Source organism: Lithobates pipiens, unplaced genomic scaffold (assembly GCF_037356315.1).
Source record: "Lithobates pipiens isolate NorthernLeopardFrog02 unplaced genomic scaffold, aLitPip1_a1.2 Scaffold_10, whole genome shotgun sequence".
Taxonomy (NCBI): domain Eukaryota; kingdom Metazoa; phylum Chordata; class Amphibia; order Anura; family Ranidae; genus Lithobates; species Lithobates pipiens.
The window spans coordinates 90,322,247-90,394,335 of NW_027507686.1; positions in this window are offsets into that span (position 1 = coordinate 90,322,247).

The following is a 72,089-nucleotide window of genomic DNA, read 5'->3' on the forward strand; positions in this document are numbered from 1 at the left end:
GAACCTAGAAGGAACAGCAAACTAGATTCAGTGTAATGTATGGAGATGACAGTCAGCAGCTGTCTACACATCTGGACTCATGGACTCTGCACTAGTGTGGGACACCAGAACAAACTTGTTAGGGTGTCAAACACAGGTACTCCATTGGATACTTGGGGGCCCAAAAAAGGTAAGTATCCCAGCTTTAGTGGGGCATAAATCATGTCTTCAGCTTGTAATTCTGACCAAACAGACAATTGTACCCCACTTCCAAGCAATGTTTATCATTCATATTTATCTTTAAATCAAAAAGTCCACTTTTCATGTATAGCAGCGCATGCACATTTTTCACAAAACATGCGTTTAAATAAAGTTCAGTTCAGTGTCCAGAGAGCAGGGTGCTTGTTCTATCTGTTCATATTGTGAATGAGATACAGCTTCCACCATGTAGATCACCACTTGTGGGACGAAAAACAACCCCCTATGGGGATACACTCACCAAACACTTGAAACAAAAAAGCCTTTAAACTGCTAATCCAGCATCCTCCTTTGGCCACTAGTTGTATCCCTTATTGGAAATCGGCTTTCACATATAAAAAACAAAGATGCCCAAACATAGCATAATACTGTTTGACACTATTTATTATGTAAAAACCAAATATATATATGCGTACCAAATAGAAAACTGTTCAAGCATTTCAAAAAGTACTATGCCTTATCCCGCTGATTCAATCGCGCTCGAGGAGAAACAAACGTTTTGTTATGCACCTAAGGAGATACACTTCCGCCTTCCTCAGCTCGCTGGAACGCAGGGATTGAGGCGCACTCGTCACTTCCGGTATGGTTACTCCCTGGCGCGTTTCGTCATTTCCGACTTCATCTGAGGGCGTAACATACAATACCGGAAGTGTTCTTTTATTTACATCCCAGACCAATCAATTACTACCACCGCATGATATACAGGGTGCTACACCAATCACAGACTATCCCTCAGACTTATTCGTACTAAGAGCAGCTGCGATCGGCGCAGACCAACCCCCAAATGCAGCGATCTATGTAACCAGTATGCACAATATTAAAACAGTATGTACAATATTAAAAACTATTATTATCAATATATGTTACATAAATATGAACTGATCTATGTACTATTCATGCTAAAGGACAATCAGTCATCATATATGGTTGTCCACATACAAATCCAACCTGATCGGCCGATGTAATCGTGCACAATTAAAAATGTTCAGCAATCATTTTAAGAGTTCAATACTATAAAAATATATAATCTAAACCACTTGTATCATAAATATAAGTTAAAAACAGAACAATTGTTACCCATATGGCTACATTAAATTAAGTGAACCGGTGTTTTCCCGGAACCATAAATAAAAAAACTACATGTGAAAAACATGTAGTAATGCTTATTATATTTTTAAAAATTAAAAATTTTGAAAATTGAAAAATATAAAAAACCAAGCTATTCTTCATCTTACTATTGTCCAGACACAGGAAATATACAGATTTTGATAAAAAGTGCAAAAAATTATAAAAAAATTATTATAAAAAATATATAAAATATATATATATATATATCCATATATGATTTATTTATGCCACCCAGGTGGATATGCATATGACGCATGGTTTTCAAACAGTATTAGAGATACCCTAAGATAATTAAACCTTTTTTATAAAAGAAATATATATTATACCATCTATACTATCAAAGACTCTTTTATAAAAAAAATCTATAAAAAATGTTTTTTTTAAATATACATTTTAAAGGAACAGTAATTAAAAATGGCACTAGCTGTACATAAACTTATTAATGACCCTCCATGAGTTTTTAGACAAACTTTATGTATGGTCTTAAGTGTCACTTATAAAACAATTTATATCAAGTTCTATGTTTAGGCCTTTAGGGCTAAGGACATCTGCGGAATATATCCAATGAGTTTCTCGTTTGGATAATTCACGTATTAAATTCATGCCCCTCCAGTGTGGTTTAATTTGTTCTATTCCCCAAAATTGTAGACCCGTAGCATCTCTATTATGTTTAAGCTTAAAATGTAGTGACACATTGTGGTCCTTATATCCAATCTTTATATTGTGTATATGTTCTGCTATTCTTACTCGCAGTTTTCTTTTGGTTCTGCCGATATACATTAGACCACATGGGCACGTTAAAGCGTATACCACGTGCGTACTATTGCACGTGATAAATTGTTCAATCGGGAAACTACGGTTATTAGATGGTGAGCAGAAATTATCTAGAGATCTAATAGGCCTTGCTACTTCACGGCACGCCTTGCATTTACGACAAGCAAAAAACACATTTCTATCCCAAAAAGTGGGAGGGGGTTTCGGGGGGTCAATAACTTTTTTTACAATTTTATCTCCAAAACTTGGAGCTTTTCTTTAAATAAACTGAGGTAGGACAGGTAATTCAGAATGTAATTTTTTATCCAGTAACAAAACATGCCAATGCCGTTTGAAGATACTTTCTACATCTTTATATTGTGAATGAAAGTTAGAGATAAAAGCCCATTCTTTGTCACGTTTCACTTCAACAATCGTTCCTCGATCTATACTAGGTTCTTCCTCTCTTTTGTCTTTTAGACATAGTGCTCTAGGTATATTTCCAATGTCCTCAATCACTTTCTGTAGCTCCTGATGATCATATCCCTTTGAGGAAAACCTTTTTGCTAAAATATTGGCTTGTTTAATGTAATTCTCAAATTCTGAACAATTCCTTCGTACACGAGTCATTTGCCCTTTCGGGATATTCCGTAGCCACTGAGGGTGGTGGCCACTGGAAATAGGTAGATAACTGTTACAATCTGTATTTTTAAAGAATACCTTAGTTTCCAATTTATCCCCTTTTCTATAGACTGTTACGTCTAAAAAATGTATCTCCTCCTTATTCCATTCCGAGGATAGACTAATGTTACGGTCATTGTTATTCAATTTGTTAATAAATAAATTTAGTTGCTCTGCATTTCCCTCCCAAATCAAAAACAAGTCATCAATAAAACGTTTATAGAAAATTAATTCAGAAGGAGGATCACTAAAAATCACTTTGTCCTCCCATTCTGCCATAAAAAGATTGGCTATGCTGGGTGCAAACTTTGCTCCCATTGCCACACCCCTTTTCTGCAAGTAAAACGCCCCATCGTACCAAAAATAATTATGGCCTAGACAAAAGTCCAATGCATCCCTTAAAAAAAATTTCTGGCTATGGGGAAGATCGTCTCTTTTACTAAGTGCCCAATTTAATGCTAGAAGAGCATCGTCATGCTGAATTACCGAATACAGTGATGCCACATCTGATGTCACCATTAAGACTTCCCTTCTATCTTTTAAATCTACTTTACGTAAAAAATTTAAAAAACTTTTTGTGTCCCTTAAATAAGATCTCGTATTTACCACACATCTTTGTTAAAAAGTATCTAAATATTGACCCAGTCTTGATGACACTGAACCAATGCTATTTACGATGGGCTTAGCTGGTGGATTTATTGGGTCTTTATGTATCTTGAGTAGGGTGTATAGTGTAGGTATCCTATTGCTCGAGGGAAGAAGATATTTTTCCTCCTTATTTGTTAGCACATTCTTCCCTACCACAGACCCCACCAATTTTTCCAACTGATTTTGATATGTTCTTGTTGGATCTGATTCCAACTTTGCATATGTTTGGTTGTCAGATAACATCTTTATAATCTGATCATGGTAAAATTATTTCGTGAGAATGACCACACCACCTCCTTTGTCCGCTGGACGAATAATAATATCTCTCAGTTTTTATAGCATTTCAATGCCATCATTAATATATCGATATTGTGGTAATTTTATAGGTTTTAACATTTCGAGATCTTTTAAAACTAAACCCTTAAAAACCTCTATATGGTGATTAGGCAAATTAGGTGGATTAAAAAGGGATTTATTTTTTATACCACTGTTAACTGGCTTATTTATATATGTTACGGGTGGTCCTACCCGTCGTTGACTCCCTAGAAAATGCTTTTTTATGTTTTATTTGCGTATGTATTTGTGTACATTCACAAATACATTAAATTTATTGACCGGTTTTTTCATTCTACACTTAAGACCTAAATTTAAAATATTCTGTTCCTTATGAGATAAAACTACTTGTGCTAGATTAAAAATGCCATCTATTCCGACTCCCTCCTTCTTTTGTTGGATCCTGCGACCAGCCCTGCAGCCCCTGGGTTTACTTCTTTGCGCAAAGGTAGAACCCTGTTGTTTGGCATCGGGTCCTCTTTCTAGGGGGTGATACGGAGGATGCCTTAAATTTTCCATACCATTTTGATGGTTGTATGTGTGTTGATGGTATGGTGGTTTCCCCCTGTGTGGGTGGAATCCTCGACCTCTCCAATGACTTCCCCTCCCTCTCCCTAAAAAAGGACGTTGTGGGGGAAAATTTCCATAATTATTATGTGATTGAAGAGGTTGAAACCTATTGTATACGGGGACATTGTAAGGCCTATATGGGGAATTTCCATAAGGTCCATAATTCGATGAAGGAGGAACTACCCCAGGAGGATTTTCAAAATAGTGTTGATTATTTTCTCCTCTTTTTCCCTTTGCCTTTCTCTTTGTTTGTTTGAAAGGCGTAGAGGAATATGCGGGAGAATTTAAGAATGAGCTGTTTGGAATTTTTTCATCCATCACCTTGGCTTGTGAATTCATTGCTCCAAATCTAAAAGCTTGATCACCTGGTCGCAGAAGTGGAGGTGGTAAACCCAATCCTTCACGTTCACGGTTGGAATTATCCGTCTGTTGTTGCCAAGCATATACTGCATTTATCTTAAAATCATTTAAATCCCTATAATATTTTTTAAATTTCTTTTTTTGTGTATCCCTATCTACTTTTTCTAATTTCTTTTGCACTCTATCATTAAAATCTTTAATTTCCTGAGAACCTTTAATGGGATCCAATTGTTCATGTAAATCCCTAATTTTATTTTCAATATTTATCATTTTACGCTTTTTACGCTGTAAAACCAACTGTTGCAGTTTAAAACCTACACCATTAAAAAAGTCTATCCACTCCTGAGTGGAGTCTATATCAGTTAAACCGTCCTGTGGGGCTACATCCCACCTCAAACTTCTTAAAATGATGTTTTCCTTAGCATACTGTTCTAGGATACAAATATCCCACCAGGTTCGTACCTGTTTTTCCAATATATTACTAAGTGCAGACATTGCTCCATTATAATTGGTTTCCGTACTTATTGGCTCTGAATTAACGAACAGTGACTGAATGTCAATGTTCCTATTCCTTAAAAATTGCAAGACATCCATAGCAGCAGAGAAAATAAAAATTAAACAATATGAAAAAATGTGCTATATATATATATATTTATATACACCAGCCCAAATAGCACACTGCTCCGCGCTCTTGGATGCTTAAATGCAATATTTATGCGGTGCTTCACTATAATAAGATACCCGCTTCTAAGCTGCTGCTTTTAAAAAACACAAACATATAAAAATACACAAAACAGGTAACTTTAAATCAAAAAGTCCACTATTCATGTATAGCAGCGCATGCACATTTTTCACAAAACATGCGTTTAAATAAAGTTCAGTTCAGTGTCCAGAGAGCAGGGTGCTTGTTCCGTTCATATTGTGAATGAGATACAGCTTCCACCATGTAGATCACCACTTGTGGGACGAAAAACAACCCCCTATGGGGATACACTCACCAAACACTTGAAACAAAAAAGCCTTTAAACTGCTAATCCAGCATCCTCCTTTGGCCACTAGTTGTATCCCTTATTGGAAATCGGCTTTCACATATAAAAAACAAAGATGCCCAAACATAGCATAATACTGTTTGACACTATTTATTATGTAAAAACCAAATATATATATGCGTACCAAATAGAAAACTGTTCAAGCATTTAAAAAAGTACTATGCCTTATCCCGCTGATTCAATCGCGCTCGAGGAGAAACTAACGTTTTGTTATGCACCTAAGGAGATACACTTCCGCCTTCCTCAGCTCGCTGGAATGCAGGGATTGAGGCGCACTCGTCACTTCCGGTATGGTTACGCCTTGACGCGTTTCGTCATTTCCGACTTCATCTGAGGGCGTAACATACAATACCGGAAGTGTTCTTTTATTTACATCCAAGACCAATCAATTACTACCACCGCATGATATACACCAATCACAGACTATCCCTCAGACTTATTCGTACTAAGAGCAGCTGCGATCGGCGCAGACCAACCCCCAAATGCAGCGATCTATGTAACCAGTATGCACAATATTAAAACAGTATGTACAATATTAAAAACTATTATTATCAATATATGTTACATAAATATGAACTGATCTATGTACTATTCATGCTAAAGGACAATCAGTCATCATATATGGTTGTCCACATACAAATCCAACCTGATCGGCCGATGTAATCGTGCACAATTAAAAATGTTCAGCAATCATTTTAAGAGTTCAATACTATAAAAATATATAATCTAAACCACTTGTATCATAAATAGTTAAAAAAAGTTAAAGTTAAAAACAGAACAATTGTTACCCATATGGCTACATTAAATTAAGTGAACCAGTGTTTTCCCGGAACCACAAATAAACAAACTACACGTGAAAAACATGTAGTAATACTTATTATATTTTTAAAAATTTTAAATTTTGAAAATTTAAAAATATAAAAAACCAAGCTATTCTTCATCTTACTATTGTCCAGACACAGGAAATATACAGATTTTGCTAAAAAGTGCAAAAAATTATTAAAAAATTATTATAAAAAATATATAAAATATATATATATATCCATATATGATTTCTTTACGCCACCCAGGTGGATATGCATATGACGCATGGTTTTCAAACAGTATTAGAGATACCCTAAGATAATTAAACCTTTTTATAAATAAATATATATTATACCATCTATACTATCAAAGACTCTTTTATAAAAAAATCTATAAAAAATGTTTTTTTTAAATATACATTTTAAAGGAACAGTAATTAAAAATGGCACTAGCTGTACATGAACTTATTAATGACCCTGCATGAGTTTTTAGACAAACTTTATGTATGGTCTTAAGTGTCACTTATAAAACAATTTATATCAAGTTCTATGTTTAGGCCTTTAGGGCTAAGGACATCTGCGGAATATATCCAATGAGTTTCTCGTTTGGATAATTCACGTATTAAATTCATGCCCCTCCAGTGTGGTTTAATTTGTTCTATTCCCCAAAATTGTAGACCCGTAGCATCTCTATTATGTTTAAGCTTTAAATGTAGTGACACATTGTGGTCCTTATATCCAATCATTATATTGTGTATATGTTCTGCTATTCTTACTCGCAGTTTTCTTTTGGTTCTGCCGATATACATTAGACCACATGGGCACTTTAAAGCGCATACCACGTGCGTACTATTGCACGTGATAAATTGTTCAATCGGGAAACTACGGTTATTAGATGGTGAGCAGAAATTATCTAGAGATCTAATAGGCCTTGCTACTTCACGGCACGCCTTGCATTTACGACAAGCAAAAAAAACCATTTCTATCCCAAAAAGTGGGAGGGGGTTTCGGGGGGGTCAATAACTTTTTTTACAATTTTATCTCCAAAACTTGGAGCTTTTCTATAAATAAACTGAGGTAGGACAGGTAATTCAGAATGTAATTTTTTATCCAGTAACAAAACATGCCAATGCCGTTTGAAGATACTTTCTACATCTTTATATTGTGAATGAAAGTTAGAGATAAAACCCCATTCTGTGTCACGTTTCACTTCAACAATCGTTCCTCGATCTATACTAGGTTCTTCCTCTCTTTTGTCTTTTAGACATAGTGCTCTAGGTATATTTCCAACGTCCTCAATCACTTTCTGTAGCTCCTGATGATCATATCCCTTTGAGGAAAACCTTTTTGTTAAAATATTGGCTTGTTTAATGTAATTCTCAAATTCTGAACAATTCCTTCGTACACGAGTCATTTGCCCTTTCGGGATATTCCGTAGCCACTGAGGGTGGTGGCCACTGGAAATAGGTAGATAACTATTACGATCTGTATTTTTAAAGAATACCTTAGTTTCCAATTTATCCCCTTTTCTATAGACTGTTACGTCTAAAAAATGTATCTCCTCCTTATTCCATTCCGAGGATAGACTAATGTTACGGTCATTGTTATTCAATTTGTTAATAAATAAATTTAGTTGCTCTGTATTTCCCTCCCAAATCAAAAACAAGTCATCAATAAAACGTTTATAGAAAATTTATTCAGAAGGAGGATCACTAAAAATCACTTTGTCCTCCCATTCTGCCATAAAAAGATTGGCTATGCTGGGTGCAAACTTTGCTCCCATTGCCACACCCCTTTTCTGCAAGTAAAATGCCCCCTCGTACCAAAAATAATTATGGCCTAGACAAAAGTCCAATGCATCCCTTAAAAATATTTTCTGGCTATGGGGAAGATCGTCTCTTTTACTAAGTGCCCAATTCCATACCGGAAGTGACGAGTGCGCCTCAATCCCTGCGTTCCAGCGAGCTGAGGAAAGCGGAAGTGAATCTCCTTAGGTGCATAACAAAACGTTTGTTTCTCCTCAAGCGCGATTGAATCAGCGGGATAAGGCATAGTACTTTTTTAAATGCTTGAACAGTTTTCTATTTGGTACGCATATATATATTTGGTTTTTACATAATAAATAGTGTCGGGGGCGTGACCGGAAGCGGAAGTAAGCGGACGCGTATCCGAGGAGCTCCGCCGAGGCCTCCTGACAATCTCTGGCCATCCGAGCCCGGCGAGCCTCTCCGCGGTTCCCCACCGTCCATCGGGGTTGCCGCTAGTGTGGGGCACAGTCCGATGCCCGTATCGGTCTCTGCAGCCACCGCAAACGCCGTTCTCCGGGCCGTGGCTGGCCGCCACCCGGGGACGCGGTGCCGCCATCTTGGGGCCTACTAAGTCCGGACGCTTACCGCTAGCCATCCACCGCCATCCACCCCTGGAAATCCCTCACAAAGTGTCTGGGGTCTGCAGAGCTGTCTCCCGGAGGCCATCGGCGGAAAAATAACCACCCTTAGCGGCGTACTCACACCCGGCCGCATCGCGGAGCTCCGGACGCCATATTGCGGCCTACGAGAACGCAGGACCACGCCAGCCTCTGCCGCAACACCGCCCGAGTGAGGAGTCTGCCCAGCGGACACACATCGCTGCTCATCCGGACACAGCACGGTCTGACCAACGGAGTACAGTGCTCAGCAGTCTCCCGGAGCGTCCATCCAGGCCCTGGATCTGGCCTATACCTCCACCAGGCCGCAGTGAGTACCAGAACGGCATCCCCCCCCCCCTCCACAGCGGACTAATTCCACCATACTTAGTGGGAGCCTGTACCACAAACAGATTCGGGGGGCAGATCCTGGGAGCACAGGAAGCTAAGTCCATCAGAGCTGGGAAAGCCTGAGGCTCAGGCCTATTTACTGGAGACGGCGGCCATCTTGCTACTCCAAGTACACCCTGTACCTCCCTAACTAACTAGCTCAACTTGGACTGAAATCACCTAACCCTTCCCCAGCACTCCCCCAGCACAGGTGTACACCCCACTAGCAATACAGTTCTCCTACCCAAGAACTGCCAAACTCTACCACAGGGGCGGTGGCCTGGTGAGCAACACACATGACTGTAATGTAGAGAAACCCTGGTGACCAGAAGGGCCTGTGCACTGAAAACGGACCTGACAGACGAATATGTCCACACAATCAAAGAGAAGCACACACAGCCATATTCTCCGCTCTGTGGGGACACCCCAGAAGAAGAAAAAGAACTCGTCGGCAAACCTTAGCAAATTTAAATACTGTGGAGGGAACAAAAACTCTAAAATGGCGCTGTCACGAAGAAACAGTATTGTGGAGGATATGGAAGATGATGAAGTCTCCCTATCGGCGTCTGAAGACTCAACCGCAGGCCATGGCAAAACCGACCAGCTCCTTACTTACGCAGCTATGACAGACATTGCCGCTGATATCAAAAGCTCCTTTGCTGCAGCAATCACAGATATTAAAACCGAGCTAATGAGATTAACTGAGCAAATGGCAATCACAGACAGAGCTGGGAAAAGGAGGGACAGGGCACTGATCAGGCTGGACGATATCACTAACTCGCATTCCCAACATTTGATCGCTATGAACAGGCAGATTGAAGACCTGGACAACCGTGGCAGGCGGAACAATATCAGAGTCAGAGGAGTGCCCGAATCGGTACCCCCGGACCAGATCAGACCAGCCCTAACTGCCATCTTTAACACTCTCATCGAACGGCCGGAGCAATCCCCCATTGAATTTGACAGGGCGCATAGGGCTCTCAGACCCAGAGCGCAGGATGGAATCCCCCCAAGGGACATCATCTGTTGCCTATCGAACTTTAGCCTGAAGGAAGACATCCTCCACAAAGCACGGATGAAGGAAAGGATAGTGCACGAAGAAGCTACGATCCAGCTTTTTCAAGACCTGTCGCCCAACATAAATCCTGACCTGATGCAAGTTATCTCCCAGCTCTCTAGTGCGGCACCTTGAAATGGAGCAACCCACCTTGTTTTGTTTTGTTTATGAAAAACTCACCCACTATCCCACCTTGGCGGCTGTCGCTATCTTGTTGCAATAGGGGGGCACACAACTCTAAAAGCTGAAGGTTCCCCCTTTCGCCTCCTCCCCCCCCTAACATGGTTAGACTTCAGTTTTCTGCGGAGAGACTATTACAATCTGCAGCAACAACATTGACTTTTATTCTGTTATGCTTTAACTTTTGTCTTTTATCTAGGTTCTGAGAATGGCGAAGTGTTAAGCGCCTAAATGTCGCTATTGGCGCATGAGATACCCCCCTACATCTCCAGAGATGGTGTATCTCTCATGACTTCAGAACAGTGAGTTACATTGCATGAGCCACCGCTGTATATTCCCTCCCCCCAACATAACATGGGGGAAAGTATACCCTTGCGGCTAGTAGCAGAAAGCAATAACAGGTTAACCCTAAGGACACTATTTAATCCATCTGGACTAGACCTCCTTCCGCATAGTCTGGACAAACATCCGTGAAGATCCCCCTACTTCACTCGCTATGACATATCTTGCTTGGGGATTATAAGGGAGGGCTAGACCTATATGAAACAGAAACCTTGTTCCTCTCTTGCCTGTTGTGGGAAACTTATCGTTCTTGCACAGGGACTAGGCTACCCCTAGTGTACACGGGGATGCCTGGACCTAGTAATGCAATGCGGAAGAGTTGAAAGTTAAGCACTTACTCACTTAGGCTTTGGGTTAAAATCTGATGGGGTCTTGTTTTTACTTTGGTTTTTTTTTGTGGGGTTTTTTTTTTTTTTTTTCTTTCTTTGCCAGTACTCGTTATACAGCTTGGTGCCTAGGCCTTAGTTTCTTTTGAATGGTTTATAAAGTGTTTATATTGTTAACTGCTCTTGCAAACTGGTTAATGGTAACTTGTACATCTCCTTCCCCCCCATTACTCAAATCCACCGTAGCCTACAATAGATGCTAATAACTGGTCTCAGATACCTTACTTTCAGACATCCTCTTGATGGGGATTAGACACAACGCACTGAGCCGGGCCCCCCCTCTGGTCACCTACATTGCTGCCACAGAGCAGTCCAAAGAAAAAGTCACCGTTAGACTGCTTATTGATCACCTCCCACTATCCCCCAAAGGGAAAATACCAACACATACGCATATTGGTTGAATCCCAAACAGATCCACCACGACTAGTGGCTGGTGGGTACTTCTCTTCTTATACCTTACCTACTTAAATCTTTCATCCCCCTTTCTCCCCTTACCTTACCCCCCCCCACCCCCTACTCCCATTCCCCCTCCTTTCCCCCACGCACGTACGCATTCTCCTCTTCTGTACCACAGCACCCTACCCTAACACGCTGTGCCACCTACAACTCCTGTGAAATTCACTCATGGAAGTAGCTTTTTCAGAACCCATCCATCCTAGATTAAAGGCCAAGATGGCATATGCTTTTCTAGGGAAAAAGCCAACCCTTGTCTCACATAATGTAAATGGCCTGAATATTCCTGAAAAACGGTCTAGATTGTTAAGAGAACTTAAAAAAGTACGTCCCTCCGTGATATTTCTACAAGAAACCCACTTCAAAGACAAAAATATTCCTAAACTCACTGACAATATATACACCAAAGCTTACCACTCTACTAATCCCCATGCCAAAACGAAAGGAGTGTCCATCCTACTGAACAAAGACGCACCTTTTGAACTGAAGCACCAACTTATTGACCCTGAGGGAAGATATTTGTTCCTGAAGGGCACCTGGGAGGGATCCCCTATAACACTTGCTAATGTGTACTTTCCGAACACCTCCCATGTGCCATTCTGTGGCAAAATAATCGAAGAACTTAAATGGTTTGCGGAGGGATGTGTTCTCCTGGGCGGGGACTTCAACATACCTCTTTCACCCCTGAAGGACACCTCTTCTGGACACATCCATGTCAGTTATAGGCTTCTTAAACGAATGAAAACACTACTGCAGTCATTGACTTTGGTGGATGCGTGGAGATCCATGCATCCATCGGAGAAGGACTTTACCTTTTACTCAGCACCTCACAAACGATACTCAAGAATTGACATGATCTTTGTCTCACAAAGAGATTTGGGTAACTTACTTGCAGCTGAGATTGGCATTATTGCCCTCTCTGACCACGCACCCACGGCTATCTCAGTAGAACTGGGTGCACACCGCAAACCTGCATTTAATTGGAGACTTAACCCTACACTCCTTACTGACCAAATAGTGAGAGATGACATCCAAAACACTATTAATACATACTTTCGCAATAACATTGACACTGATACAAACCCACTAAACAATTGGGAAGCCCACAAGTCAGTGGTGAGGGGTGAACTGATAAAATGGGGCGCTAGGAAGAAAAGGGAAAGAGAGGGTGAAATTACAAAACTATCCCAACAAATTTCTAACTTGGAACTACAACATAAACAATCCCAATCTCGCCGGGTAGAAGAGCAACTGACTGAACGCAGAAAGGCATTACGCCTCCTGCTGGATCTCAAAATCAAAAGATCCCTCTTTTTCAGAAAAAATATTTTTTATGAACAAGGGGACAAAAGTGGGAAACAACTAGCTAGGGCCCTGAAGGAAGCAACACTATCTAGTCATATCCATGCCATAAAGGACAAAAAGGGGACTCTGCAATACAAATCTAAAGAAATGGCAGATCTGTTCCACGATTACTATGCCAAATTATACAACCTGCCGGCCCAACACAAACCATCCCACATAACTCAGACAAAACAAGAAGCAATTAAAGACTTCTTGGAAAACAGTAACTTACCTTCTCTGGCAAGTGGCGAGGCAAACAAGCTGGATGACCCTATAGCTCTATCAGAGATCTCAGACGCAATATTTGATTTAAAAACAGGTAAGTGCCCTGGACCTGATGGTTTTACGTCACAATATTATAAGACTTACACAATCTCTCTCCTGAAACCTCTCCAAGCGGCCTTTAACTTTCTAGCAAAACACAGAAACAACTCCAACTCATTCTTAATGGCACACATAGCTGTTATCCCAAAACCTAACTAGGACCACTCCGATTGCGCAAACGTTAGGCCCATATCACTCCTAAATGTTGATCTCAAGATCCTGGCCAAAATACTTGCCAATAGATTGAAACCCCTTCTGGCAAAGATCATAGGCCCTGAGCAGGTGGGATTCATGCCAGGTAGGGAAGCACGTGACAATACCACTAAGGCACTGAATCTTATCCACTTTGCTCAAACCTCCAAAACAGCCGGCATATTGCTTTCCACTGACGCAGAGAAGGCTTTCGATAGAGTCTCCTGGGACTACATGATGGACACTTGTGCCCATATTGGATTAAAAGAGAACATGCTATCATGGATCTCAGCCCTCTATCGAAATCCCCAGGCCCAAATTAAAGTAAATAACATACTCTCAGACCCCATCTCGATTCACAATGGAACACGCCAAGGATGCCCTCTATCACCACTTCTCTTTATTATCACCTTAGAACCCCTAATCAGAACAATCAACCTACACAGAGATATTCAGGGCTTCGTAGTAAACCATAGAGAATACAAAATAGCCGCATATGCGGATGACCTTTTACTCTTCATCACCAACCCACATATATCTTTACCAAATCTTCAAAAAGTGTTTCGAACCTTTGGGTTCATTTCCAATTTTAAAGTGAATCAGTCAAAATCTGAAGCACTCAACCTTACCCTACCACCTGACCAATTTAAGAGACTGAAAGACAACTACCCTTATAAATGGGAACAGACCACACTCAAATACCTGGGAATAAACTTAACTAACAACCTTGACACTTTATACAACTACAACTTTAAACCTTTATTATCCACAATAACTAAAGACCTGCTGAGGTGGAAACCAAAGAAATTCTCATGGTTTGGCAGGGCGTCCATCTTGAAGATGACGATACTGCCTAGACTATTGTACCTATTTAATGCTCTACCCATAAAAATTCCGGAAACCTTTTTTAGCACTCTCCTTAAAGCACAGAGAAGCTTCCTCTGGGCAGATAGAAGACCCAGAATCAATTTCAATCTACTAACGCTCCCCAAAAGTGAGGGAGGCATGGGTCTTCCTGACTTCAAAAAATATTTTCAGGCCGCACACATCACCAGACTCATAGACTGGCACTGCCATGGCCCAAACAAAGACTGGGTCCAATTAGAAAGCAATCTAACCCTACATAAAACACTCTACTATCCATGGACTATACACTCCAAAAAAGATAAACAGATAGGACACCCACTGATTGAAAACACAATCAACATTTGGCACAGAATAGCGAGTCTTTACAAGATCGCATCCGTCCCGGGCCCGCTGACACCACTCACCAATAATCCTGCTTTCCCACCGGGTATGCACCATAAACTACCAAATGACCTCCTCATTCACCACTGTATAGCAAACTCGAAAATCAAAACATTTGACGCACTTAGCTCCGAGGTGGGCGAGACATTTCCTGGCCTGTGGTTTTACATGCAATTACGGGACTTTGTGGTGAACAGTAAGCACAAATCTAACTTTAGCCTCCCGTTGACGCAGCTGGAATCTATATGCTTAAAAAGATCACCGGTAGCGCACACCACGTCCCTTGCATACTCATGGCTAATGTGTACGCCACACGTGGATAATAATAAACACAAGAAGAAGTGGGAACATGACCTTAAACTGAAAATTTCTGAAAAGCAATGGGAAAAGGTGTGTATTCTGACACACAAATGCTCATTAAGCTCCAAATACCAAGAGATTTCCTATAAGGTCCTCACCCAGTGGTATTTGACACCGCAAAAGACCGGGAGATGGTCTCATCCCACCTCGGATGAATGCTGGAGATGTAAAACTTGTGTAGGCTCCTTTATACATATCTGGTGGGAATGCCCTTTTATCCGCACCTACTGGGACGAAATTAGGACCTGGATAAAACATATAACGGAAACTAATCTCGAGCTAGACGCAGCCGCATGCCTGATTAATCTAGTCCCAATTACCTTAAGTCGCTACAAAAAATCACTCTCTCGACACCTACTCGTTGCTGCTAAAACACTTATACCCATCTACTGGAAAACCCCCAGAGTCCCAGGAGTTAGGGACTGGTTAAATAGAGTGCAATATATTTTTAAAATGGAGGAAATAGTGGCAATGAAAAAAGAGAATAGCACTTCCTTTAACAAAACTTGGCAACCTTGGCTGGCTTTTTCCCTCTCTTCAGATTACCAATTACTTATGGGCTGAACTACCCGTCCCCAATATTCTCAGAGGAAAAGGAAATAGAAAGGAGAAACAGAATGATTGAGCTATATATGCCTCTATTAGATACACACTTAACTTAAGGAATTGAATCCCAGTGCGATGGTACCCCTCACCCCCCCCTTGACTTCCATCCCCCTTTACCTTGTACCCTCTTTCACCCTCCCTCTAATACATGATTTATCCAGTGGTATCTTTAGTTTCCACTTTAGTTATTGGATCTTGCTTTATCTTTTGTTCTAATTGAGATACTTGGTTACAACACAAATGCTACCTAACTGTATCAATGTGTGTATACATACCACTGTTGACGACATTTATAATCCTATGTTAATTGTAAACCTGAATATACTCTCAATAAAACCTTTGATTGTGAAAAAAAAAAAAAATTGTGTCAAACAGTATTATGCTATGTTTGGGCATCTTTGTTTTTTTATATGTGAAAGCCGATTTCCAATAAGGGATACAACTAGTGGCCAAAGGAGGATGCTGGATTAGCAGTTTAAGGGCTTTTTTGTTTCAAGTGTTTGGTGAGTGTATCCCCATAGGGGGTTGTTTTTCGTCCCACAAGTGGTGATCTACATGGTGGAAGCTGTATCTCATTCACAATATGAACGGATAGAACAAGCACCCTGCTCTCTGGACACTGAACTGAACTTTATTTAAACGCATGTTTTGTGAAAAATGTGCATGCGCTGCTATACATAAAAAGTGGACTTTTTGATTTAAAGTTACCTGTTTTGTGTATTTTTATATGTTTGTGTTTTTTAAAAGCAGCAGCTTAGAAGCGGGTATCTTATTATAGTGAAGCACTGCATAAATATTGCATTTAAGCATCCAAGAGCGCGGAGCAGTGTGCTATTTGGGCTGGCGTATATATATATTTAGCACATTTTTTCATATTGTTTAATTTTTATTTTCTCTGCTGCTATGGATGTCTTGCAAATTTTAAGGAATATGAACATTGACATTCAGTCACTGTTTATTAATTCAGAGCCAATAAGTACGGAAACCAATTATAATGAAACAATGTCTGCACTTAGTAATATATTGGAAAAACAGGTACGAACCTGGTGGGATATTTGTATCCTAGAACAGTATGCTAAGGAAAACATCATTTTAAGAAGTTTGAGGTGGGATGTAGCCCCACAGGACGGTTTAACTGATATAGACTCCACTCAGGAGTGGATAGACTTTTTTAATGGTGTAGGTTTTAAACTGCAACAGTTGGTTTTACAGCGTAAAAAGCGTAAAATGATAAATATTGAAAATAAAATTAGGGATTTACATGAACAATTGGATCCCATTAAAGGTTCTCAGGAAATTAAAGATTTTAATGATAGAGTACAAAAGAAATTAGAAAAAGTAGATAGGGATACACAAAAAAAGAAATTTAAAAAATATTATAGGGATTTAAATGATTTTAAGACAAATGCAGTATATGCTTGGCAACAACAGACGGATAATTCCAACCGTGAACGTGAAGGATTGGGTTTACCACCTCCACTTCCGCGACCAGGTGATCAAGCTTTTAGATTTGGAGCAATGAATTCACAAGCCAAGGTGATGGATGAAAACATTCCAAACAGCTCATTCTTAAGTTCTCCCGCATATTCCTCTATGCCTTTCAAACAAACAAAGAGAAAGGCAAAGGGAAAAAGAGGAGAAAATAATCAACGCTATTTTGAAAATCCTCCTGGGGTAGTTCCTCCTTCATCGAATTATGGACCTTATGGAAATTCCCCATATAGGCTTTACAATGTCCCCGTACACAATAGGTTTCAACCTCTTCAATCACATAATAATTATGGGTATTTTCCCCCACAACGTCCTTTTTTTAGGGAGAGGGAGGGGAAGTCATTGGAGAGGTCGAGGATTCCACCCACACAGGGGGAAACCACCATACCATCAACACACATACAACCATCAAAATGGTATGGAAAATTTAAGGCATCCTCCGTATCACCCCCAGAAAGAGGATCCGATGCCAAACAACAGGGTTCTACCTTTGCGCAAAGAAGTAAACCCAGGGGCTGCAGGGCTGGTCGCAGGATCCAACAAAAGAAGGCGGGAGTCGGAATAGATGCCATTTTTAATCTAGCACAAGTAGTTTTATCTCATAAGGAACAGACTATTTAAAATTTAGGTCTTAAGTGTGGAATGAAAAAACCGGTCAATAAAGTTAATGTATTTGTGGATGTACACAAATACATACGCAAATGAAACATAAAAAAGCATTTTCTAGGGAGTCAACCACTGGTAGGACCACCCGTAACATATATAAATAAGCCAGTTAACAGTGGTCTAAAAAATAAATCCCTTTTTAATCCACCTAATTTGCCTAATCACCATATAGAGGTTTTTAAGGGTTTAGTTTTAAAAGATCTCGAAATGTTAAAACCTATAAAATTACCACAATATTGATATATTAATGATGGCATTGAAATGCTAGAAAAACGGAGAGGTATTATTATTCGTCCAGCGGACAAAGGAGGTGGTGTAGTCATTCTCACGAAAGAATTTTACCATGATCAGATTATAGAGATGTTATCTGACAACTAAACATATGCAAAGTTGGAATCAGATCCAACAAGAACATATCAAAATCAGTTGGAAAAATTGGTGGGGTCTGTGGTAGGGAAGAATGTGCTCATGAATAAGGAGGAAAAATATCTTCTTCCCTCGAGCAATAGGATACCTACACTATACACCCTACCCAAGATACATAAAGACCCAATAAATCCACCAGCTAGGCCCATCGTAAATAGCATTGGTTCAGTGTCATCAAGACTGGGTCAATATTTAGATACTTTTTTACAAAAAAGTGTGGTAAATACGAGATCTTATTTAAGGGACACAAAAAGTTTTTTTAATTTTCTACATAAAGTAGATTTAAAAAATAGAAGGGAAGTCTTAATGGTGACATCAGATGTCGCATCACTTTATTCGGTAATTCAGCATGACGATGCTCTTCTAGCATTAAATTGGGCACTTAGTAAAAGAGACGATCTTCCCCATAGCCAGAATTTTTTTTTAAGGGATGCATTGGACTTTTGTCTAGGCCATAATCATTTTTGGTACGATGGGGCGTTTTACTTGCAGAAAAGGGGTGTGGCAATGGGAGCAAAGTTTGCACCCAGCATAGCCAATCTTTTTATGGCAGAATGGGAGGACAAAGTGATTTTTAGTGATCCTCCTTCTGAATAAATTTTCTATAAACGTTTTATTGATGACTTGTTTTTGATTTGGGAGGGAAATACAGAGCAACTAAATTTATTTATTAACAAATTGAATAACAATGACCGTAACATTAGTCTATCCTCGGAATGGAATAAGGAGGAGATACATTTTTTAGACGTAACAGTCTATAGAAAAGGGGATAAATTGGAAACTAAGGTATTCTTTAAAAATACAGATCGTAACAGTTATCTACCTATTTCCAGTGGCCACCACCCTCAGTGGCTACGGAATATCCCGAAAGGGCAAATGACTCGTGTACGAAGGAATTGTCCAGAATTTGAGAATTACATTAAACAAGCCAATATTTTAGCAAAAAGGTTTTCCTCAAAGGGATATGATCATCAGGAGCTACAGAAAGTGATTGAGGAAACGTTGGAAATATACCTAGAGCACTATGTCTAAAAGACAAAAGAGAGGAAGAACCTAGTATAGATCGAGGAACGATTGTTGAAGTGAAACGTGACAAAGAATGGGGTTTTATCTCTAACTTTCATTCACAATATAAAGATGTAGAAAGTATCTTCCAATGGCATTGGCATGTTTTGTTACTGGATAAAAAATTACATTCTGAATTACCTGTCCTACCTCAGTTTATTTATAGAAAAGCTCCAAGTTTTGGAGATAAAATTGTAAAAAAAGTTATTGACCCCCCGAAACCCCCTCCCACTTTCTGGGATAGAAATGTGTTTTTTGCTTGTCGTAAATGCAAGGCGTGCCGTGAAGTAGCAAGGCCTATTAGATCTCTAGATAATTTCTGCTCACCATCTAATAACCGTAGTTTCCCGATTGAACAATTTATCACGTGCAATAGTACGCACGTGGTATACGCTTTAACGTGCCCATGTGGTCTAATGTATATCGGCAGAACCAAAAGAAAACTGCGAGTAAGAATAGCAGAACATATACACAATATAAAGATTGGATATAAGGACCACAATGTGTCACTACATTTTAAGCTTAAACATAATAGAGATGCTACGGGTCTACAATTTGGGGGAATAGAACAAATTAAACCACACTGGAGGGGCATGAATTTAATACGTTAATTATCCAAACGAGAAACTCATTGGATATATTCCGCAGATGTCCTTAGCCCTAAAGGCCTAAACATAGAACTTGATATAAATTGTTTTATAAGTGACACTTAAGACCATACATAAAGTTTGTCTAAAAACTCATGCAGGGTCATTAATAAGATCATGTACAGCTAGTGCCATTTTTAATTACTGTTCCTTTAAAATGTATATTTAAAAAAAACATTTTTTATAGATTTTTTTATAAAAGAGTCTTTGATAGTATAGATGGTATAATATATATTTCTTTTATAAAAAGGTTTAATTATCTTAGGGTATCTCTAATACTGTTTGAAAACCATGCGTCATATGCATATCCACCTGGGTGGCGTAAAGAAATCATATATGGATATATATATATATTTTATATATTTTTTATAATAATTTTTTAATAATTTTTTGCACTTTTTAGCAAAATCTGTATATTTCCTGTGTCTGGACAATAGTAAGATGAAGAATAGCTTGGTTTTTTTATATTTTTCAATTTTCAAAATTTTTATTTTTTAAAAATATAATAAGCATTACAGTAGACCCTTTCAATTACTACATGTTTTTCACGTGTTGTTTGTTTATTTATGGTTCCGGGAAAACACCGGTTCACTTAATTTAATGTAGCCATATGGGTAACAATTGTTCTGTTTTTAACTTATATTTATGATACAAGTGGTTTAGATTATATATTTTTATAGTATTGAACTCTTAAAATGATTGCTGAACATTTTTAATTGTGCACGATTACATCGGCCGATCAGGTTGGATTTGTATGTGGACAACCATATATGATGACTGATTGTCCTTTAGCATGAATAGTACATAGATCAGTTCATATTTATGTAACATATATTGATAATAATAGTTTTTAATATTGTACATACTGTTTTAATATTGTGCATACTGGTTACATAGATCGCTGCATTTGGGGGTTGGTCTGCGCCGATCGCAGCTGCTCTTAGTACGAATAAGTCTGAGGGATAGTCTGTGATTGGTGTAGCACCCTGTATATCATGCGGTGGTAGTAATTGATTGGTCTGGGATGTAAATAAAAGAACACTTCCGGTAGTCGGAAGTCGGAAATGACGAAACGCGTCAGGGCGAAACCATACCGGAAGTGACGAGTGCGCCTCAATCCCTGCGTTCCAGCGAGCTGAGGAAGGCGGAAGTGTATCTCCTTAGGTGCATAACAAAACGTTTGTTTCTCCTCGAGCGTGATTGAATCAGCGGGATAAGGCATAGTACTTTTTTAAATGCTTGAACAGTTTTCTATTTGGTACGTATATATATTTTTGGTTTTTACATAATAAATAGTGTCAAACAGTATTATGCTATGTTTGGGCATCTTTGTTTTTTATATGTGAAAGCCGATTTCCAATAAGGGATACAACTAGTGGCCAAAGGAGGATGCTGGATTAGCAGTTTAAAGGCTTTTTTGTTTCAAGTGTTTGGTGAGTGTATCCCCATAGGGGGTTGTTTTTCGTCCCACAAGTGGTGATCTACATGGTGGAAGCTGTATCTCATTCACAATATGAACGGAACAAGCACCCTGCTCTCTGGACACTGAACTGAACTTTATTTAAACGCATGTTTTGTGAAAAATGTGCATGCACTGCTATACATGAATAGTGGACTTTTTGATTTAAAGTTACCTGTTTTGTGTATTTTTATATGTTTGTGTTTTTTAAAAGCAGCAGCTTAGAAGCGGGTATCTTATTATAGTGAAGCACCGCATAAATATTGCATTTAAGCATCCAAGAGCGCGGAGCAGTGTGCTATTTGGGCTGGCGTATATATATATATATTTAGCACATTTTTTCATATCATTCATATTTGTTGCCTCAAATATCTGTGTGCTAAGTATACCTTTTGTTTCATTCTCATAGGGGAGCAAAGAATTGGGACATATGAGGTCACCAGGGACCCCTCACCTCCTGAACAAGGGGAACAGAGGTCACAACCAGAGGATGTAGAGGAAGCAGAGGTGCTCGAGACTGAGACCACAACAGGTGAGTGTATGACACCCCAGCTTCAGGTAATAAGAGATGTATGCTTGCATATTTTTAATGCATGGTGTGTTTTTTTGATTTTTAGGTGATGTACGGGTTTTGGAAGAATGATCAGATCATTTCACCAGTGACAGCGCCCAAAGGCTAATCCAGGACATCATGTGGTTATCCAACAGAAAACTATGGATATTGTAAAACTTAACAACATGATTGATGTCCTAGGAAGAATTACATTTTCAAAAAAATTGGCACTATTTTGTGTTTTGTGTCAAAAAGTTTTACATTTAAAAAAAGCATAATTTTGAAGATGCACACAGTATGTCAACATGTGCTTTCTGCCATCAGGGGATAGCAATGTACGCGTTTTGTGTCTGCAACCCCTTCCTCAAAACTCAAGTAGATGAGAGGAAGGTGTTGCACCCCAAAAACATGTCCATTTGTCCCCCATGATGGGAGATAGCACATGCTGACATTAGGCATGGGATCAGAATGCAAATCCCCAGTTTGACTCCCAATTTGTGTGCATCTTCAAAATTAGGTGTTTACAGGGGTGACTTCACCCCATCTGTTGAAGGCAAAATCCACACATTTTGGAAAATTTTGGCGCACTTCACGGGCACTTTGGGGGAGCAAGCCAGAAAGGGCCGCTTCCATGGACGTCATTAATTGCGGAAGCCCAGCATCAGGCCCAACTGTGACCATATAATTTGGGTTGTTTCTTTTCATAAAGTTATGCCACATGCAACAAGATAAAATGATGGTGTTAAGTTTGTATTCCGCCATATTAATGCCGTTTGAAACAGGCGGAACTGGCTGGCCAGAATCCCAAACGCGTTCTCCACAACTCTTCTGGCTCTGGCCAGCCAGTAATTAAAAGCCCTTTTCTCAGGGGTGAGGGTTCTCTGGGGGAATGACCTCATGATATGGTTTCCCAGACCGAAAGCCTCATCTGCTACGAAGACAAATGGCAGTCCTTCGACGTTCTCCTCCGGGGGTGACAATCCCAAGCCACCACTCTCGAGACGTCGGTAAAACTCGGTCTGGGTAAATACTCCTCCATCCGACATCCGGCCATTCCTCCCCACGTCCACATATATAAACCCATATGTCGCCGACACCACCGCCATCAACACGATACTATGAAACCCCTTATAGTTAAAATAGTATGACCCCAAATGTGGGGGGTGGGAGGATGCGGACGTGCTTCCCATTGATTGCACCTCCGCAGTTAGGAAAATCCCACCGCTGGGCAAACTGGGAGGCCACAGTCTGCCATTCCTGTGGCGTCAAACAAAAAAATCGAATTAGTAATTTTGCATAAAAACATTACAAGCAGATTATACACAAACATTGTTGGCCAACATCAGTATAACATTTCTTGTAAAGGGTATTTAAAGGCTAAAATATAAGGTCCACTTATCAGATTCATCACCCCCCTCTGATGGCCCCTTGTAAATATTTTGGTGGGGGGAGGTATGTTTTGTACAGGTAACCACCCTCTCCACTACGTAATGGAGTAATAACAAAGTAATGTGTACTACTTTGGCCAGCCCCTCCTTAATTACACTATTGGCAGCCCACCGGACAGGTAATAAGAAGTGGCATCAAAACAAATTAATAAATGGAAGCACATTTGTAGATTCTGCAATTACCTATCAAGATAATAATAGGAGAATAAAAATGTAAACAGTAGCATTTGAAAGTATTGAGACAGGCCCTTGCACTACATGCTTTGGAGAAATGCATCCATAAATCTGACCACAAAAGAGGTAGGTATAGTGTGTATTGGGTTTGGCAAAGTCAGCAGATAGAGGATTACTATCAGCTGACTTATTAGCGGTTAGGGGGGTTCCAAAAGATTTTGTGCCCCCCAAAAAGCCTCTGGCACTCTGCATGAATTTAAGGACAACAATAACATTTGTAAACATTTTAGGGGGTCTTTAGGGTAAAGCATTACAATGGAGATGACAAAATAGATTGTTAATTGACTAGACTATAGGAGTATATGGGCCTCGGATAGCATGCTGGAGGGGTTAATAAAGGCAAATATGCATGAAGGACAAAAAAGGAGCATACAAAATTCCAACATGCATGAGGACAAAGAGGAATTTCCCAGCTTATTACAATTATGTTAATTATAGAATGATAAAAGAAATCCAATACATTAGCAAACATTAAATACATAGAATGTGATGTTAAAGGAGAAAACTTACCCTCATATATTCCTTCTGCAGGACCTGTATGATGGCAGAACACGTCTCTGGAATAATGATTCCCAGAGCCTGGGGGGAGATGCCTGTTGAGAACTTGAGGTCCTGAAGGCTTCTCCCAGTTGCCAAGTACCGCAACGTGGCAACTAGCCTCTGCTCCGGAGTGATGGCTTGCCGCATGCAGGTATCCTGCCTGGTGATATAAGGGGACAGCAAACCCAGCAGACGGTGAAAAACGGGGTCCGTCATCCAGAGATAATTCCTGAAATCATCAGGATTATTCTCACGGATCTCATGCAGCAAAGGCATTTGAGAGAACTGGTCCCGCTGGCGCAACCAATTCTTGGTCCACGAACTCATCCTTGCCCTGTTCATGGACCAGACTTGTGTCAAAGTAAGAACCCCAACACCAAGCCCCTGCACAGCACGAACTCTATGACGAGTACGTACGCGTAACATGGCTTCAAAACAGTCAGCTGGTCAGAAATGACAACAGAAAGCACTGATAAACAGCAAGGCCTGAAAGAACGAAACGCAAATCAGCAACGAGCGGACAATAAGCACTGAAAATCAAAGCATACTATACCAAGATATAGTCCACAATGAGCAACAAATGCTAACTGACTACACGCACTGATAAGCAGATATGCACCGACAAGCACAAACTGTAGAACAGTAACGAACTGAAGCACAAATCTGAAAAGCGCTAATCGTCTCTAACCAAACTTCTACTAACATGCAATAAACACGAGATCAGCAGAAGGAGCTTAAAGGGTGCCGTACGTGGTGCTGAAATTCCCTTTTCTAGTCCCGTAGTACGTGGTGGACGTCACAGAGTTCTTGGCAGTCGGAATTTGGTGTGACCGTCGGAAAAAATAATCAGAGCTTCTTCCGACGAGAACTCCGATCGTGTGTACGTGCCATTACTCTGCAGTACCCCCCATTACTCTGCAATACCCTGCCATTACTCCACCCCCCAATACTCTGCAGTACCCCCCATTACTCTGCAATACCCTGCCATTACTCTGCAGTACCCCCCATTACTATGCAGTACCCCCCATTACTCTGCAATACCCTGCCATTACTCTGAAATACCCTGCAATACTCTGCAGTACCCTGCCATTACTCTGAAATACCCTACCATTACTCTGCAGTACCCTGCCATTACTCTGCAGTACCCCCCAATACTCTGCAGTACCCTGCCATTACTCTGCAGTACCCCCCAATACTCTGCAGAACCCTGCCATTACTCTGCAGTACCCCCAATACTCTGCAATACCCCCCAATACTCGGCAATACCCGACAATACCCTCCAATACCAGACAATACCCCACAATACCCCCAATACTCTGCAATACCCCCCAATACTCTGCAATACCCGCCAATACTCTGCAATACCCCGCCAATACCAGCCAATACCTGCCAATACCCCGTCAATACTCTACAATACCCTGCCATAAATTGCCATACCCAGCCATACTTTGAGATACCCTGCAATACCCAGCCATACTCGGAGATACCCAGCCATACTCGGTGATACCCTGCAATACCCAGCCATAGACGCCCCCCAACCCTCACCGCCCTCCGGTGCTTCTACTAACTCGCCAATGCGATCAAAGCCAGAATATTTTTTTTTTTCAGGCTTCCCAGCCTAGAGGTGAGATGTGGGGTCATATTGACCCCCAGATTTCACTGTAAAGAGGACCTGTCATGCCATATTCCTATTACAAGGGATGTTTACATTCCTTGTAATAGGAATAAAAGTGATAAAAAATTTATTTTTGGGGAAAAAAATGTCAAACTAAAATAAATAAAGTAAAATGAACAATAAAAAAAAAAAAAAAAAATTAAAGCGCCCCTGTCCCCATGTGCTCGCATGCGGAAGCGAACGCATACGTAAGCCCCGCCCACATATGAAAACGGTCTTCAAACCACACATGTGAGGTATCGCTGTGAACGTTAGAGCGAGAGCAATAATTCTAGCCCTAGACCTCCTCTGTAACTCAAAACATGTAACCAGTAAAAAAAAATTTAAGCTTCGCCTATGGGGATTTTTAAGTAGCGACGTTTGGCGCCATTCCACGGGCATGTGCATCTTTGAAGAGTGACATGTTCAATATCTATTTACTCAGCATAACTTCATATTTCACTTTATGCAAAAATTGGGCTAACTTTACTGTTTTGTTTTTTTAAAGCACAAAACAGTTTTTTCCCCCAAAAAAATACGTTCAAAAAATTGCTGCGCAAATACCGTGTGAGATAAAAATTTGCAATGACCACCATTGTATTTTCCAGGGTCTTTGCTAAAAAAATATATATAATGTTTTGGGGTTCTGTGTAATTTTCTAGCAAATAAATGATTATTTTTACATGTAGGAGAGAAATGTCAGAATTGTCCTGGGTGCTCCAGAACGCCTGATGGCGCTCCCTGCATTTTGGGCCTCTGTATGTGGCCACACTGTGTAAAAGTCTCACACATGTGGTATCACCGTACTCGGGAGTAATAGCAGAATGTGTTTTGGGGTGTAATTTGTGGTATGCATATGCTGTGTGTGAGAAATAACCTGATAATATGACAATTTTGTGGAAAAAAAAAAGTCAAAAAAATCTTGATTTTGCAAAGAATTGTGGGAAAAAATGACAACTTCAAAAAACTCATCATGCCTCTTACTAAATACATTGGAATGTCTTCTTTCCAAAAAGGGGTCATTTGGGGGGTATTTGTACTTTTCTGGCATGTTAGGGTCTCAAGAATTGAAATAGGCCGCCAGTACTTCAGGTGTGATCAATTTTCAGATATTTGCACCATAGCTTGTGGACTCTCTAACTTTCACAAAGACCAAATAATATCCACCAATTTGTACTTATTTTTACCAAAGATATGTAGTAGTATAAATTTTGGCCAAAAATTATGAAGAAAAAATTACTAATCTGCTAAATTTTATAACAGAAACGAAGAAAAATGCATTTTTTCACAGAATTTTTGGTCTTTTTTCTTTTATAGCACAAAAAAAAAAACTGAGAGGTGATTAAATACCACCAAAAGAAAGCTCTATTTGTGTGAAAAAAAGGACAAAAATTTCATATGGGTACAGTGTTGCATGACTGAGTAATTGTCATTCAAAATGTGAGAGCACCAAAAGCTGAAAATTGGTCTGGTTATTAAGGGTGTTTAAGTGCCCAGTGGTCAAGTGGTTAATAAAGGGTTGCTTCAGGTGTATACTGTGCAGGAAGCACACAATACCCACTTTAACTGCTGCAGATACCTATATTACAGAAACAGAACACCAGCAATAAAGGGTAGCTTCAGGTGTATACTATGCAGGAGGCACAAAACACCCCCCCAAAATCATGCAGATACTCATATTACAGAAACAGAACACCAGCAATAAAGGGTAGCTTCAGGTGTATACTGTGCAGGAGGGACACAACGCCCACTTTAACTGCTGAAGATGCCTGTTTTACAGAAACAGAACACCAGCAATAAGGGGTATCTTCAGATGTGTACTTTGCAGGAGGCACACAACACCCACTCTAACTGATGCAGATGCCTGTATTACAGAAACAGCACCCCAGTAATAAAGGGTAGCTTCAGGTGTATACTGGGCAGGAGGCACACAACACCCACTTTAACTTCCTGCAGATGCCTGTATTACAGAAACAGAACACCAGCTATAAGGGGTGTCTTCATACTGTGCAGGAGGCACACAACACCCACTCTAACTTCTGCAGATACCTGTATTACAGAAACAGAACACCAGTAATAAAGAGTAGCTTCAGGTGTATATTGTGCAGGAGGCACACAACACCCAGCCAAACTGATGCAGATGCCTGTATTACATAAACAGAACACCAGTAATAAAGGGTAGCTTCAGGTGTATACTCTACAGGAGGCACACAACACCCACTTTATCTGCTGCAGATGCCTGTATTACAGAAACAGAACTCCAGCAATAAGGGGCATCTTCAGGTGTATACTGTGCAGGAGGCACACAACACCCACTCTAACTTCTGCAGATACTCGTATTACAGAAACAGAACACCAGTAATAAAGAGTAGCTTCAGGTGTATACTGTGCAGGCGGCACACAACACCCACCCAAACTGATGCAGATGCCTGTATTACATAAACAGAACACCAGTAATAAAGGGTAGCTTCAGGGGTATACTCTACAGGAGGCACACAACACCCACTTTATCTGCTGCAGATGCTTGTATTACAGAAAAAGAACACCAGCAATAAGGGGTATCTTCAGGTGTATACTGTGCAGGAGGCACACAACACCCACTCTAACTTCTGCAGATACTCGTTTTACAGAAACAGAACACCAGCAATAAAGGGTAGCTTCAGGTGTATACTGTGCAGGAGGCACACAACACCCACTCAAACTGATGCAGATGCCTGTATTACAGAAACAGAACACCAGTAATAAAGGGTAGCTTCAGGTGTATACTCTTCAGGAGGCCCACAACACCCACTGTAACTGCTGAAGATGCCTGTATTACAGAAACAGAACACCAGCAATAAAGGGTAGCTTCAGGTCTATACTGTGCAGGAGGCACACAACGCCCACTTTAACTGCTGAAGATGCCTGCATTACATAAACAGAACACCAGTAATAAAGGGTAGCTTCAGGTGTATACTCTACAGGAGGCACACAACACCCACTTTATCTGCTGCAGATGCCTGTATTACAGAAACAGAACACCAGCAATAAGGGGTATCTTCATACTGTGCAGGAGGCAAACAACGCCCACTCTAACTTCTGCAGATACCTGTATTACAGAAACAGAACACCAGTAATAAAGAGTAGCTTCAGGTGTATACTGTGCAGGGGGCACACAACACCCACCCAAACTGATGCAAATGCCTGTATTACATAAACAAAACACCAGTAATAAAGGGTAGCTTCAGGTGTATACTCTACAGGAGGCACACAACACCCACTTTATCTGCTGCAGATGTCTGTATTACAGAAACAGAACACCAGCAATAAGGGGTATCTTCAGGTGTATACTGTGCAGGAGGCACACAACACCCACTCTAACGTCTGCATATACTCATATTACAGAAACAGAACACCAGTAATAAAGAGTAGCTTCAGGTGTATACTGTGCAGGAGGCACACAACACCCACCCAAACTGATGCAGATGCCTGTATTAGATAAACAGAACACCAGTAATAAAGGGTAGCTTAAGGTGTATACTCTACAGAAGGCACACAGCACCCACTTTATCTGCTGCAGATGCCTGTATTACAGAAACAGAACACCGGCAATAAGGGGTATCTTCAGGTGTATACTGTGCAGGAGGCACACAACACCCACTCTAACTTCTGCAGATACTCGAATTACAGAAACAGAACACCAGCAATAAAGGGTAGCTTCAGGTGTATACTGTGCCGGAGGCACACAACACCCACTCTAATTTCTGCAGATACTCTTATTACAGAAACAGAACACCAGCAATAAAGGGTAGCTTCAGGTGTATACTGTGCAGGAGGCACATAACACCCACTCAAACTGATGCAGATGCCTGTATTACAGAAACAGAGCACCAGTAATAAAGGGTCATTTCAGGTGTATACTGTGCAGGAGGCACACAACACCCACCCAAACTGATGCAGATGCCTGTATTACATAAACAGAACACCAGTAATAAAGGGTAGCTTCAGGGGTATACTCTACAGGAGGCACACAACACCCACTTTATCTGCTGCAGATGCCTGTATTACAGAAAAATAACACCAGCAATAAGGGGTATCTTCAGGTGTATACTGTGCCGGAGGCACACAACACCCACTCTAACTTCTGCAGATACTCGTATTACAGAAACAGAACACCAGCAATAAAGGGTAGCTTCAGGTGTATACTGTGCAGGAGGCACACAACACCCACTTTAACTGCTGCAGATGCTTGTATTACAGAAACAGAACACCAGCAATAAAGGGTAGCTTCAGGTATATACTGTGCAGGAGGCACACAACGCCCACTTTAACTGCTGAAGATGCCTGTATTACAGAAACAGAACACCAGAAATAAGGGGTATCTTCAGATGTGTACTTTGCAGGAGGCACCCAACACCCACTTTAACTGCTGCAGATGCCTATATTACAGAACGCCAATAATAAAGGGTTGCTTCAGGTGTATACTGGGCAGGAGGCACACAACACCAACTTTAACTGCTGCAGATGCCTGTATTACAGAAACAGAACACCAGCAATAAGGGGTATCTTCATACTGTGCAGGAGGCACACAATGCCCACTCGAACTTCTGCAGATACCTGTATTACAGAAACACAACACCAGTAATAAAGAGTAGCTTCAGGTGTATACTGTGCAGGAGGCACACAACACCCACCCAAACTGATGCAGATGCCTGTATTACATAAACAGAATACCAGTAATAAAGGGTAGCTTCAGGTGTATACTGTTCAGGAGGCACACAACACCCACTTTAACTGCTGCAGATGCCTGTATTACAGAAACAGAACACCAGCAATAAGGGGTGTCTTCACACTGTGCAGGAGGCACACAACGCCCACTCTAACTTCTGCAGATACCTGTATTACAGAAACAGAACACCAGTAATAAAGAGTAGCTTCAGGTGTATACTGTGCAGGAGGCACACAACACCCAGCCAAACTGATGCAGATGCCTGTATTACATAAACAGAACACCAGTAATAAAGGGTAGCTTCAGGTGTATACTCTACAGGAGGCACACAACACCCACGTTATCTGCTGCAGATGCCTGTATTACAGAAACAGAACTCCAGCAATAAGGGGTATCTTCAGGTGTATACTGTGCAGGAGGCACACAACACCCACTCTAACTTCTGCAGATACTCGTATTACAGAAACAGAACACCAGTAATAAAGTGTAGCTTCAGGTGTATACTGTGCAGGAGGCACACAACACCCACCCAAACTGATGCAGATGCCTGTATTACATAAACAGAACACCAGTAATAAAGGGTAGCTTCAGGGGTATACTCTACAGGAGGCACACAACACCCACTTTATCTGCTGCAGATGCTTGTATTACAGAAAAAGAACACCAGCAATAAGGGATATCTTCAGGTGTATACTGTGCAGGAGGCACACAACACCCGCTCTAACTTCTGCAGATACTCGTATTACAGAAACAGAACACCAGTAATAAAGTGTAGCTTCAGGTGTATACTGTGCAGGAGGCACACAACACCCACCCAAACTGATGCAGATGCCTGTATTACATAAACAGAACACCAGTAATAAAGGGTAGCTTCAGGGGTATACTCTACAGGAGGCACACAACACCCACTTTATCTGCTGCAGATGCTTGTATTACAGAAAAAGAACACCAGCAATAAGGGATATCTTCAGGTGTATACTGTGCAGGAGGCACACAACACCCACTCTAACTTCTGCAGATACTCGTTTTACAGAAACAGAACACCAGCAATAAAGGGTAGCTTCAGGTGTATACTGTGCAGGAGGCACACAACACCCACTCAAACTGATGCAGATGCCTGTATTACAGAAACAGAACACCAGTAATAAAGGGTAGCTTCAGGTGTATACTCTTCAGGAGGCCCACAACACCCAAAGTAACTGCTGAAGATGCCTGTATTACAGAAACAGAACACCAGCAATAAAGGGTAGCTTCAGGTCTATACTGTGCAGGAGGCACACAACGCCCACTTTAACTGCTGAAGATGCCTGCATTACATAAACAGAACACCAGTAATAAAGGGTAGCTTCAGGTGTATACTCTACAGGAGGCACACAACACCCACTTTATCTGCTGCAGATGCCTGTATTACAGAAACAGAACACCAGCAATAAGGGGTATCTTCATACTGTGCAGGAGGCACACAACGCCCACTCTAACTTCTGCAGATACCTGTATTACAGAAACAGAACACCAGTAATAAAGAGTAGCTTCAGGTGTATACTGTGCAGGAGGCACACAACACCCACCCAAACTGATGCAGATGCCTGTATTACATAAACAGAACACCAGTAATAAAGGGTAGCTTCAGGGGTATACTCTACAGGAGGCACACAACACCCACTTTATCTGCTGCAGATGCTTGTATTACAGAAAAAGAACACCAGCAATAAGGGATATCTTCAGGTGTATACTGTGCAGGAGGCACACAACACCCACTCTAACTTCTGCAGATACTCGTTTTACAGAAACAGAACACCAGCAATAAAGGGTAGCTTCAGGTGTATACTGTGCAGGAGGCACACAACACCCACTCAAACTGATGCAGATGCCTGTATTACAGAAACAGAACACCAGTAATAAAGGGTAGCTTCAGGTGTATACTCTTCAGGAGGCCCACAACACCCAATGTAACTGCTGAAGATGCCTGTATTACAGAAACAGAACACCAGCAATAAAGGGTAGCTTCAGGTCTATACTGTGCAGGAGGCACACAACGCCCACTTTAACTGCTGAAGATGCCTGCATTACATAAACAGAACACCAGTAATAAAGGGTAGCTTCAGGTGTATACTCTACAGGAGGCACACAACACCCACTTTATCTGCTGCAGATGCCTGTATTACAGAAACAGAACACCAGCAATAAGGGGTATCTTCATACTGTGCAGGAGGCACACAACGCCCACTCTAACTTCTGCAGATACCTGTATTACAGAAACAGAACACCAGTAATAAAGAGTAGCTTCAGGTGTATACTGTGCAGGGGGCACACAACACCCACCCAAACTGATGCAAATGCCTGTATTACATAAACAGAACACCAGTAATAAAGGGTAGCTTCAGGTGTATACTCTACAGGAGGCACACAACACCCACTTTATCTGCTGCAGATGTCTGTATTACAGAAACAGAACACCAGCAATAAGGGGTAACTTCAGGTGTATACTGTGCAGGAGGCACACAACACCCACTCTAACGTCTGCATATACTCATATTACAGAAACAGAACACCAGTAATAAAGAGTAGCTTCAGGTGTATACTGTGCAGGAGGCACACAACACCCACCCAAACTGATGCAGATGCCTGTATTAGATAAACAGAACACCAGTAATAAAGGGTAGCTTCAGGGGTATACTCTACAGGAGGCACACAACACCCACTTTATCTGCTGCAGATGTCTGTATTACAGAAACAGAACACCAGCAATAAGGGGTATCTTCAGGTGTATACTGTGCAGGAGGCACACAACACCCACTCTAACTTCTGCAGATACTCGTATTACAGAAACAGAACACCAGCAATAAAGGGTAGCTTCAGGTGTATACTGTGCCGGAGGCACACAACACCCACTCTAATTTCTGCAGATACTCTTATTACAGAAACAGAACACCAGCAATAAAGGGTAGCTTCAGGTGTATACTGTGCAGGAGGCACATAACACCCACTCAAACTGATGCAGATGCCTGTATTACAGAAACAGAGCACCAGTAATAAAGGGTATTTTCAGGTGTATACTGTGCAGGAGGCACACAACACCCACCCAAACTGATGCAGATGCCTGTATTACATAAACAGAACACCAGTAATAAAGGGTAGCTTCAGGGGTATACTCTACAGGAGGCACACAACACCCACTTTATCTGCTACAGATGCCTGTATTACAGAAAAATAACACCAGCAATAAGGGGTATCTTCAGGTGTATACTGTGCAGGAGGCACACAACACCCACTCTAACTTCTGCAGATACTCGTATTACAGAAACAGAACACCAGCAATAAAGGGTAGCTTCAGGTGTATACTGTGCAGGAGGCACACAACACCCACTTTAACTGCTGCAGATGCTTGTATTACAGAAACAGAACACCAGCAATAAAGGGTAGCTTCAGGTATATACTGTGCAGGAGGCACACAACGCCCACTTTAACTGCTGAAGATGCCTGTATTACAGAAACAGAACACCAGCAATAAGGGGTATCTTCAGATGTGTACTTTGCAGGAGGCACCCAACACCCACTTTAACTGCTGCAGATGCCTGTATTACAGAACGCCAATAATACAGGGTTGCTTCAGGTGTATACTGGGCAGGAGGCACACAACACCAACTTTAACTGCTGCAGATGCCTGTATTACAGAAACAGAACACCAGCAATAAGGGGTATCTTCATACTGTGCAGGAGGCACACAACGCCCACTCGAACTTCTGCAGATACCTGTATTACAGAAACACAACACCAGTAATAAAGAGTAGCTTCAGGTGTATACTGTGCAGGAGGCACACAGCACCCGCTTTATCTGCTGCAGATGCCTGTATTACAGAAAAAGAACACCAGCAATAAGGGGTATCTTCAGGTGTATACTGTGCAGGAGGCACACAACACCCACTATAACTTCTGCAGATTCTCGTATTACAGAAACAGAACACCAGCAATAAGGGGTATCTTCAGGTGTATACTGTGCAGGAGGCACACAACACCCACTCTAACTTCTGCAGATACTCGTATTACAGAAACAGAACACCAGCAATAAAGGGTAGCTTCAGGTGTATACTGTGCCGGAGGCACACAACACCCACTCTAATTTCTGCAGATACTCTTATTACAGAAACAGAACACCAGCAATAAAGGGTAGCTTCAGGTGTATACTGTGCAGGAGGCACATAACACCCACTCAAACTGATGCAGATGCCTGTATTACAGAAACAGAGCACCAGTAATAAAGGGTATTTTCAGGTGTATACTGTGCAGGAGGCACACAACACCCACCCAAACTGATGCAGATGCCTGTATTACATAAACAGAACACCAGTAATAAAGGGTAGCTTCAGGGGTATACTCTACAGGAGGCACACAACACCCACTTTATCTGCTACAGATGCCTGTATTACAGAAAAATAACACCAGCAATAAGGGGTATCTTCAGGTGTATACTGTGCAGGAGGCACACAACACCCACTCTAACTTCTGCAGATACTCGTATTACAGAAGCAGAACACCAGCAATACAGGGTAGCTTCAGGTGTATACTGTGCAGGAGGCACACAACACCCACTTTAACTGCTGCAGATGCTTGTATTACAGAAACAGAACACCAGCAATAAAGGGTAGCTTCAGGTATATACTGTGCAGGAGGCACACAACGCCCACTTTAACTGCTGAAGATGCCTGTATTCCAGAAACAGAACACCAGCAATAAGGGGTATCTTCAGATGTGTACTTTGCAGGAGGCACCCAACACCCACTTTAACTGCTGCAGATGCCTGTATTACAGAACGCCAATAATACAGGGTTGCTTCAGGTGTATACTGGGCAGGAGGCACACAACACCAACTTTAACTGCTGCAGATGCCTGTATTACAGAAACAGAACACCAGCAATAAGGGGTATCTTCATACTGTGCAGGAGGCACACAACGCCCACTCAAACTTCTGCAGATACCTGTATTACAGAAACACAACACCAGTAATAAAGAGTAGCTTCAGGTGTATACTGTGCAGGAGGCACACAGCACCCGCTTTATCTGCTGCAGATGCCTGTATTACAGAAAAAGAACACCAGCAATAAGGGGTATCTTCAGGTGTATACTGTGCAGGAGGCACACAACACCCACTCTAACTTCTGCAGATACTCGTATTACAGAAACAGAACACCAGCAATAAAGGGTAGCTTCAGGTGTATAATGTGCAGGAGGCACACAACACCCACTTTAACTGCTGCAGATGCTTGTATTACAGAAACAGAACACCAGCAATAAAGGGTAGCTTCAGGTATATACTGTGCAGGAGGCACACAACGCCCACTTTAACTGCTGAAGATGCCTGTATTACAGAAACAGAACACCAGCAATAAGGGGTATCTTCAGATGTGTACTTTGCAGGAGGCACCCAACACCCACTTTAACTGCTGCAGATGCCTGTATTACAGAACACCAGTAATAAAGGGTTGCTTCAGGTGTATACTGGGCAGGAATCACACAACACCAACTTTAACTGCTGCAGATGCCTGTATTACAGAAACAGAACACCAGCAATAAGGGGTATCTTCATACTGTGCAGGAGGCACACAACACCCACTCAAACTGATGCACATGCCTGTATTACAGAAACAGAACACCAGTATTCAAGGGTAGCTTCAGGTGTATACTCTGAAGGAGGCACACAACACCCACTGTAACTGCTGCAGATGCCTCTATTACAGAAGCAGAACACCAGCAATAAAGGGTAGCTTCAGGTCTATACTGTGCAAGAGGCACACAACGCCCACTTTAACTACTGAATATGCCTGTATTACAGAAACAGAACACCAGCAATAAGGGGTATCTTCAGATGTGTACTTTGCAGGAGGCACACAACACCCACTCTAACTGATGCAGATGCCTGTATTACAGAAACAGCACCCCAGTAATAAAGGGTAGCTTCAGGTGTATACTGTGCAGGAGGCACACAACACCCACTTTAACTGCTGCAGATGCCTGTATTACAGAAACAGAACACCAGCAATAAGGGGTATCTTCATACTGTGCAACAGGCACACAACGGCCACTCTAACTTCTGCAGATACTCATATTACAGAAACAGAACACCAGTAATAAAGAGTAGCTTCAGGTGTATACTGTGCAGGAGGCACACAACACCCACCCAAACTGATGCAGATGCCTGTATTACATAAACAGAACACCAGTAATAAAGGGTAGCTTCAGGTGTATACTCTACAGGAGGCACACAACACCCACTTTATCTGCTACAGATGCCTGTATTACAGAAACAGAACACCAGCAATAAGGGGTATCTTCAGGTGTATACTGTGCAGGAGGCACACAACACCCACTCTAACTTCTGCTAGACATGTGCAAAAGGAAAACATTTGTTTAGTTTTGTTTTGTTTTAATTAGTTAATTAATTAATTTAGTTAGTTTAGTTATATTCGTTAAATTCCTTAAATTCGTTTTCGTATTTTGTTAAGTTTTCTCCCGAATTCGAAAAATCGGTCACAGTCGAAAATATTTCAACCAAATTCGAAAATATTTCTACCGAATTCGAAATGATTTCAACATGATTCGAAATTATTTCAACCGCATTCGAAACTATTTCACCCGGATTCGAAAAGCCCAAATTTGGATATGTTGTAGTGCTAGTTCTATTGTGTTTGCATACCAAATTTGGTGGTTCTAGCTATAAGTTACCCCGAGATATGTGGCCCCAAATTCGGGTCGCAAAATGTCATTCTCTGCTGCAGAAAAGTACTTTCATATTGCCCATATCTGGGGTCGCTTGGTGGCAGCTGACGTGGCAAGTGGACAATCCACAACTTGGTCACATGGCACTCGTGGCCGGTCATGGCACATGACACTCATGTCAAGTCACGTGGCACTCGTGTAAGGTCACGCAGCACTCGTGGCCGGCCACGCGGCACTCGTGTCAGGCCACGCGGCACTTGTGGCAGGTGTCGTGGCAAGTGGACAATACACAACTTGTGGCAGCTGACGTGGCAAGTGGACAATACACAACTTGTGGTAGGTGACGTGGCAAGTGGACAAATACAATACACAACTTTTGGCAAGTGGACAATGACATACAGCATATGCACTTGCCTTGCGATCCACATCTGTGACTTCTTCAATCAGGCATGCTGACAACTTCATTGATACCATAAATATAAATGAAATAAGATGTGTGTGTTTTTTTTTTTGCACTAGTACACTGCAAGTATGAAAAGTTGATGTGACAGATATATATAAGTAAGTATAAGTAACTAACCATCTTCCAAAATTTCTAATTCAAATCGAAAAGATTAGAACAGAATAGAAAAAAAATAATTTAATAGAATAAAATAGAAAGAATATACAACCATCTTCTGAAATTCAAATTTGAATAGAATAAATTAGAATTTCGAATAGTATGAATTCAAATTTTTAAATGAATTCATTTTAAATTTGGATAGAAAAGATTATAATAAAATAGAAAATAGACTAGAAAAACGATAGAACAGAACAGAATAGAATATATTATATTTTATTCTGTTCTGTTCTATTGTTTTTCTAGTCTATTCTTTTATATTCTATTAAAATCTTTTCTATTAAAATCGAAATCATTATATACTAAATTTGAATTTCGGAAGATGGTTATATATATATATTTCCGACATTTGAATTTCGTATTCCCACGACCTCCATGATGTCTGGAGATGCCACCATACAACAGAGAAAGACTACACCTATTTTTTGCCCCCACACAACTCGTATTCCAGAATAGACTATTTATTGGTGGACAAGTGGCTACTGCAACATATCTCCCACTCGAGTATAGAGCCCATTATGTGGTCAGACCACGCACCCATGAGCATCACCATAACATCCTCCACAACTCCGAATCCAACCAGGATTTGGAAGGCCAACACCTACGTCATGCAAAAGTCCCCATACGCTGAACAAATTAATCAAACTGACTTTTTTCTAAATAATTTAGAGTCTAATTCACAATCCTCTAATCTCTGGGTGACACACAAAGCTTTCATTAGAGGTGTATTGATACAGCTAAGCTCAATAGAGAAAAAAAGGAGGATGCAGGCTCTCTACGAGCTTATAAATGAAATCTCTAATATTGACTCCTAAAACAAAATAAACCCAACCCATAGCCAAAAAATCGAAATCCTAGCCCTCCGGCAGGAACTGAGAACTCTCCTTCTGAAAGCCCACCACAGGCTTAATGCCGTATTCTACTCCACGTCTAACAAAACAGGGAAGGCCATGGCCCAATGTATACAGGGCCAACGTAATAAATAGAGATGGCCTTGCGGCTCGCCTGGTGGTCGGTTCGTGGTGAATTTTGCTTGTTCGGGATACGCCAAACAGGCGGACTTCTGGTGCTGTTCGCGCGGCGGACATATGCGTTTACATTGTGAAGAACTTTGACCCATGATGACACATCCATCATGGGGTACAGGACAGCCAATTGAGACATTTCAGCACATGGATAATTGGACATACCCCCTACCTTATAAATAGACCTGATCTGGCGGGCATTTTACATTATGTCTTTTGTCAGTGTAGGGAAAGGATGCTGTGTGGAGCAGGGACAGTCAGTTTAATCACTAGCTATTACTATTAGGTCCACAAAAGTAATTTTAAGGAATGGTATAGGTGTACAGTATATAGGCTTGTAATACACTTAGAATATACTTTCTTTCAAATATACAAAGTATATTCTGGTGCACTGCTGCTGACTACTGTGCTGCTGAGTGCACTGCTGACTGATTCTGCAGCTGTCTTTTGTCAGTGTAGGGAAAGGACGCCGTGTGGAGCAAGGACGGTCCGTTTAATCACTAGCTATTACTATTAGGTCCACAAAAGTCCTTTTAACGACTGGTATAGGTGGACAGTATATAGGGTTGTAATACACTTAGAATATACTTTCTTTCAAATATACAAAGTATATTCTGGTGCACTGCTGTGCTGCTGAGTGCTGCCCAATTCTGCAGCTGTCTTTTGTCAGTATAAGGAAAGGTCGCTGTGTGGAGCAGGGACAGTCAGTTTAATCACTAGCTATTACTATTAGGTCCACAAAGGTCCTTTTAAGGACTGGTATAGGTGTACATCATATAGGGTTGTACACGTATAATATACTTTCTTTGAAATATAGAAGGCATATTATAGTGCACTGCACTGCTGTGCTGCTGACCGATTCTGCAGCTGTCGTTTCTCTGTGTAGGGAGGGACAGTTTGGTGTTTGGAGCAGGGACAGTCTGCAATTCACTAGCTACTAGCAAGCCCCTATTAGGTCCACAAAGGTCCTTTTAAGGACTGGTATAGGTGTACTATTTGGTGTGCAGTATATAGGGGTATAATACACGTATAAAATACTTGCAAATATAGAAAGCATAGTATAGTGCATTTCCACTGTGCAGCAATGTGACTGCTGAGTGGTTCTGCAGCGATACTACAAAGAGTGACAAACGCAATAAAAAAAAGTATTATAACTTGTGTGATATACCAGTGGCCCCCCAAAACGGCCGATTGAAGCAGGGTGTTATATACCTTCTTCCACATACATCCTGCACTTCTCTAGAGACTTTTGTCACAGGGTCATTTAAAAAATGACAGGCAGAAGAAGAGGCAGGCCCTTCTGCAGGGGTGGTAGGGGTAGGGCAGGAACAACAGGCTTAAGCCAAAGTGGGAAATTGCAGAAGGTGCGTTCGATTAAGTCAAAGGACGCACCAGACTTGGTTGAGTGGCTCACTCAGCCTTACTCTTCTGCACCCTCCTCCTCCTCTTGATCTGCACCCTCTTCTTCACTCTCTGCTGTGTGCACCCCCAAAGACACTACCACCAACACCACCACCACCACCATATACCCTCCGCTTGAGTCACAGTAATTATTTTCCGATCCATCACAAGACATTGCTGATGCGCAGCCACTCTTGGCATTGGATCAGGAAGAGGAGGTAGCAACAACCGCCACTCAGCAGTCTGACAACAGTACCCAGATCAGCCCAAGGAGGAGGTTGGTCCCCGGTGTTGCTGCCTACCTCAAGATATCTGATTATAACGGTGGGGAAGGTGACATCGATGTTGACATTTCTAGTGATGTCATGTGGGTGCCCACAAGAGAGGAAGAGGAGGGGAGTTCAGAGTAAGATATGGACCAGCAGATAGGGAAGAGAAGCAGGGGAACTTAGATTGCACAGGAGGGACAAAGCAGACTGCTAATGTATCAGGAGCGAAGCATCAACCATGTACGGTCACATCTGGCGCTCCCAGGCTTGTCCACTGCTGACAATAGTGTTGCCATCTGAAATCTTTGCAGTCAACACATAAGTCACGGTAAGCCCAACACTCACCTAGGGATGACCGCCTTAAGAAGGCACATGAACTGCCATCACCGAGCCCAGTGGGAGCAACGGAACCCACAAAGCCACACTCCAGGCTCTCACCATCCAACCTCCTCTTCTACTTCTCCTTCTCCTCTCTCCTCACAATTGTCCTCCACTCCACCTTCCATCATGCCGTCCTCACGTTTTTCTGACAAAAGGCAGGCTTCCATGGGCCAAATGTTCGAGCGTAAAAAAATGATGACGCCGGATAACCCTCTTGCCCAACGGTTGATGGCTGGCTTGTCAGAACTGATAGTCTGCCAACTACTGCCATATAAACTGGTGGACTCGGAGGCCTTTAGAAAATTTGTGCCCATTGGAACACCACAATCTAAGGTCCCAGGAAGGAAGTATTTCTCACAGAAGGGTATCCCAGAGCTATATGGCCATGTTCAGCGGCAAGTGACTGTATCTCTGGCACACAGTGTCGGTGCCAAGATACATCTGACGACAGACACATGGTCTAGCAAACACGGGCAGGGAAGGCATATAACTTTTACTGCCCACTGGGTGAACCTTCTGATGGCCGTCAAGCATGTAACCCGTGGCACTCGTGTAGATTTGGTTTTACCGCCACGGATTGCATGCAGGCCTGGCTCTTCTTCTCCTCCTCTTACTCCATCCTCCTCCCCCTCCTCCTCAGCTGACTCCTCCTTTTCCGCTGCTAGCGCCTCTTCCACTGCGCCGCCCAAGATCCCCAGAATCTATTTGACATGCCAGGTGAGACGTTGCCATGCTGTGCTGCGTCTGTTGTGCCTGGAAGCCAAGAGCCACACTGGCCCTGCACTCCTTTCAGATTTGCGTTCACAGGCAGATCAGTGGCTAACACCGCTCAATTTGACAGTTGGTAAAGTGGTGTGTGACAACAGTGCCAATCTGCTTAGCGCATTGAAACAGGGCAAAATTGCACACATGCCATGCATGGCACGCGTCTTAAACTTGGTCGTGCAGCGATTCGTCACATACCCTGGGGTCCAGGACATCTTGCGGCAGGCAAGGAAAATCTCGGCCCATTTCAGAAGATCTTACACGGCCATGGCTCCCCTTGCTGACATTCAGCGGCGACACAATCTGTTGGTCAGACGTCTTATTTGCGATTGCCCATCGCGATGGAACTCAACCTTCTATATTCTTGATAGGCTGCTCCAGCAGAAACGTGCAGTTAACGACTACCTGTATGAACTCTGCGGCAGAACAGGTTCTGGGGAGCTTGGTTTTTTTCACCTCGCCAGTGGCTGCTCATGCGCGACACATGCAGACTTCTGCGGCCGTTTGATGAGATCACCGAACTGGTCAGTAGCAGCCATGGCGCCATCAGTGACATGGTACCTTATGCCTTCTTTATGGAGCATGTTATTGATCAAGCCATGGAGGAGCAGGAAGATGAGGAAGTCGCAATGCTGGATGAATTCCCAGGGGGGCTACTCTATCTGAGACAAGTCAACAACAGGAGTCTGAAGAGGAGTCAGAGGAGGATGGTGCCAGGGCGGATGAGGAGGAGCAAGAAGAGCATGCTTTAAACCTTCCTGGGATCCCTGTTGTTGTCTGTGAATTGGGAGAGGAGAGCAAGGAGGACGACATTATCCTGGATGATGAGCAGGAGCCAGGCCACCATACCGCTTCCAGTTTAGTGCAAATGGGGGCTTTCATGCTCCAGTGTTTTAACAGGGACCCCCATATAAAAAGCATAAAGGTCAAGGACCAGTACTGGGTGGCAACATACTTAGACCCCCGGTACAAACACAAAATGGCGGAAATGTTACCACCGTCACAGAGAGCTGTCAGCACTTACAGGCCGTGCTTCGAGAAATGCTGCATTCTGCTTTTGTGTGCGCTGGCAGAGGAGGAATTCCCACACCCAGAGAAAGAGTTGCGGGTACCAATCCAACAGCGCCTGCAAGAAGAGGGCGGTTTGAAGATGTGTTGGTGACCTCTGATATGAGATCATTCTTTCAGCCGACCCATCGACAGGTCTCATGGGGATCCAGCATCAGGGAACGCCTAGACCGACAGGTGTCCGACTACATCGGGTTAACGGCCGATGTGGACGCTCTGAGAAGTGATGAACCCCTGGACTACTGGGTGGGCAGGCTTGACCTCTGGCCAGAGCTTGCCCAATTTGCAATGGAACTGTTGGCTTGCCCCTCGTCCAGTGTCCTGTCCGAAAGGACGTTCAGCGCAGCAAGGGGGATCATGACCGATAAGTGCACTCGCCTAGCTCACAACAGTGTTGACTACCTCACATTTATAAAAATGAATGAGGCATGGATCTCGGAGTAATTCAACACATGTGACCAGTAGACCATGGTATGGATTTTAAGGGCAACCCCTACACCAAAAAAACAGCGTGAGGGTCCCCCCAAACTCCATACCAGAAGAGCACACAGCCGGCCGGTCAGGAAAGGGGGTGGGGACGAGCGAGCGCCCCCCTCCTGAAACATAGCAGGCTGTGTGTCCTCAACATGGGGGTGTGAGTGCTTTGGGGAAGGGGGGCCCTGCGGCCCCCCACCCCAAAGCATTTGTTCCCATGTTGATGAGGACAAGGGCCTCTTCCTGACAACCTTGGCCATTGGTTGTTGGGGTCTGCAGGCAAGGGGCTTAAGGGGGCCCCCAGATCCCGACCCCCACCCTATGTGAATGAGTATGGGGTACATCGTACCCCTACCCATTCACCTGGGGGAAAAAGTGTCAATAAAAAAAACACACAACACAGGTTTTTAAAGTAGTTTATTAGTCAGATCCGGGGGTCTTCTTCCGACTTTGGGGGTCTTCTCGCCGGGCTCTCTCCTTCGTCTTTGTTGCCGATCGGGGGTCTTCTTCTGACTTCGGGGATTTTCTTCTGACTTCGGGGGTCTTCTTCTGACTTCTTCTGCTCTTCGGTTCTTCTGCACTCAGAAATAGGACATCAACCATGTATTGTCCTTCTTTCTGTATTCCTCTGTATTCAAGTCAGGACAGCTTATATACAGTTAAAGCGGAGTTCCACACAGACATGGAACTTCTGCTGATCCCGTTGCTCCCCCCCTTCCGGTGTCACATTTGGCACCTTGCAGGGGGGAGGGGGAGAAGATACCTGTCTAATACAGGTATTTGCTACCACTGTCAGCGAAAGAGCGCTGCAGAATCCGTGGCGAACTATGCCATGTCCGGCCCTTGTTCTGTCCCCCCGCTGTCTTCTGGGAGACACACAGGGAATATTCAGAACATGAAGCGTGACTCGCCCATGTACAGTAAGGAACCAGGCTGTGAAGCTGCAAGGCTCCCCCCGGAGCCGAGGGAGGGGTCAGCTTCAGGTGAGGACATCGTGGGCACCCTGAACAGGTAAGTTTCTTATTTTAAAAGTCAGCAGCTGAAGTAATTATAGTATTTTTCTGGTGGAACTCCTCTTTAAGAAAGGGGGCAAGGCATTAGTCCCCTAGACCAATAGAAAATCTGCATGTGATATCATGTAATAAAAGGGAGCAGACATGTACATAACAGTAAACAGTCCCCCATGCTAATGACAACAACAAACAGATGTACTGTATATGTAACAGGAAAATTATCACAGGAAATAATCTCTCAGAATAGTAAAGTTTTCTTCACGTAATGACAGTCTTGTAGTTCAGATAACAATGGGAGGAAACGTCCTACATTCTCAACAGCAAATATGTTTATGCAGCAAAAAGGACATTTCCATATATAATCAATGGGAGATACCCATTCCTCCTTGAAGATGTAAGGACGCATTAGAAGCCCAGCCTGAGAATAATGGCAGCTGAAGGTGTCCATTGTGTCCCCCCAACATTAAAGTGTTATGCCTCATACACACGATCAAACAATCCGGTGGAAAACAAGGATTTAACATCAACCAGAAAATTCTTACCATACCTGCAGTTAATTTAAGGACTGCTAACTGTTTTCACATTGTTATATGCTACATAATGAAACCTTTCCTGTCTTAATGGACTATTTTCAGTTTGCTATCTTTGCCTTTGGGTCTTATGCCACGTACACATGATCAAACAAGCGGGTGGAAAAGTCCGGCAAACTGAAGTCCGCCAGACAATCCCCCCGTGTGTAGCCTCTGGCATACTTTTTTTACCCAAAAGTCCGGCAGACTCAGAAAGTATTTTTGCACTCCAATCTGTCCGCTGGACTTGCATTTCGGCGGACAATCCGGCCGTGTGTGTGCCAGTCTGCCGTACTTTTGAAATGAACGGACTTTTCCCGGCCAGAGAAAAGTCCGCTCATTTTTAAGGCTTCTCCAGGTAGCCAGGGCCAGCGAAGGAAGCATCGCTGGTCCCGTCACCTGGTATGGACTTAAAGGGGAACCCCTATGCCGAAAAATCGGCGTGGGGGTCCCCCCTAGGTCCACATCAGACCCTTATCCGAGCGCGCTACCCGGCCGGCCAGGAAAGGGGGGGGCGAGCGAGCGCCCCCCCTCCTGAGCCGTACCAAGCCGCGTGCCCTCAACATGGGGGGGTGCCTTGGGGAAGGGAGGGGCCGCGCGCCCCCCCACCCCAAAGCACCTTGTCCCCATGTTGATGAGGACAAGGGCCTCTTCCCGACAACCCTGGCCATTGGTTGTCGGGGTCTGCAGGCAGGGTGCTTATCGGAATCAGGGAGCCCCCTTTAATAAGGGGGCCCCCGGATACCGACCCCCCACCCTATGTGAATGAGTATGGGGTACAATGTACCCCTACCTATTCACCTGTAAAAAAAAGTTAAAATAAAACACAACACACAAGGGTTAAAATAGTTTATTGCACAGCTCTGGGGGTCTTCTGGGGTCTTCTCGCCAGACTACTCCGCTATCTTCTGCTAGCTCTTTTACTAGTGGAGGAGCCCGGCTTTCTTCTTTGCCGCTGCCCTCTTCTTCCGACTTTGGGGGTCTTGTCCCCCTCTTCGGGGGTCTTGTCCCCCTCTTCTGTTCTTCTTGCCGGTCTTCTGTCGCCGCTGTTGCCGTCTAAAGTGGAGAGTTAATAACCAGGAGTTGAAAACAGGAGTTAAGACAGGAGTCTCTAACCTCTATCCTACCTCCATCCTCCCCTCCATTTTAAAGATCCCACTGCAAGGGGCAACCAGACAGCTTTCCAGAAACGTCAGGCTGACAGCAAGCCAGAGTGTTTAACGGGGACCACCGCAGCCAGGTAAGCTCGCACCTCCACTCCCCCCCCCCCAGTGATTGTTCCAGGGACTCCGTCCGACTGCCTACGGGGGTCAGGAAGGAATTTTTGCCCCACTGGTGCGTTTGGCTGCTACTGTCAGGGGGTTTTTCGCCTTCCTCTGGAACAATCAGGAACAACCATAGGTTAGCATACCCCTACCTCCGGCCTCCTTTCCATTTTTTACGCTATCCTAGGATGACTATTCCAGATCACAGCCAGACTTCTTTTCTGAGCGGAGACCTTCACCTTAAGTAAAGGTAGCTGGAACAGCCAGCAACTGAATACAACAACTCCTTCCGCATCCATATAGGCATCCCCTGATCAACTTGCGCGCTAATAGCCTCAAGCACGGCGGCAAGTCTGATACCTAACCCCACCTCAGGATCAATACCCTGATCAGGATCATCATCTTAGGCCCATAGTACCATCAACAGCATCCACAAACCATGTGCTACTTCAAATACTCAGCTGAAGTTCTGCACAGACTAAGGAACATCAACACCACATTGCCATCTTCCATACAAAAAATACTTCAAAGAGAACAACTATTAAAAACCAGACGACAAGCAGCTCCCAACCACAGGAAGACATCTACTCGACCACTACAATTAGATTGCGTCTTGATTAACGCCAGGTCTCCAGTCAAACATAGACTGGAAGTACACGACTTTATCATCGAGAACAATGTGGACTGCCTCTTCATCACCGAAAGCTGGTTAACCTCTGACTGCAACGCCATCCTCACCGAATTGGTGCCGGGAAACTACAGGATCCTAACCGAACACCGGATAGGGAAAAAAGGAGGAGGCCTAGCAGTGATCTTTAAAGGTCACCTGGATCTCACTAAACCATCATCTCAGAACCCAGTACCTTTTATGGAAACCCTGACGCTACATCTTCAACCAACACCCCATGACACCATTCATATTCTACTGTGCTACAGACCACCGGGACCAAAGTCCAATCTTCTTTCACCCCTCACGGAATCCTTTGCAATGCACACCCTAAAATTCAAAAATTTCCTGGCACTCGGAGATTTCAACCTTTGGGCAAACGAGCCTAAAGACCCCATCGCGACTGCCTGCATCAATCAACTAGAAGAACTGGGTCTACAGCAACTGATAAAGACTCCCACGCATGGGTCAGGACACACCCTGGACCTCATTTTCAAACAGAACATCGACGTCAACATACTCGACAACATAACTCTGCCATGGACGGATCACTACGCCATCAAATTCAAAATCGCTACCAACATCACCAACTCAAAACGGAAACCTGTAACAACGCACTGGACCAGATCGCATAAAAAACTGTACTCCGAAGCCTTCAAAACCACTCTGTCCAAAAAGATATCTACAATAACCTTAAACCACTCTACGGAGGAAACACTCAACTCCCTGAACAAGGCATTACTGCAATCAGCAGACTCGGTAGCACCAAAACGCAGGGCACTCATCAGAAAGAAAAATGCTGGATGGTTTAATAGCTCCCTCTCCCTACTAAAGCAAGAACGCAGAAGAGCGGAAAGAACATGGAGAAGAAATCCCACCGAGGAAAACCTATTTAACTACAAAGGTCTCACAGAGAATTATCGGAAAGCAATCTTCAAAGCCAAAAAGGACCACTTCTCATATACAATCTCAATGGCCGCAAACCAACCACGGGAACTGTTTAAACTGGTTAATCAATCAATCAATCCGGTGTGCCTAGAACCCCCAGAAAGCGAATCCCAGGATTACTGTGACAAACTGTCGGATTTTTTCATCGATAAAGTCAAAACCATCAGGGAAACAATTTGTCAGAAGAAAACATCCAACCTCAGCCAGCAAATACATAAAGAGGATGTCTGCACCAACATACCGCAACCGCCAAAATTTTCACTATCCCCAATTACCGTAGACACCGCAAAAAACATCATTAACAAACTGCGTGACAGTACCTCACCTATTGACATCATCCCCACAAAACTACTGAAAGAATGCTCCGACATCGTGGCTCCAACCATAACCCACCTCATAAACCAATCATTCCACGAAGGGATTGTTCCCAGCATCCTCAAACAAGGCATCGTCAAACCTCTACAAAGAAACCAAACCTGGACCCTCAGGATCCAAACAACCGTAGGCCAGTTACAAGCCTCAACACCATTTATAAGATCATGGAGAAAGCTGTAGTACATCAGCTACAACTTCACCTGGATACTCAAAAACACCTGGACCCGCTGCAATCAGGCTTCCGCTCGGGTCATGGAGCAGAAACAGCTCTCCTCAAGATTTGGGATGACACCCTCGAAGCAGCAGATGACGGAGAGCCGTGTCTCCTCGTACTGCTAGACCTAAGTGCAGCGTTTGATACAGTAGATCACAATACTCTACTCGTCCGCCTCACAGAAGTAGCCAGAGTACAAGACATAGATCTCCAATGGTTCGCGTCCTTCCTAGGAAATCGGTCACAGACAGTGAAACTAGGAAAATTCCTCTCCGAAACTCGGGCAGTCACCTGCGGAGTCCCTCAAGGCTCTCCGTTGTCACCCGTTCTCTTCAACATTTACATTCGCCCACTCCTTCAAATCATCAGATGCTCAGATCTCTGCTTCCACTCTTACGCTGACGACACGCAACTTTATTTCCGGATCAATGGAAAAAAAGATCACCAACAACAACTTGAAAACTGCCTCAAATCAATAGAGGACTGGATGACCACCAACTCCCTCCAGCTGAACGAATCAAAGACAGAGCTTCTTATCTTACACCCAAATCATAAGCCTGCAACCAAAACCTCCTGGTCTCCACCAACCGTCTTTGGGCAGACTATCTCCCCAAAGACCAAAGCGAAGAGTCTCGGGGTTATTTTAGACGCACAAATGTCAATGGATGCGCAAATAGGATCTGTAGTCAATCGATCTCATCATCTGCTGCGCATGCTTCGCAGACTCATCCCTTTTATCCCAAAGAATGACAAAGCAGTGGTAGTTGGAACAATCATTAATTCACGACTGGACTGCGCAAACTCGCTTTACATAGGATTACCACAATATCAACTTGCGCGATTACAACTGATCCAAAACACGGCGGCAAGGCTGATAACAGGAAAAAAACCCTGGGAATACATTTCTCCTTCACTGAGGAGCTTACATTGGCTAACCATAAAAAATCGGATCACGTTCAAGACCCTTTGCCTCACCCACAAATGCGTGCATAGAGAAGCTCCGCAATACCTAATGGAAAAAATAAATCATTACACACCAAACCGCAGTCTTCGATCAGCCAACAAAAACCTCCTCCTCGTGCCCAAAGCCCGGTATAAATCCAAGGGTGATCGGAGATTCGCTGTCCAAGGGCCTCGGCTATGGAATGCTCTACCAATCAACATCCACCTGTAGGAAAATCACCTGGCTTTTAGGAAAAAACTCAAGACCTTCCTCTTTTAGCACATGATCAAAGCTCGCCACAGCGCCTAGAGGCGATTCAGTTCGCATTGTGCGCTATACAAGTATTTCATTCATTCATTCATTCTGTTCTTCTGTTCTTCTCTTCAGATGCTGCCTCGTTGCTGCCTCCTCTCACAATGGCAGGGACGCGGAGCGCGGCGACTTATATAGGGACATCACCAGATGATGTTCCCTCCCATTATGATGTCACAGTCCCAGAGGATGAGACGGCGACAGCGGCGACAGACGACCGGGCCACCGCCTGTAAAAGAGCTAGAAGAAGAAGGCGCGGTGGCCCGGCAAGAAGAACCGAAGAGGGGGACAAGACCCCCGAAGAGGGGGACAGGACCCCTGAAGTCGGAAGAAGAGGGCGGCGGCGAAGAAATAAGCCGGGCTCCTCCGCTAGTAAAAGAGCTAGCAGAAGATAGTGGAGGAGTCCGGCGAGAAGACCCCAGAAGACCCCTGGAGCTGTGTAATAAACTATTTTAACCCTTGTGTGTTGTGTTTTATTTTAACTTTTTTTTACAGGTGAATGGGTAGGGGTACATTGTACGCCATACTCATTCACATAGGGTGGGGGGCCGGTATCCGGGGCCCCTTATTAAAGGGGGCTCCCGGATTCCGATAAGCCCCCACGCCCGCCGACCCCGACAACCAACGGCCAGGGTTGTCAGGAAGAGGCCCTTGTCCTCATCAACATGGGGACAAGGTGCTTTCAGGTGGGCCTGGTACGGCTCAGGAGGGGGGGCGCTCGCTCGTCCCCCCCTTTCCTGGCCGGCCGGGTAGCATGCTCGGATAAGGGTCTGATGTGGACCTGGGGGGGACCCCCACACCGATTTTTCGGCGTAGGGATTCCCCTTTAACTCCATACCAGGTGACGGTGCCAGCGACGCCTCCTTCACTGGCCCCGGCTACCTGGAGACGCGCTCAAAATGAGCGGACTTTCCTCCGCGTGTGTGGGCGAGTCCGTTCATTTCAAAAGTACAGCGGATAGTCCAGCGGACTTAGTACGCCGTATTAGTCCGCTGAAAAAGTGCCATGTGTGGGCAAGTAGCTCGTTCGGAAAGTCCGGCGGACAGTCCAGCGGGAAGTCCGCCAGACTAAGTCCGCCGGATGGTCGGCTACGTGTGTGCGCGGCATTACTAAACCCACAACAGTAAAATCAGTTTGTATATGCATTAAAGCATACTTGTTATACTCACTGTTGAACCTAAGGAGTTAATCCTCTGCATTGTGTAAAAAAGCTGTTTGATCTTCTATTTACAGATCCTCCTCTTTTTCCACTGACTCCAGAACATGTCTGGATAAGACAGAGCTACTGGAGTCAGGCTGCACATGCTCAGTTTGGTGTGCATTGCTAGAGTTTTTTTTTTGCTGTTTGCGAGAGTCCATGTGATTAGCACAGGGCCTATCAGCACTGTCCAGAGAGAGGGTCAGGGGTTCTGGATTCTGATAGGACAGCTCAGTGCAGTATGAAAACTTCTCCTACAATCTTTAACCAGGAACTAATCAAAGCCACAAGACTGCTATATACTGTTGATGGGTCTGGGATCAAGAGTAACATTTCCGTCTTTGCAGATGACACCAAGCTATGTGGTGCAATAACGTCCTTACAGGATGTCTCCAATTTACAAGCAGACCTCAATGCTCTGTCTAATTGGGCGACTACGTGGCAGATGAGGTTTAATGTTGAGAAATGTAAGGTTATGCACTTGGGGGCTAAGAATATGCATGCATCATACACGCTAGGGGGAGTACAACTGGGGGAATCCATAGTGGAGAAGGATCTGGGGGTTTTGGTAGATCATAAGCTCAATAATAGCATGCAATGCCAAGCTGCGGTTTCCAAAGCGAGCAAAGTCCTTTCTTGTATTAAGAGAGGTATGTACTCCAGAGAGAGAGATATCATTTTGCCCCTGTTCAAATCATTAGTAAGACCTCATCTGGAATATGCCGTTCAGTTTTGGGCACCAGTTCTCAAAAAGGATATCGGGGAACTGGAGAAAGTGCAGAGAAGGGCAACCAAACTGATAAGAGGCATGGAGCAACTCAGCTATGAGGAAAGATTAGAGGAACTGAATTTATTCACTCTTGATAAGAGGAGATTAAGGGGGGATTTGATCAACATGTACAAATATATAAGGGGTCCATATAGGGAACTTGGTGTCGAGTTATTCACTTTAAAGTCAACAAAGAGGACAAGGGGGCACTCTTTACGTCTAGAGGAGAAGAGATTTCATCTCCAAATATGGAAAGGTTTCTTCACAGTAAGAGCTGTGAAAATGTGGAATAGACTCCCTGCAGAGGTGGTTATGGCCAGCTCAGTGGATTGCTTTAAGAAAGGCCTGGATTATTTCCTAAGTGTACGCAATATAACTGGGTACTAAAATTTATAGGTAAAGTTGATCCGGGGAAAATCCGATTGCCTCTCGGGGGATCAGGAAGGAATTTTTTCCCCTGCTTTAGCAAATTGGATCATGCTCTGCTGGGGTTTTTTTGCCTTCCTCTGGATCAACTGTGGGTATAGAATTGGGTATATGGGCTGGTATATGTATGTGTGTATATGTGTATATATATGTATAGTATATTTTATTTTATTTATTTTTATTTTATTTTTTTTGGTTGAACTGGATGGACTTGTGTCTTTTTTCAACCTGACTAACTATGTAACTATGTAACTATGTATTTAACCGTTTATAGTTACTAAAACGATTACATTTCCATGGTCTGTGTACTGAGGGAAACCAGATATAATGAATGCAGGGTCAAGGGTTTAGTAACACTTTAGGGTAGCAAATATATTTTAGCCAATCTGGTCCGGTCCAACGCTGAGCTGTCAACGGCAGCTTTGATGTGGAGGAGAGGGTGCAGAGGAGGCAGCCGACAACATAATCACCATAGTAACTCTATGGGTGATGTCACTTTCCATTCATTTCACAGCTGTTGTTGGCTGTGTCCTCTGCAGAGCTTCCGCCTCAGTAAACCAGACCAGAGCGGCTTCAGAAAAGGTATGTATTCTTTACAGGGTTAGATAGGTACGTTTTAGATCCTGGATGCCTGTAGATGTAGTGATGTTAGTGTTAGGGTGGACTTCCCCTTTAACTACACATTAACAAATGATACATTATCACCATTGTACATTGTATCAGGTTTTTCTGCATTAACATGTAAACAGCCCTAGTGCTTATCATTTCTAAAAAAAAAATCTGTGGGATGTGGCAGAGTGTGAATGTTTCCACTCATTGCATTCAGCACTTTGAAAACAAGACCTTGATTTGTCCCTGACACCCAGATAAATAAACATTAAATGTGTTCACACATTAAATAGTTCTTACAGAAAGAAGAGTAGGTAGTGGTTGTAGAAAATCATCTTTCTCACAATGCTGAATGATAATAAATAATCATGTACTTAAAGCGGTAGTAAACCCGCTGAATTTTTATTTATTATTTTTATACCTGCAAGGAAAAAGGCATAATGAGCTAGTATGCACCACATACTAGCTCAATATGAAATACTTACCTTAGAACGAGGCCCCAACATCTCACCCGATACACGCCGAGGGAGCTGACATGTTCCCTCAGCGTGTCCTCCGGATATCGCGGCTCCATCGCTGTGGGGGGCTGGAGCGGTGATATCATCACTCCCGCACATGCGCGCGGGAGATTTCTTTCTGTCAGAGTTCGGTGTCTGCCGGGCTTCCAGCTGAGAAACCCCTGTGCGCATGCGCCACTGCAATTAGCGGCTCATTGCCAGGGGAATATCTCCTATCCTAAACCATACAGGTTTAGGAGATTTTTTTTTACCTACAGGTAAGCCTTATTATAGGCTTACCTGTAAGTAAAAGTGAAAAATAGAGTATACAACCCCTTTAAAAATGATGGTGGAATGTCCACACTCATACATCTGTGCAGGGCCATCTTTAATATTGATTGTAACCTGGGCAAATATTTTCCTGGGGCTCCTCCAATTTTGTCCCCCCCCCATCATTTCACAGGACTCCCTCCCCCATACTACCCAAATCACTACATAGGACCTCCATTCCCCATACTACCCCCATAATTACAGGACCCCCTTTCAACATCATTGCACAGGACCCCCTCCCCCTCCCTTATACTACTTCCCATTATTACACAGGATCCATCCCCAATAATACCCCCATCATTACACAGTTCCCTCCTGCTGAGGGTGGAAAAGCAAGGAGGAGGGTTAACGGGGGTAGAGAGGCAGGGATTAGAGTTATTGTTTAGGTCAGAGAAGCAGGGAGGGGGGTTATTATTGAGGGTGGAGAAGTGGAGAGGGGGTTAATGTTGAGGGTAGAGAAACAGGGAGAGGGGTTATTATTGAGGGTGGAGAAGCAGAAAGGGGGTTATTATTGAGGGTGGGGAAGCAGGGAGGGGTTTTATTGGGGGTGGAGAGGCAGGGATTTGGGTTATTGTTGGGGATGGAAAGGCAAGGAGCGGGCTTATTGTTTAGGGTGGAGAAGTGGGGAGGAGAGTTATTATTGAGGGAGGAGAAGCAGGGAGGGTTATTGTTGAGGGTGGAGAAGCAGGGAGAGGGACTACAACACCCAGCAAGAAGTTCTGCAGCAGCATCAGTCAAACCCTGTCCTGTACTACAACACCCAGCAGCCCTTCCCTCCACCGCCAAGAAGATGCCCCATTTGCCCTGCGTTAAAGACGCCCCTGCATCTGTATGTGAAAAGTATCTAGAGCAGAAAACAAGTACAATTAGTTAGTATGTCTACATTCAACAAGTTGTCAAGCAACAAAAGAAGCAATCAATTAAAAAAAAAAAATTCATGGCCCTGGAGTGTGGCTGCACTGACTTTAATGTGTGATTCCTTTTACTTTACTGTGGTGGTAAAAGCATCCTCACTATGTTAGTGATAATAATGGGGGACTTTAACTACCCTGAAATTGACTGGGGTAATGGCACTGCTGGGACAGTTAAAGGGCAAAAATTTGTAAACCTATTACAGGACAATTTTATGGTACAATTTATTGAGGCCCCAACTAGGAATGATGCTCTGTTGGACCAGGTAATCTCCAACCATGCAGAACGTATTACTAATGTTCAGATAAAGGAACATCTGGGGAGCAGTGACCATAACATGATTTCATTTCATGTTAGCTGCAAGCAAAAATCACATACGGGAAAGATAAAAACACTTAATTTCAAGAGAGCAAATTTTCCAAGGATGAGGGCTGCTCTCCAGGACTTAGACTGGGAGAGAATATTGGCACCAATGGACACAGAACAGAAATGGGAATTCTTCAAAAAGCTTGTTTGTGATCTCATGGCAAAGTATATTCCCATGGGCAATAAGTTTAAAAGGTTAAAAATAAAGCCAATGTGGCTCACGGCCAAAGTTAAAAAAGCTATAAACTATAAAAAAAGAGCTTTCAAAAAATATAAAAATGAAGGAACGCTAGTGTCATTTAAATGTTACAAGGAATATAACAGAATATGTAAAAAGGAAATCAAGGAAGCAAAAATTCAAAATGAAAGACAGATTGCAAAAGACAGTAGGACAAACCCCAAAAAATTCTTCAAATATATTAATAGTAAAAAGGTTAAGTCTGAGCATGTAGGCCCTTTGCAAAATAATCTGGAGTGGGTGACTGGGGACAAAGAGAAGGCTAACTTATTAAATACTTTCTTCAGCTCTGTGTATACAAAGGAGCATGGGGGAGCTCATGTCCATAATGGGGGTGGTACTGACGCAGCCCCAAATCCACAATGGCTCATAAGTGATATGGTCCAGAAATATTTGGACAGAATAAAGGTGGATAAAGCACCTGGACCTGATGGCATCCACCCACGGATCCTAAAAGAATTGATCCATTGTATCTAATTTTTAGGGACTCATTAATGACAGGAATAGTACCACTGGATTGGCGCAGGGCCTATATGCCTATATTTAAAAAGGGAACAAAGTCTTTACCAAGTAATTATAGACCCGTTAGTTTAACTTCTATAGTTGGGAAGATACTGGAGGGATTAATAAAAGACCGCATAGACGAGTTCTTGTGGGAAAAAAATATTTTGAGCAACAGACAGCATGGATTCATGAAAGACAGAAGTTGTCAGACAAATCTGATTTCTTTTTATGAGGTGGTAAGTAAAACCTTGGACAGAGGGGTGGCAGTGGACGTGATATATTTGGATTTTGCAAAAGCGTTCGATACAATTCCGCACACACGGCTCATGTGTAAGGTAAAGTCTACAGGTTTGGAAACATCAGTTTGTAGATGGATAGAAAACTGGCTAAAAGACAGAATTCAGAGAGTAGTGGTTAATGATTCTTACTCTGAATGGTCTAAGATTATCAGTGGTGTACCCCAAGGTTCAGTGCTGGGATCCTTGCTTTTTAATATCTTTATAAATGATATTGGGTCTGGGATCAAAAGTAACATTTCCGTCTTTGCAGATGACACCAAGCTATGCAGTGCAATAACGTCCTTACAGGATGTCACCAATTTACAAGCCGACCTCAATGCTCTGTCTAATTGGGTGACTATGTGGCAGATGAGGTTTAATGTTGAGAAATGTAAAGTTATGCACTTGGGGGCTAAGAATATGCATGCATCATACATGCTAGGGGGAGTACAACTGGGGGAATCCATAGTGGAGAAGGATCTGGGGGTTTTGGTAGATCATAAGCTCAATAATAGCATGCAATACCAAGCTGCGGTTTCCAAAGCGAGCAAAGTCCTTTCCTGTATTAAGAGAGGTATGTACTCCAGAGAGAGAGAGAGATATCATTTTGCCACTGTTCAAATCATTAGTAAGACCTCATCTGGAATATGCCGTTCAGTTTTGGGCACCAGTTCTCAAAAAGGATATCAGGGGAACTGGAGAAAGTGCAGAGAAGGGCAACCAAACTGATAAAAGTCAAATGAAAAGAAGGATAATTTTAGGGACTTTAAGGAAGCCAAGACCTGGTAAGGTCACGTATTTCCATCCCTACGGGACTTTATATGAAACCATGAGCTGGTAAGGTCATGTATTTCCATCCCTTTTAAAGTCAATGGGGAGGGGGGAACAAGGAAGGTGGGACTTTATATGAGGCACATGATAGCAAAACATAATATCAGTTGAACAAAGGAATTTTATTCATATAGCAATATAATACATTGTTATTATCGAATAAGATATATAACATGGTAACAAAAAATAGCAAAGATGACAACAGGGGCATCAAAAGACATAACCACTGATATTCATGGTAGATAAATAAACATGATAGTAGACATTCAGCAATTTGATAACAATGGTATCTAAAAAAATATGATCATTGTAGAATTCCATAGTTCAACATGGACAGGTTTGGGTAAAATCAATATTGCACATTAATATCTGCGGGACCTATGGCCTCACTGAGCCAAATGAGGTAGGAATAAAGTAATAACTGAACAAGTATAACATTGGGTAGACGCACGGCAACAAATAGCTCTACGCGTTTCGTGGCTGATGCGCCACTCGTCAGGAGCATGCACGTGAGTATCTAAATAGGAGCAAAAAATGAAAAAAGTAAAAATGTGGATTAATACGATAAACCCATAAACAGGGGTAGAATAATAACCCCCGGCCGCACAAAAAGTGCGAACTTACTAGTTTGAACAACTGGCAAATGGCAGGGCAGGAAGGGGCCAAAGGTGTCCGAAATGGCCTCTAAACGGGGGCCGTGGCAGACGGCAGTAGCGGTGACCCAGGCAGGCTGCAATCAGGGCGGGCTAGGGACCACAAGGGTACTCTGTAAGAAAAACAGTCAAGATAAAGATAAGAAATCACTGGGGGTGACTAAAGTGAAGATATGAAATAAAGTACACCGTGCTAGTGGAGAAAAGGTGATAAATTAAACATTGGCAGTAGATGAACTGCCAAAGATAGTGACAAAAACCAATATGTGAAAAGTGAATATAGAGGCTGGTTAAGCCAAACAAAGAAAAGTGCAACAAAGATGATTACCTGAAGAAACCAAGCATCAGCTGGAGAGAAAGAAAAATAGCACGGTGTGGAGTGAAAGATACAGGAGGCCTTGAGTGCCAAAAACGCCCGGAGAGACGCCCATATATGTGTCACCACAGCACCGCCCACCATCGTCACGCAACGTGGCGTAGTGCGGGGGAGGAGGAAAGGCGTCGCCGGTCGGAGAGTCTTCTCCAGCCGAACGGGCCAAAACCACTCCCCCATTGACCACGAGCATGGTACGTCTGTAACAAACGTGAGGCCATAGGTCCCGCAGATATTAATGTGCAATATTGATTTTACCCAAGCCTGTCCATGTTGAACTATGGAATTCTACAATGATCATATTTTTTTAGATACCATTGTTATCAAATTGCTGAATGTCTACTATCATGTTTATTTATCTACCATGAATATCAGTGGTTATGTCTTTTGATGCCCCTGTTGTCATCTTTGCTATTTTTTGTTACCATGTTATATATCTTATTCGATAATAACAATGTATTATATTGCTATATGAATAAAATTCCTTTGTTCAACTGATATTATGTTTTGCTATCATGTGCCTCATATAAAGTCCCACCTTCCTTGTTCCCCCCTCCCCATTGACAAACTGATAAAAGGCATGGAGGAACTCAGCTATGAGGAAAGATTAGAGGAACTGAATTTATTCACTCTAGAGAAGAGGAGATTAAGGGGGGATTTGATCAACATGTACAAATATATAAGGGGTCCATATAGGGAACTTGGTGTCGAGTTATTCACTTTACAGTCAACAAAGAGGACAAGGGGGCACTCTTTACGTCTAGAGGAGAAGAGATTTCATCTCCAAATAAGGAAAGGTTTCTTCACAGTAAGAGCTGTGAAAATGTGGAATAGACTCCCTGCAGAGGTGGTTATGGCCAGCTCAGTGGATTGCTTTAAGAAAGGCCTGGATTATTTCCTAGGAATTTTTTTCCCCTGCTTTAGCAAATTGGATCATGCTCTGTTGGGGTTTTTTGCCTTCTTCTGGATCAACTGTGGGTATAGAATTGGGTATATGGGCTGGTATGATATTTATTATATATCATTTTTTTTTATTATTTTTTTTTGGTTGAACTGGATGGACTTGTGTCTTTTTTCAACCTGACTAACTATGTAACTATGTAACTATGTAACTATGTTTTCATCCACCTGTAAACAGTTTTATGCTCAGAATTACTGGTACGGTATCATTACCGTAATTGTACTAGTTTTAAGGAAAAGCTTTCTAGTCCATCAATGTGCTTGCTGCATTAGTTATATTTAGTATAAGAACATTTTTGGCTAGTTAGAAAATACCTGTTGATCTTGCCAAAAATTCATTAACCTGGTCAATTCCTGTAATCTGAAAAGAAAGAAAGAAGAAAAAAAACATAAATCAAATTTTGTTCTGTAAACAAATTATCCAATCAGCCCACATGTAATGAGGGATCAAATGAGCCACCACAGATCACCAAAGCACAGTGCTGTCATCAAAAAAACATAAAAGGTGCAATGGCAAATTACCAAATAACGAGTCCCAAGACAAACAAATTAGAAGCAAACCTTTAAAGTCTTATATCAATAGAAGCAGTGCCAATAAGTACATTAAAGGGTACGACATCCCAATCATATGCAGCAAAAATATGTTTAAAAATGAGGAAGTGCACTTTTTCTGTACCCCCCAAATACTCCAAAACACAAAATTGATAATATTTAAAAAATGTTTTATTACAAATGCATCATTAAAAACAAATAACCTGCAAGACTGATGCAAGCTCCCACCCTTGGACCCTGTTCCCATATCAAGATTAAATTGTTATAGTGTCAACTGTTGTACAAAGCACTCATCTGACAGTTTGATGCTATTTCCATGTTTTGTGCACCAGTTGATACTATACATATTGTATCAGGCTCACGGGCTATTTGTTTTTAATGATGCATTAGTAATAAAATTTATTATGAAATATTGTCAAATTTGTTGTGTTGTGAAGTCTCTGGGGGTACAGAGAATGTCCACTTTCTAATTTTTTAAACATATTTTTGGTGCCCATAGTTACATAGTTAGTCAGGTTGAAAAAAAGATACATGTCCTTCTAGTTCAGCCACTAGATTTAAAAGGGCAAGTTTCATTCTCAGGTCTGCTCATATATTTCTAATATTTGCATTTCCAGACTGGAAACTCAATAGCTTCCCCTCATTTTGCTGGAAGTATAGTATCTGTGTTGCTGTAAACAATGAAATGGCCTAACAAAGCAATGCAGGAGTTTAGACACCTGCCAAATCTAGAAATATCTACTGCCTACATAATGAGCAATCTTAAGGCCCATTCACACAATCTGACTTTTTGACAACAACAGTCAAACAGACCTGTTTTATTGGACAATCCGACCGTGTGTATGCTCCATCGGATAATTGTTTTCAATTTTTCAATGGACAAATGTTTGCTGTGCATGCTCTCAAACTTTCTGGCAACAAATTTCCGATGGAGGATAATCTGATCATGTGTACACAAGTCCATAGGACTAAAGTCCAAAGTACAAACACGCATGCTGAGAACCAATGCTAAAGATCAGACAACAATAGCAGGAGTTGCCGAAAGGGTGGCAGTAAAGAGCTGAAAAACCACGTGATTTGGTGAAGGTTGGCTGAAAATGTTCTGCCGTGTGTATGCAGAACAAGTTTATGGCCAACGCCCTTCGGACCAAAATCCACGAAATAGTCTGATGGAAGTCCAATCGTGTGTATGAGGCTTAAGACACACAAAATGAAAATTTCAGAACAAAGGAGATTTTTAAACTTTCAATGTAACAGCAAAAATACCTTTAATATCATTATTTATTTGATAATCTGGCAAAGCATTGTTTTTGTTACCGGTGAGTAAAAAACTGAATGTTCTATAAGATTTTTATTTGACTTTTACAATCAATGCCTTTAAATGCATTTAAATTAAAGTGGTTATAAAGGTTAAATGTTTTTTACCTTCATGTATTCTAAGCATGAAGGTAAAAAAACCTTCTGTGTGCAGAAGCCCACAGGCCACCCTTAATGCTCAATCCAGCAAAATGCAGGAGAGCCCCGGCTCTCCAGTGATACTCGCTCCTCATTGGCTGAGGCATTGAATTTTAAAAGCAGCGGTCTTTTGTCAGATTAGCAAATGTGTGAGATCAGCAGGCTTGCTGCTGCTTCATTTCATCATCGTGTCACATAGTTTTAAATACTGTATTTCACAATATAAGCTCAGTTTAGTGGAAAAAATAAACGATCACAGTGTACAGAGGCAGAATGGGGAACTGCCAATGTAATAAAGGCAATTTTCAGGGGGACATTGTGATGAGAAATGACTGGTCCTCTTGACCCGGGAGGAAAAGGATGTACTAAAAGACATCCCTGACCACCTTTGGTCAAGAGGAAAAGGTGATGCAGGACTAGGGATACGTTCGACTCGAACATCGGCTGTTGGCACGTTCGGCGAATACCAAACGTTATGGGCCATTCATGCCAAATTCACGTGACGCTCACGGCCCACAATGCACTGCACCATTGCAGTGGATTGCTGGCTCATGATCACAGTGGGGTCACAGTGCATGCTTGGCCAATCACAGTGCCGGCAGTGAGGAGAGCCATGATTGGCCACAGGCAGGATGCCTGTGGCCAATTACAGCTCAGGCTGTGTAGTACACGCCCCACACTATATAAGGCGGCCAGTGTGGCGGCCTTGTGTAGTGTTCCGGCATCTGCAGGAATTAGTGGATGTTGTCTGTGTGCCTTCAGCGCAGTATACACTCGTATCTACATATATTGCTCTTCTCTAATTGAGCCATCTGCAGGAGTTAGTGGGTGTTGTCTGTGTGCCATCAGCACAGTATACACCTGTATCTACCCTTTGTTGCTGTTGTCTAATTGAGCCATCAGCCATCTGCAGGAGTTAGTGGGTGTTGTCTGTGTGCCTTCAGCGCAGTAGACACCTGTATCTACCCTTTATTGCTGTTGTCTAATTGAGCCATCTGCCATCTGCAATAGTTAGTGGGTGTTGTTTGTGTGCCTTCAGCGCAATATACACCTGTATCTACCCTTTGTTGCTGTTGCCTAATTGAGCCATCAGCCATCTGCAGGAGTTAGTGGGTGTTGTCTGTGTCTCTTCAGCGCAGTATACGCCTGTATCTACCTATATTGCTCTTCCCTAATTGAGCCATCTGCCAGCTGCAGGAGTTAGTTGGTGTTGTGTGCCTTTAGCACAGCACAATATACACCTGTATCTACCCTTTATTGCTGGTGTTCTATAATAAAGGCATCTGCAGGCATTAGTGGGTGTTTTGTGCCTCCAGCACAGCACAATATACACACCTGTATCTGCCCTTTATTGCTGGTGTTCTATAATAAAGGCATCTGCAGGAGTTAGTGGGTGTTTTGTGCCTCCAGCACAATATACACTACCCAATTGCTGGTTTCCCATCTCCCTGCAGGCCATTACCATGTCTGGAAGGCCAACAAGGAGAAGTAGACAGGCACGAGCCAATAAAAGAAGGCAAGCAGGCTCTGTGTCTAGAGACAACAGTGCTGGTCGTGGACACGGTGCATGGTCATCAGCACGTGGCCATGGGACACGCTTGTCCTTATTTTCGGCAGCTGGACGTGTTGAGCCGCATCATGCTGAAGACTTGCTAGAGTGGATGACCAAGCCCTCTTCATCCTCCTCATCCTCTCTCATCCAGGCTCATGGTACTAGCAAAGCAGCTGCCAACGCATCCTCTTCCCTCGTCTCAATGTCATCATCAGTGACTCCTTCCCTAGACCCACCACGTCCTCCTGAGGAGTCCCCCAAACTGTTTGAGCACAGTGTTGGGTACATGCTCCAGGAGGATGCCCAGTGTTTTATAGGCTCTGATGATGATACTCAGCTAGAGGAAGGCAGTAGCGTGAGCGCAACGAGAGGGGAGGCTCAAGAAGGACAGCAATCTAGCAGTCATGTTCCTCAAGCTGCAGCATACTGCTAGGTTTTGCTCCAGTGATGAAGAGGTAGGGGATGATGAGGGCACTGACTCCACGTGGGTGCCTGGTAGGAGAGAGGAGGAGGGGGAGGAGGAGGAGGCACATCTCCAACGAGGCAGGATTCCCTCCAGGGGCCAACTTAGGGACAGCACACCAACTGAATCACACCGCAGAGCTCCGCCTGTGCAGGGTGCTGCCTCTGCACGTTATTCTAAAAGTTCTTTGGTGTGGGCCTTTTTTGAGACGAGTGCATCAGATCGCACCGCTGCTATTTGCAACATATGTCTCAAGCGTATCTCGCGTGGCCAAAACATCAGCTGCTTGGGCACCACATGCTTGACCAGACATATGTTGACCTGCCATGCAGCTCGTTGGCAAGCTTACCTCAAAGACCCACACCAAAGAACAAAGCGGACCTCTCCTTGCTCCTCATCAGCTGGGATCTCCAACCCCACCTCTCTGAAACCTACACTGAGAGGAATGAAAGTGTAGAATTAGGTGTGTCACAGCTAGAGATAGACGAACTTCCGACGGGACGGAGCGGCTAAAAGTTTGCGAACCGTAAAGTACGTGGTGGGCCCCATTGACTTCATTGACAGACGAACATTAAAAACCTACAGGTCATATTTTCAGCCACAAAATAATTACTAGCTGTGCACACATAGTCCCACCACATGGACACTGACATAAAAAAAGTATGAAGTGAATCTGGGATCGACTACGACAAGCATTCTTTTTTTATCTGTGAAATTTTGACAATTCAGGACTCAGAAGCGCATGAAGGCAATGGAGGAGAGGAAAGGTCAGGGTAGGCTATGAAGAGGGTGCAGGAGATGATCACCAGCACCGTGATAGAGAGCACTGACACCAGCACCGTGATGGAGATAGAGCACTGACACCAGTACTGTGATAGAGAGCACTGACACCAGCACTGAGATAGAGAGAGAGCACTGACACCAGCACCGAGGTAGAGAGCACTGACATCAGCACTGTGATAGAGAGCACTGACACCAGCACTGAGATAGAGAGAGAGCACTGGCACCAACACCAAGATAGAGAGCACTGACACCAGCACCGTGATAGAGAGCACTGACAGCAGCACCGTGATAGAGAGCACTGACACCAGCACCGAGATAGAGAGCACTGACACCAGCACTGAGATAGAGAGCACTGACACCAGCACTGAGATAGAGAGCACTGACACCACACCAGCACCGTGATAGAGAGCACTGAGACCACACCAGCACCGAGATAGAGAGAGAGCACTGACACCAGCACTGAGATAGAGAGAGAGCACTGACATCAGCACCATGATATAGAGCACTGACACCAGCACTGAGATAGAGAGAGAGCACTGACACCAGCACCAAGATAGAGAGCACTGACACCACACCAGCACCGAGATAGAGAGCACTGACACCAGCACCGTGATAGAGAGAGCACTGACACCAGCACTGGGATAGAGAGCACTGACACCAGCACCGAGACAGAGAGAGCACTGACACCAGCACTGGGATAGAGAGCACTGACACCAGCACCGAGATAGAGAGAGAGCACTGACACCAGCACCGAGATAGAGAACACTGACACCAGCACTATGATAGAGAGCACTGACACCAGCACCAGCACCGAGATTGATAGAGAGCACTGACACCAGCACCGTGATAGAGAGCACTGACACCACACCAGCACCGAGATAGAGAGCACTGACACCACACCAGCACCGAGATAGAGAGCACTGACACCAGCACCGAGATAGAGAGCACTGACACAAGCACCGAGATAGAGAGCACTGACACCACACCAGCACCGTGATAGAGAGCACTGAGACCACACCAGCACCGAGATAGAGAGAGAGAGCGAGCACTGACACCAGCACCGAAATAAAGAGCACTGACAGCAGCACTGATACCAGCAACTCGCACAACCTCTTCAGACAGGAGGGTACATGCATTTAGTATGGTGTGCTTTTTTTGTACAAGGAAGTGAGCCAAAGGTAGAAAAAAGGTCCATGTGCTAGATTAAATAAATTGTTTATAGATTTATGCATATACCTGGTCTACTGGTAACATGTGTTGAATTCCTCCGAGATCCGTGCCTCATTCATTTTTAGAAATGTGAGGTAGTCAACACTGTCCTGAGCTAGGTGAGTGCGCTTATTGATCACGATCCCCCCTGCTGCGCTGAACGTCCTTTCGGACAGAACACTTGGTGAAGGGCAAGCCAACAGTTCCATTGCAAATTGGGCAAGTGCTGGCCAGAGGTCACGCCTGCCCTCCTAGTAGTCCAGGGGTTCATCACTCCTCAGAGCGTCCACATCAGCCGTTAACCCGATGTAGTCGGACACCTGTCAGTCTAGGCGTTCCCTGATGCTGGATCCGGATGAGACCTGTCGATGGGTCGGCTGAAAGAATGACCTCATATCAGAAGTCACCAACACATCTTCAAACCGCCCTCTTCTTGCAGGCGCTGTTGGATTGGTACCCACAATTCTTTCTCTGGTAGTGGGAATTCCTCCTCTGCCAGCGCACCCAAAAGCAGAATGCAGTGTTTGTCGAAGCAAGGCCTGGAAGTGCTCCATTCTGACAGCCCTCTGTGACGGTGGTAACATTTCCGCCATGTTGTGTTTGTAGCGGGGGTCTAAGTACGTTGCCACCCAGTACTGGTCCTTGACCTCTATGCTTTCTATACGGGGGTCCCTGTTAAAACACTGGACCATAAAAGCCCCCATTTGCACTAAACTGAAAGCGGTGTGGTGGCCTGGCTCCTGCTCATCATCCAGGATAATGTCGTCCTCCTCGTTCTCCTCTCCCCATCCACGCACAACAACAAGAATCCCAGAAATGTTTAAAGCATGCTCTTCTTGCTCCTCCTCATCCGCCCTGGCACCATCCTCCTCTGACTCCTCTTCAGACTCCTGTTGTTGACTTGTCTCAGATAGAGTAGCCCCCCCTGGGAATTCATCCAGCATTGGGACTTCCTCATCTTCCCGTTCCTACTCCTCCATGGCTTGATCAATGACGTGATGCAATGCACGCTCCATAAAGAGGGCATAAGGTACCATGACACTGATGGCGCCATGGCTGTGACTGACCAGTTCGGTGATCTCATCAAATGACTGCAGAAGTCTGCATGTGTCACGCATGAGCAGCCACTGGTGCAGTGAAAAAAAAACAAGCTCCCCAGAACCTGTTCTGCTGCAGAGTTCGTACAGGTAGACGTTAACTGCACATTTCTGCTGGAGCAGCCTATCAAGCATATAGAAGGTTGAGTTCCATCGCATCAGGCAATCGTAAATAAGACGTCTGACCGGCAGATTGTGTTGCCGATGAATGTCAGCAAGGCGAGCCATGGCCTTGTAAGATATTCTGAAATGGGCCGAGATTTTCCTTGCCTCCCGCAAGATGTCCTGGACCCCAGGGTATTTGACAACGAATCGCTGCACGACCAAGTTTAAGACGTGTGCCATGCATGGCACGTGTGTAATTTTGCCCTGTTTCAATGTGCTAAGCAGATTGGCACCATTGGCACACATTACTTTACCAACTGTCAAATTGAGTGGTGTTAGCCACTGATCTGCTTGTGAATGCAAAGCTGAAAGGAGTGCATGGCCAGTGTGACTCTTGGCTTCCAGGCACAACTGTCAGAAACCATGAATCAGACTGTTTATTAATAAAAATAAAAAGGTAAATATAAAAAGCATAGTCAAGCATAGCCAGAGTCTGGTAACCAGCCAGTCCAAAGTTCAATAACCAGATCAAGTAATCAGCCATGCCTGAAGTCAGGGATCCAAGTAGAGCAACTGCAAGCAGGATAAGGAGTCAGGAGGGATATCAGCAAGCCAGTCTTGAAACCAACTGCAGGAGATGGTTCCTTGTGATAGTACCCCCTCCTCAATGACCCCTCTCCCTCGGAGGACCACCGGACTTGAGAGGAAACCATCTATGGAACTCGCGGAGGAGGACATCAGAGGATGAAACCCAGGAGCGTTCCTCTGGACCATACCTCTTCCAATGCACCATGTACTGTATGCGCCCACTGAACCTACGAGAGTCAACAATGGATTGTACCTCATACTCCTCATGGTTCTTAACCTTAATAGGGTGAGGGCGTGGCACCAAGGTGGCAAATCGGTTACAGAGCAACGGTTTCACTAAGGAGACATGAAACACATTTGAGATGCGCATACTAGCAGGAAGGTCCAACGCATAAGCCACTGGGTTAATCCTGCGAAGGACACGGAAAGGCCCAATAAACCGAGGTACAAACTTCAGTGAGGGAACACGAAGCCGGAGGTTGCAAGATGACAGCCAGACCCTGTCCACAACCTGGTAGGAAGGCGCAGGCAGGCGTCAGCATGGAGTCTGCACCTATCATTAGCATGACGCAAAGCCTCCTGGACTTGTACCCAAGTGGAACGAAGACCACAGAGATGCTCTTCTAATGCAGGAATACTCTGCGGAACAAACGAGTCAGGCAACATGGAAGGTTGGAAACCATAATTCGCCATAAATGGAGACAATCGGGAGGCAGAATTCAAGGCACTGTTGTGAGCAAACGATGCCCAAGGTAATAGGTCAGACCAGTTGTTAGGATGGTCAGAAATATAGCAACATAGGATATGCTCCAAGGACTGATTTGCTCGTTCTGCTGTCCCATTAGACTGCGGGTGATGCGCAGAAGAGAACGCAAGCTGGATTCCCAACTGTGTACAAAAGGCTCGCCAGAACCAGGAGACAAACTGACTGCCCCTGTCTGAGACAATCACCTTGGGTAGCCCATGTAAGCGTAAGATTTCTCGAGCAAAAATGGAAGCCAGCTCTTTAGAGGTGGGCAACATCTTAAGTGGAATACAATGACACATCTTTGAGAACCGGTCAACCATCATAAGGATAACAGTGTTGCCTTGGGAGCTGGGCAACTCCACAATGAAATCCATAGACAGGTGAGTCCAGGGCCTCTCTCCCTTAGGTATGGGTTGTAGGAGGCCCACTGGAAGGTGTCGTGGAGTCTTACTCTGAGCATACACGGGACAGGCAGCTACGAAGGCAGTTACATCAGCCCGTAGACTAGGCCACCGGAATTGTTGGGAAATGGTCCAAATGAGTTGATTCTTCCCAGGATGGCCAGCTGCCTTGTGAGAATGGTAAGTCTGGAGCACAGCAGTACGGAGACTCTCTGGGACAAAGCAGCGGTCACAAGGTTTATCAGGAGGAGCATGGACCTGAGCAACAAGAATTTTGTCACCCAAAGGAGAAGTAAGACTGGTGCGAACCGTAGCCAAGATACGATCAGGAGAAATCATAGGAACCAGAACCGACTCCGACTTGGAAGTGGAGGAAAATTGTTGTGACAAGGCATCAGCCCTTACATTCTTAGTACCGGGTAAGAATGAGACAATGTAATTAAAGCTCGACAAGAAATGAGCCCATCGCGCCCTTCTGGGAGAGAGTCGCTTAGCCTCAGACAAGAATGTGAGATTCTTATGGTCAGTAAAAATAAGAACAGGCACAGTGGTACCTTCAAGGAGATCTCTCCATTCTTTCAGGGCTAAAATGATCGCCAACAGCTCTCTGTCACCAATCTCATAATTTCACTAAGCAGGTGACAATTTTTTGGAAAAGTAGCCACATGGATGCATAGCGCTCTCAGAGTTAGGACGTTGAGACAGAAGGGTTCCAACTCCAGTCTCAGAAGCATCAACTTCTAGGATAAAAGGCAACATAGGATCAGGATGTGCCAACACAGGAGCAGAAACAAAGGTAGCCTTGAGAGTCTCAAAGGCCTTAATGGACTCCGGAGACCAACTCTGTTGGTTACCGTCCTTTCTAGTCATATCAGTCAGAGGCTTGACCAGAGACGAGAAGTTACAAATAAACTTCTGATAGTAGTTGGCAAAGCCCAGGAAACACTGCAGAGGATGTAAACCCACGGGTCGAGGCTACTGTAGGACTGCTGAAAGTTTCTCTGGGTCCATCGAAAAACCAGCAGTGGAAATGACATAGCCCAGGAATGTAACCTGAACGATGGAACTCGCACTTCTCCAGTTTACAATAGAGATTATTCTCTCTTAGTTTCTGAAGCACACAACAGACATCTGTGTGGTGGCTCTCCAGGGACTTGGAAAATATGAGGATATCATCGCGATAAACCACCACACACAACTGCAACAAATCTCGGAGGACATTGTTAATAAATTATTGGAAAACTGCTGGGGCGTTACAAAGGCCAAAAGGCATTACCAGGTATTCATAATGGCCTGTTCTGGTATTAAACGCAGTTTTCCACTCGTCACCCTCCTTAATGCGCACAAGATTGTATGCCCCTCTCAAGTCAAGCTTTGTGAAAACCGTTGCTCCCTTGAGGCGGTCAAATAACTCTGTAATCAATGGAATCGGGTAGGCATTCTTAATCGTGACACGATTGAGACCCCTATAATCTATACAAGGTCTCAGTTCACCGCTCTTCTTTTTCACAAAGAAGAAACCAGCACCAGCAGGAGACGAGGATTTGCAGATGAAACCTTGAGAAAGTGCATCAGCAACATACTCCTCCATGGCCTTATCCTCCAAGACCGACAAAGGGTAAACCCGGCCATGAGGAGGTATGGCACCAGGTTGAAGGTCAATTGCGCAATCATAAGACCAGCGTGGAGGCAAACTACCGGCTTGATCTTTATCAAAGACATCACCAAAATCACAGTACTCCTCCGGCAGGGAGGTGAGTGAAGAGGTGCACAGAACCTTGGATACCTTTGGGAAGCATGTCTCACTGCATTGTGGTGACCAGGAGAGAACCTCAGCACGGAGCCAATCAAAAGAGGGGTTGTGCCTCTGCAACCAAGGATAACCAATAACCAGCAGAAACCTGGGTGAGGAAATAACTTGGAATTGGATTATCTCATGGTGAAGAGCCCCTACGGCCATGGACAATGAAACCGTCTCATGAGTCACATTGGCAGGCTGTAAAGGTCTCCCATCAAGAGCCTCAATGGCAAGTGGAGTGTCACGCAGCTGCAGCGGAATCGAGTGCTGCGAAACAAATGCAGCATCGATGAACAGGCCTGCAGCCCCAGAGTCGATTAGAGCCTGTATCTCGATGGATGACTCAGCCCAAGAAAAGGGTGACCAAAACCAGGGGCTTATCCCTCTGGATAACTGGGGATGAAACAACCATTCCCATTTCACATGTGATACAGACTTATGAAAGATACGTTTGTTTTGTAAGAGATTATAAAACAGTGAAGTTCCTTTTTTTTCACAATCCTTACTAGTGAGGTATTGCCAGGTTAGCTTATGTACCTGAACGTTTGGGGAACTAAAAGAGTGTATAAAATGCAAGATCCAAACATACGTAGAATTTTTTGTGTTTTGTATAGTAAATTTGGCCTGGAGTGATTTGAAGGGCTTGAGAGATCTGCCCTAGAGCACTTGAGCTAGGTCAGAGATTCCTTTGTCCTTCCACTTTTGGAGAGACTGAGATTTCTAGGGCTTCTAGTGGTATCGAGATGGAAGTCTTTTGTGATGGAGGAAAGATCATTGATTGAAATCTCCTCCAAGCTTCTAAAAAGGCCTGGGTAGTGAGAAGTGGTTGTTTCAGTGATCCAGGTCTCCAAGTGTCTGCTATTAGTAGGTTCTGTAGCACTGGAGTGGGGATAAAGGATTGTTCAATCTTAACCCACCTGTTGGAACCAGCAACGCGGTTGAGCCATTTGTGCTGCTACCCAGTAATCCCTTAGGTCAACCATGCCCATACCTCCCACGAATCTATGCTTCAGAAGTTGGGCATGGGAGCTTCGGGGCTTCATATCTCGCCAAATCTGTGCTCTCAGTAACCTAGTAAGCATTGCAAAATGTGTTTGTTTGGGTAGTATGGGGAGCGTCCTAAATAAATACTATATTTGAGGTAGCACATACATTTTAAAGGCAGCTAAACGCCCCATCCAGTACAGTTCATACTTGGTCATGTTTTGGGTCTCTTTTGATATTTTGCTAATAAGGTAGGAGTAGTTAGTGTCTGCTAATTGCGTGATGTCGGCCACCAGCCGAATGCCTAGATAAGAGATTCCTTCTGTGCTCCATGTTTACGCATAGGATGTTTGTAGTTTCTTACTAAGTTTCGGGTCTACTCCTAAATCTAGAATTAGCGACTTAGTAAAATGTACTAACTAGTAAGATATTGCGCTAAAAGTTGTGAGAAATTCGTGTGTAGCCACCAGAGAGGTCTCAGGGTTCGTCAAAAAAATAATTATGACATGGGATTTATAGTTGAAATTAAAACCTGTGACCAGGGGTGAGCTTCTTATTGTTTCATTGGTTTGATAGGTTTGTGGTATCCTTTATTGCCCTCGCGATGCTCCCTCCTAAAACCGTGGAGGTGATTGGGATAAACAGATTTTGAGACGAGAGACGTTGTGAATTGAGTGTCTTGGTGTCACCTTTGCTCCTGGCATCAATGAGGCTCATTCATACAGACGTTTCCTTTAAAAGTAGTTGGTGCCTCTTCCTTGTTTTTTGTGGATTTTCTAAGTTATTTAACTAATTTCTTCTAATAGTGTGAAAATTGTTTATTTATTTTTAATTTAATCATTTAGGAGATTTCAGTGCGGATTTGGTTGGCCCCTATACATCGGTGCATCTTGGTAGTGGGTGACACTGTGTGGGCACCCAGCGTCAAGGGCTTTATTGCCTTATTGACGCTGTACGCTGTTCTGGATGGAATGGGCAGTCTTCCTCTGCCGTCCTCCCAATCAGCGAAGTGTGGGCTGCCTCGTCCGACAGTTCTCTGCGTACTGTCCGCACTCTGGTGAGTGTTGCGCAGGCGCTGGGTCTCCTGTCGGGCACATGCGCATACACATTTTCTGGCCAGCCCGGATAATGTCACATCGGCGCTCCATGCTGATTGGATGACTACGGGCAGGACGTGTGTATTTAGACACACCCCCCCCTAGTGTGCCATCTATGGATCATTGTATTCCTCATCAGCGGCTGCTTTTTATGACGCTGTACTCGGGGAGGACTCAGGATTATTAAAGGTACAGTTTCCTCTTTGGTCTTGCTGTCTCTGCTTGTGTGACAATACGTTTACTGCTGGTTGGCTATATTAGCTCTCTGGTTATTATGCCCCATATTATCTTTTGTTTTTTGTTTTTCATTACTATTATTACAGATTGTGGAGACCTTTGATTGTTACTGCCCCCTTTGGCCAACTCAATCCCAGTTAGTTTTTACTACCAGATAATTTTGGTTGTTGATCATATGTTATGGTGGCTATTATCCATGTTTACTTCACCTCTACTATATTGGTGAATAATCGATGGGATAAACATTTTTATTTTATTTATTTTTTTATTCTCATTGGTATTTATTATTTACAGATGATCTGTTTGGTCAACCTT